This window comes from Schistocerca serialis, chromosome 3, assembly GCF_023864345.2.
Source record: "Schistocerca serialis cubense isolate TAMUIC-IGC-003099 chromosome 3, iqSchSeri2.2, whole genome shotgun sequence".
NCBI lineage: Eukaryota > Metazoa > Arthropoda > Insecta > Orthoptera > Acrididae > Schistocerca > Schistocerca serialis.
The window spans coordinates 241,997,747-242,069,835 of record NC_064640.1 but is presented as its reverse complement, the minus strand read 5'-3'; positions in this window follow the sequence as shown (position 1 = coordinate 242,069,835).

Here is a 72,089-nt window from a genome sequence, read left to right as displayed (position 1 = left end):
TTTCTGGCGATGAGGAATGGCGCCATTCCTTGCTCGCTCTCTTCGTTTCCGGTTGGTGGAAGTGAACCCAGGTTTCGTCCCCAGTAACGATTCTTGCAAGGAAGCCATCACCTTGTCGTTCAAAGCGCCGAAGAAGTTCTTCACAAGAATCAACACGTCGTTCTCTAATTTCAGGAGTCAGCTGCCGTGGCACCCATCTTGCAGACACTTTGTGAAACTGGAGCACATCATCCACAATGTGGTGTGCTGACCCATGACTAATCTGTAAACATGCTGCAATGTGATACTGTGTCACTCGGCGGTTTTCCTTCACTATGGCTTCAACTGCTGCAATGTTCTGTGGAGTCACAACTCGTTGTGCCTTACCTGGACGAGGAGCATCTTCCACTGAAGTAACATCATTTGCGAACTTCCTACTCCATTCGTAGACTTGCTGCTGTGACAAACATGCATCACCGTATTGAACCTTCATTCGTCGACGAATTTCAACAGGTTTCACACTTTCACTACTCAAAAACGGAATAACAGAACGCTGTTCTTCCCCGGTGCAAGTCGCAAGTGGGGCGGCTATCTTTATACTGATACTGCGACGGTATGTGTGCATCTGCACTATGCTGCCACCTACAGGCTGTTTGTAGCACGCTTACCAACTTACAGGATAACGGCGCGAAATTTCGATTTGTTATTACAAATTTAAGTTTTTCATTTGACTCACCCTCGTAACGTAATATATTAAATGGCGGAACTGAATGAAATTGCAGGAGTATGTTGCCGGAGGTTTCCTAGCCGTGCACAGAGAGTTGGATGTAACATGGCCTGAGGTAAGCTTGACTATACCCCAAATGGGGCTGGTCCAGAAACACGAGGCAGTTGAAGCAACGGGAATACTCTCGTGAGGTGAGAGGTGGGAACACGTACTTCACTCAGGAACATTGTCGAACATGTTCGTTTTGATGTTCCATGCGCTATGGTGTGGAGAGGCTTGAGCCTCCAGCAGTCGTCAACCGCGTTGGTGGAGGAATGGAAAGCTATGCCCCAAGAACTCCCTACCAGCATTCTGGCCAGCATCGGAGCACACTGAAGGCCATGCATTGCTTTCCGTGGTGATCACACACTCTGTTAAGAACCATATCCCGCCTGATTTAACGTCCACTGGACCATCAGAAATCGTAACGAAAATAAAATCATAACTGATACTAGTCGCTTCGCAAAGTGATATAGGAAAGTCGATTCACAAGTATATGCGATGGAATATTTTTTTTTTTATCGAGTTGAGCATCTATGGACTGCGTGGTAACAACCAATTTCATTTTAGTGTCTAGGTCTTGTTCTTGTTACAGCATTGACTTCCTGCCAGTATCTTCTGAGCCCACCAAGAAGTGCCTGTTTATGCTCTTCGGGTAATGGTCCTCTCCGTCTTTTGGACGTTGATGCCATTTTAAAACCTTGGTAGTTGTTCACCAATCTTCTAAATTTGTTCCTGTCAGGAATTTCTCTTTCTGACATACCAATCTGCCTAAGATCTTTTTCACATTCTTGGAACCATCTTGGCCTTGTTTTCTTAGATTGGATGAAACTCCATATTCTTTTAGTTAGTCGGTCACCGTCCATCCTCATGAGATTACCGTGAAACAACAATCGTCTCTTCTTAATGGATGCTGTGATAGGTTCTGTCTTGCTGTACAAGTCCTCATTTGCTCTCATTCGCCATTGTCCATCAACCCTTCTATTACCTAGGATTTTCCTTAATATCCTACGCTCTCGCTTTTCCAGTCGCTCAGCTTGACCTAGTCTATTCATGGTCAAAGTTTCGGACCCATATAAGTCCTTAGGTTTTACAACTGTATTATAATGTCGGAACTTAGCCCCTATACTCATAGACTTTTTGCTATAGGTATTCTCTGTCAGTTGGTATGCTTGGTCTTGCTGCCTCATCCTGGCATTAACTGCTTCTTCTACTAATCCATTCTCCTCGATGACTTCACTGATATACCTGAAATTCTTAACTCCTCCGATTTCTCCCAGATTGGTGATCATCCATTCAGATCCATCACAGACGTTCGTCATATATTTTGTCTTTTGAATGGAGATCTGGAGTCGACCTTTCTCAGAAATTTCTGACAGCCTATTGATCGTGTTGACTGCTGACTCTATGTTGTTAGCAAAAATGGCCAAGTCATCCTCAAAGGCCAATCAGTCAATGTACACCCCTTTGTTCTTAGGACCAAGTCTGAACCGCTCTTGATGTGTTTCTTCTTGGGCTAATTATACTGTGGGTTCAGTACGTAGAAATTTACGTTTTGTTAGTAGAATAATGTAAAAGCATAGGTAGTATACAAAAATGTATTAAGTATAAAATACCTGGGCTTCTGTCGAGAAATAATGTGTCAAAAGTGTGTGTGTGTGTGTGTGTGTGTGTGTGTGTGTGTGTGTGTGTGTGTACTACAGTGGGAAAAAGAACCTTTGGCAGTGGATTTCAAACCGGTAGTGAACTCGTAGAGACAGATATTAGAAAAGCTAGAACTGTGGTTATTGATACGTTTAGCCTATGCAGGAATGTGATAAAAACTTATCTGTAGACAGCTGAAATATAGAATCTGCTTTATTGTGAAAATTTTATCATGAATTTTTTGCAGGTTGCTTTAAACGATCACACACATATCGTGAGAGAACACTGTTTCTCAGATGGAGACTTGTAAGGAAATGGTTCCTTAGGAAGCGAAAGGGAAGTTCATAGTTATGGTATAGTAAGAACTGCTCTTTTACGTGGTCCTTGCTGTAATTCTCCAAGGTAAAATGTAAACATATTTATAATACGGAATAGTAAATCCGTTCATAGCCCGTTTAGAGTATTATATTCTTGTTGTAGTGGTATGTGCGTAATACAGTTTATTGTATACAGGGCAACATTCACTTGAAGTGCTAACAAACGTATGCTCACTCTTATATCCATAAAACAGCCTAGCCGCAAAGAGAAAACATGAACAGATCAGACCGTAATCCATGTCCAATTCATTAACAGTTTCGTAGCAATAGTCGTGGTAAAATCGGCTTCCAGGTAGCAGACACGTGAATAAGTCTCGAAGAGGGTCAGAGAGGTAGGATAAACGTCAAATGACATCAAATAATCCGACGTAAGCCCCCCCTCCCCCCCACTATGACTACCCTGTTGCACTTGTTTTCAAACGGTTGTAACACGGAAACGGTACGTTTCCAGCCATGGGTTCCTGTTCAGAATATTATATACTCACTCCCCTCTACAAGTCCTGGAAGCTTGCAATGGGGCTTTTCGAACACCCTGTATAGTAGAAAAGGTAAAGTTTAAAGTCCTCAAGAAATATTTAAGGATAAGGATCTCTGCAGGAGTATTCTGTGGGGTTTATGGTCCAACAACGATATTCTTATGGCGGACAAAGGTACTGCATGTATGGTATAGAAATTTGGTCAAGCTTCATCAAGTGTGATAGGGGTGAAGGAAAGTTTCAGTGAAGAAAAGACATACATTTTTTGTTGGGCGAGAGTGAGCAGAAAAGGAAATTTTTTCGTTGTGAGGGAACGGATGTTGTGGAACAGCATATGGCATTACTTTCATCCTATGTTGAATGTAAGGGTGCGACGTTTAGGGTGGTTACGTACTAGAGTCTATATGCTAGGTAATGAATCTGACTGGAGACGGATCTTCGTTGGTTGAGGGAAAAATGGTTCAAATGGCTCTGAGCACTTTGGGACGCAACTGCTGAGGTCATAAGTCCCCTAGAACTTAGAACCAGTTAAACCTAACTAACCTAAGGACATCACAAACATCCATGCCCGAGGCAGGATTCGAACCTGCGACCGTAGCGGTCTTGCGGTTCCAGACTGTAGCGCCTTTAACCGCACGGCCACTTCGGCCGGCTTGGTTGAGGGAATGGGTGGCTTGAGTGTTGAGATGGAACATGGAATTGCCGTGAAGGGAAATTTGCTGGAAACTGTAGTCCTTGGAATGGGTGTGTATTCTGTAAAACGATAATAACAGGTCTAATAATGTCTCTAGTGGTGAAAGGTTGGTGCTCGGAGATGTTGTGGTGAAGGAGCTTATCAGTTGGTCAAAAGGACACAGTTAGTTCTTGTATAGTTGGTGGGAATTTGGCTTTAGATTTGGCAGAATAGGTGTGACGAGGTTGGTTGCAGCTGTTACAAGTGGAAAGTGAGAGCTTGGGACCATATTTTAGAAGTTTAGGAGCTTTGTAATTGGAGCAGGTGCGAAATTTTTCATAAATTTGGCAGTGAGATGATCATTGTATTCTTTAGGAAGATGGTAGTACAGTTCTGCGTGGACTGTTAGAGATCAGAGTTCCTTCTACGATAAGGTGATTTCACTGAGGCGGATTCTGTAGGTATAAGGATGAGGAAAGTGGAATGGAGCTATTACTGGTCTGGAGAGTTTTACAGGTTTCTATGTTGAGATGGGAATTTGGTTCAGATTCCAATCCCCCTGCTGTAATCTCCAGGTCAGCTCGCTTGATCACTTTAAGTAGTTGAGAGAACTTTGAGAGGAGGAAGCTGTTTGGCTCTGTGTTGGTGGCGAGATGAGCTAAGGATGCATGCGTAGCAAAGGTAATTGAATGGATTTTGTGAAGTAAGTAAGTGTCGAAGTCTGAGAACTTCAGAAGGACAGAATTTTTTGTGTATGATTTGTTTTGTGGAAGGTTTTGTGATGTATTTCCTTATGTCGAGTATGAAGACTTTCGTGTTAAGGAGCATTAGATCTCTGTGGGTTACTAAGAAGGAGTGAGTATTAAGCCAAGGTGATGCAACGAGGGGAGTTGTGTTCGCATATAACGTGCGACCAGGACTGGTTTTGGGTTTTATTAGGAATGGCGCTAGAAGCAGATCCTGTGATAGGGTATTTGTAAGAGCTTTTTCGAGACAGTATCTTGGAATATGGGACGTGGTAGGATATATTTTTCATGCAGTTTGCCTGTAGGTGCATTTCCTTCAAGATTATCAAGTCAGTAGCAGTGTGGTAGTTTGCTGATGGCATACCTGATCAAGGGATGTCTGGTGTTTCTACTACTGCACAGGATATTACCTCTTCTGCTATGGTTGATGAAGTGGGCAGTGAGAGAGAAAAGTTGTGAGGGAAGGTCAGGAGCGTGAAGTGACGTTAGATGGAGAAGAAGTTGTGTAGAGGAGAGGATGGATGTAGGGCGATTGTCGAGAGGAAGTTCCCCATGTTGTTACAGTGGGAGCAGGAGATGTAGTCGTATAAATAAGTGTGGTAGTAGAGAGCTTAGCGTGAAGATGTGGGCATGGTGTTTACTACCTGGTGAAAACAGATGACGGATGAATAGCGAAAAACTACGTCTGATTGGATGAAAGATGACTGAAACTCCCGCCGAAGTGTAGGGAGACGGTGCGGAAAGATGAAACTGAACACTTCTTATAGTGGGCTTCAATTAAACACAACTTTGTACTTAGTGATTTATTATCTTCGTGAATATCAACTGTCGGCAAGTTAATGCTGGAATTTAAAGATGTACAAAGAAATTTACAATTATATAAATGTGTGTTGCTACAGGAATTACGCTGCTGGTGCCATAAGACTGCAGTACCTCAACACTCTTCACGATGTAGCCACATCATCCGAGCCTACAGTATCTATCTCTTGTAACTTAAAACTTTATACACGCTAGAAAAAGGATTTGTTAGGTGCAGAGAAAATTGAAGATCTGTCGATTTCATTCTGAATAAAGTTTATACAAACGCGAAAACGATTGATGAAGTGGGAGTGCGTTTGTTGTGCTCCACATTTCACATTGTTTTGTGGGATATACTGAAGCTGTAGTGTTCATCTTTGGCGCACTAGTGTGAAAGGAGACACAAATTCAGATAAGTTGCAAAATCCAAGCAATTTGCAAGTTTATTTGCCTATATTTAGGAATATAAGCCGACTCTCGATACTACCTTTGTTTTAGAATAAAATCACGTGCATCACATAAAATCATTTAGAAAACTTAAGTAAAAAGCTTGAAATAAAATTTAAACGTGTTTTTCGTGTTGATTTAATAGAAACTCGTGCGAGTGCCGTGATATATGTTGTAGTATTAAATCACCGATTATAAATTTAATCTATGCTGTCGAGAAACTTTGGCCACTGTATCCTCGTTCATAGCCAACATTTCCTAATTTCATTACATATTTATGTGAAAAAAGATGTATTTTTGAGAAGATTCGAACGATAGCAAAGATTCTGGTACATTTCGAGTGTTCTTAATAACGTGTTTCACAATAATTCGGTGTTTGTGCTTTACAACTACCGTAAATAAATAACGTATCTTACACAGTGGTTCACTCTTTTAATAGGAGTTTATATTGCCTGCATTTATCATGATGTAACGCGACTGCCATGTTTTCTTAGTGTCCATAACCTGAAAAACGTTCCAGAGAAACCGTAACACTTGTACCAAGTTTTCTGTTCTCGTAGTAGATATCTCGTTATTGATTGTAAATTGCTACTGGCAATATTTATAGCATACCAGACTCATAAATTGAAAGAGACTCATCAGGCTTAAGGTAAAGTTATTTGTTTACTACTCTATAAAATATTGCACCAGACGTAAGTTATTTGGTAACCGGTTATTGAAATATTGCACCAGGTATAATGCAGCCCCACTGTGTTTGCTATTGCGCGACAGCGGATGAGTTGATTGCTTTCGTAAGCAGCCGGAAATCGCCCTGACTACTGTCAGGTAATCGGAAGCCGCTGCGAATGGGTGTGATGGGAGAGGTGCCGAGAGTTGTGTACCAGAGTTACCAAAGGTACCTCAAGTACCTTGGGGATACCATCTTTCTTGCACGAAATATCGGACCCATCATTACTCGCCCACCTGACAGTGAGTGGCGTGTCAATGATAGATCTAGGCGTCCTGTGCAGGGGAGACAGAGACCAGGGAGAACTCACGATATTACACACATCTACCTTACCAACATGTTCGAGGTTCTACCATCCATTGAAACGGAAAACTGACCCAGTGAGAATCACTTGATGTGTTGTGAAACCTGCTGCGTCCTGTGTCAACGGGAAGCGAACGCAAAGGGCTAGGGTCTATTAATCGTCGGCAGAGCAAACGTACGGCGAATAATACACTCCTGGAAATTGAAATAAGAACACCGTGAATTCATTGTCCCAGGAAGGGGAAACTTTATTGACACATTCCTGGGGTCAGATACATCACATGATCACACTGACAGAACCACAGGCACATAGACACAGGCAACAGAGCATGCACAATCTCGGCACTAGTACAGTGTATATCCACCTTTCGCAGCAATGCAGGCTGCTATACTCCCATGGAGACGATCGTAGAGATGCTGGATGTAGTCCTGTGGAACGGCTTGCCATGCCATTTCCACCTGGCGCCTCAGTTGGACCAGCGTTCGTGCTGGACGTGCAGACCGCGTGAGACGACGCTTCATCCAGTCCCAAACATGCTCAATGGGGGACAGATCCGGAGATCTTGCTGGCCAGGGTAGTTGACTTACACCTTCTAGAGCACGTTGGGTGGCACGGGATACATGCGGACGTGCATTGTCCTGTTGGAACAGCAAGTTCCCTTGCCGGTCTAGGAATGGTAGAACGATGGGTTCGATGACGGTTTGGATGTACCGTGCACTATTCAGTGTCCCCTCGACGATCACCAGTGGTGTACGGCCAGTGTAGGAGATCGCTCCCCACACCATGATGCCGGGTGTTGGCCTTGTGTGCCTCGGTCGTATGCAGTCCTGATTGTGGCGCTCACCTGCACGGCGCCAAACACGCATACGACCATCATTGGCACCAAGGCAGAAGCGACTCTCATCGCTGAAGACGACACGTCTCCATTCGTCCCTCCATTCACGCCTGTCGCGACACCACTGGAGGCGGGCTGCACGATGTTGGGGCGTGAGCGGAAGACGGCCTAACGGTGTGCGGGACCGTAGCCCAGCTTCATGGAGACGGTTGCGAATGGTCCTCGCCGATACCCCAGGAGCAACAGTGTCCCTAATTTGCTGGGAAGTGGCGGTGCGGTCCCCTACGGCACTGCGTAGGATCCTACGGTCTTGGCGTGCATCCGTGCGTCGCTGCGGTCCGGTCCCAGGTCGACGGGCACGTGCACCTTCCGCCGACCACTGGCGACAACATCGATGTACTGTGGAGACCTCACGCCCCACGTGTTGAGCAATTCGGCGGCACGTCCACCCGGCCTCCCGCATGCCCACTATACGCCCTCGCTCAAAGTCCGTCAACTGCACATACGGTTCACGTCCACGCTGTCGCGGCATGCTACCAGTGTTAAAGACTGCGATGGAGCTCCGTATGCCACGGCAAACTGGCTGACACTGACGGCGGCGGTGCACAAATGCTGCGCAGCTAGCGCCATTCGACGGCCAACACCGCGGTTCCTGGTGTGTCCGCTGTGCCGTGCGTGTGATCATTGCTTGTACAGCCCTCTCGCAGTGTCCGGAGCAAGTATGGTGGGTCTGACACACCGGTGTCAATGTGTTCTTTTTTCCATTTCCAGGAGTGTAGTACCCCGTAGAGGAATGGCTGAAAGGGATGGAAAGGAACACCAGTGTCTACAGCCGGTGGTCTTGCGAAGTATGCTGAACAGGCTATTCCGGCCGCCGTTGAGGTAAGAGGTTGCAGTCAATTGCAGATTATTGCGCACGTTGGAGCAAACGATGCCTGTAGTCTCGGCTCCCAGATTATACTTGGCACTTTCCAGCAACTAGCAGAGAAGGTTGAGAACACCAGCCTTTCTCAGGGAGATTCAGCGAAGCTCACTATCCACAGCGTTCTCTCCAGAACAGATTGCTTCTCTCTGCATCGAGTGGAAGGCTTGAATCACAGACTGTGAAAGTTCTGTGACAAGCTAGATTATGACGTCTTACATTTACCCTATGGAATTAAGAATTTTAGGGTCTCCCTAAATGAGTCAGGTATGCACTGCATATTAGAGACAGCTACCCATGTAGCTCACGGTGTATGCAGCGCACACAAGGGAATTCTAGATCAGGAGTCTCTACATGCATTCCAGACAATGATAGCTGTAGGAAAACCTGAAGTATCGGAGTAAGATACGAACAGATGCCCCCCAGAAATGAGAGTATTAACATCTTAATGTTTAACTGCCAAAGCATTAGCAACAGCGAAAGAGTTTGAAGCGCTCCTAGAAAAGACGCCGAAAACTTCATAATATCCTACTAGGTAAAGAAAACGGGTGAAAACCTTGAGTTGATGATAATGGTATCTTTGGAGAAAATATAAGTGTATACCATAAAGATAGAAAAATGGGAAGTGGAGTGATTGTATTTTTCGCAGTAGACAGGAAACGCAAATCCTCCGGGATGGAAGTTGAAGTAGCATGCGACATTGTTTGCGCAAGACTCGGTATAAAGAATTGGCTTAAAATAATAAGTGGACCCTTCTATCGACCACCAGATATACCTCTCGCTGTGACAGAAAATCTCAGTTAGCTTGTACATAAGCACCCAAAGAATACTATAATCATTCGACGAGTGCCGGCCGCGGTGGCCGTGTGGTTCTGGCGCTGCAGTCCGGAACCGCGGGACTGCTACGGTCGCAGGTTCGAATCCTGCCTCGGGCATGGGTGTGTGTGATGTCCTTCGGTTAGTTAGGTTTAAGTAGTTCTAAGTTCTAGGGGACTTATGACCTAAGATGTTGAGTCCCATAGTGCTCAGAGCCATTTGAACCATTCGACGAGTCGTCTAACAAATAATTGGAGTGATTGTAGTTTGTTAGTGGTGGGCCTGAAAAGACGCCCTGTGAAACTTTACTAAATGCCTTCTTTGAAAACCAACGAGGAACAGATAGTTCGGAGCCCCACTCATGATGGAAATGTATCAGATCTGATGGCAACAAATACACCTGACCTCTTTGAGGACGTTCACATCGTAACTAATATGAGTGATGATGAGGCAGCTCTGGTAACAATGAATACCAAAGTACAAAGGGGAATTAAAACATCTAGAAAGATTAATATGTGTAGCAAACTAGACGAGGATGTAGTAGTCTCGTATCTCAATGAAGATCCTGCAACTTTTTGCCCACGACGGAAGCATGTAGAGGCAGTGTGACTCAAGTTTAAATGAATAGTTGCCCATGCACTGAATACTAGATAGCTATCTATGTAGCTATTATAACAATTCGTGATGCGAGAGATCCTCTATGGTATACAGTCATATAAAGAAATTTGTAAAGAAAGAGAGACTACTGCGTAATAGGTATAAAACAAAACATAAGGCTGTAGATAGATGCTGAAATAAATGCGTTTGGCTGTAGAGGCAGCAATGCGCGAAGTCTTAGCAGTACTGTAACAGCATAATGTTGGAAGATCCTTCACAAAACCCAACGAAATTCTGTTCCTGTGTAAAGTATGTTAGTGGCACCAAACGTAGTGTCCAGTGACTCATGGACAAGATAGGAACTGAAATTGACAGCAGCAAAGCAAAACAGACACGCTTAACTCTGTTTTCAGATGTTCCGTTACGAAGGAAAACCCAGGGAAATTACAGTAATATAATCCTCGAACCTCTGAAAATATGAGTGAAATACGACGGCTTGCTGAAAAGTAAAGCCTCAGCAGTTTTTATTCTGTTGTCAATATCTGTTGAGACATTACATGTCATGCATATTGCTCGGCCAACTTTGCAGCTTCGCTGACACGAATTGCAACTCTCTGCCGCCACAGAGTGCCGAATTATAGCGTGTAATATGGAGGGGTGTAACGTAACTATCCAGGTGCGTGAGAAATAGCATGCTGTAATCGAGTTTCGAATTCGAAGCGTTCGTCCACACAGGGAGCACCTTCGGCATCAATACCAGACCACATGCGAGCCCCGCGACATCTATAACTACCCGACGCTTTGAGTTTACTGTAATCGATCATCCTCCATACCGTCGCGGCTTGGTCCCATTTGATTTTCATTTGTTTCCAGAACTTAAAGAACGCCTTCGAGGACTTCACTTTGACAGTGATGAAGCGATCCAAAGTGGTAAAGATGTGGCTCCTTCAACAAAGTCAAATCTTCTACAGTGACATAATCAACAAACTGGTCTCTCTGCGCTATGGGACTTAACATCAGTCCCCTACACCTAGAACTACTTAAACCTAACTAACCTAAGGACATCACACACATCCATGCCAGAGGCAGGATTCGAACCTGCGACCGTAGCGGTCGCTCGGTTCCAGACTGAAGCGCCTAGAACTGCTCGGCCACACCGGTCGGCACTGGTCTCTCGCTGGGAGAAATGTGTTCATCGGAAGAGTGACTATGTTGAGAAATAAACATGTAGACATAAAGAATAATGAAGCAGAAGCTTAATAAAGTTTGTTTTATTTAAAAAGCTTTGAGTTTTCCCTTAAATTATTCTGAGGCATTACACATGAGCACACCCCCGTAGATAAACGTGTCAGTGGCGTTTAGAAACAGCTGAAATCGTTAAAACTGAACAAAACCCCAAGGTTCCATGGAAACGCTGTCAGATTCTATACCCAAATTGAGGATGGCTCTGAGCACTATGGGACTTAACTACTGAGGTCATCAGTCCCCTAGAACTTAGAACTACTTAAACCTAACTAACCTAAGGACATCACACACATCCATACCCGAGGCAGGATTCGAACCTGCGACCGTAGCGGTCACGCGGTGCCAAACTGACGCGCTTAGAACCGCACGGCCACACCGGCCGGCAATTTGAGGATGAGTTAGCCACTCTGTTAACTATAATCTATCGTAGATACCTCGAACAAAATTATTTGACTCAGTTCTAGACACACGCTTTTTGTAAAAAGTGCGATAGTATGGCGTATCAGGTAAAATTTACGACTCAATTGAGGGTATCTCGGTAGAGAGGACGCAGCACGTTATTCTTCGATGGAGTGTCGTCGACATAAGTAGAGGGAACTTCGGGTGTAGCCCAGGGAACTGAGATGGGTCCCTTGCTCATCATGTTGTATATTAATGACCTTGCGGACAATATTAACAGACTTTTCACAGCTGATGCAGTTATCTAAAATGGACTACAGTCTGAACGAAGCTGCACAAAAAATCATGCACTGAGAAGATCTCAAAGTGGTGCAGAGATTTGCAACTTGCTTCAGAAACGAAAAACTATGCACTTCAGAAGACGAGAAAAAAAATAAAACATAGCATCCTAAGAAAATAATATCAGTGAGTCGCAGTTCGAATTGGTAAACTCATACAAATCGTAGGTGTAGCACTTATTAGGGACATCAAATAAATGATCACACAGGCCCACTCGTGGGTAAAGCAGGCGACAGATTTCAGTTTAATGGTAGAATGCTACGGAAATACAATATTTTACAATATCGATATGCAGCAGGATTTTAGAACATATATTGTGTTAGAACATTATGAATTACGTCGAAGAAAACGGTCTTTTGACAGTTCGTTAACACGGATTTATAAAACGTCGTTCTCTTGAGACACGGCTAGCTCTTTACTCGCACGAAGTGTTGAGTGACATCAACAAAGGATTTCAAATTGATTCCGTATTTCTATATTTCTAGATGGATTCTGACACCGTACCTCACAAGCGGCTTGTAATAAAATTGAGTGCTTATGAAATATCATCTCAGTTATACGACTGGATTTGTGATTTCCTGTCAGAGAGGTCACATTTAGTAGTAACTGACGGAAAGTCATTGAATAAAATAAAAGTGGTTTCTGGCGTTCCCTCTCTGTTCCTTATCTGTATAAACAATTTAGGAGCCAATATGAGCAGTCGTCTTAGATTGTTTGCAGATGATGCTGTCGTTTATCGTCTAGTAAAGTCATCAGAAGATCAAAATCAATTGCAAAACGATTTAGATAAGATATCTGTATGGGGTGGAAATTGGCAGTTGACCCTAAATAACAGAAGTTATCCCGAAAAAACATTCTAAAAAGTTTCAAGAACTGACTTTAAATAATGGCTGTAGGAATATACTATATCCATGCACATATCTCTCTCATGACCATCGTGAGGAAATGATTAGGTTAGTTACAGCACGTACAGGAGCGCTTAAATAATCAATCTTTCCACGTTCCATACATGAATAAAGCCCTAATAATTGATACAGTGGGACGTACCCTCTGCCACGAACTTACAGCGGTTCGCGGAGTATAGATGTAGAAGTAGGGGGGTGGTGTTTCGTGGCACAGCAAAAATCAGAAAGACAAATACCGTCAAGTTTTGTTTTGCTTTTGAGAAAATTTATGCGAGATATTCTTGCGGAATGAAAGCCGTTCGATGTGGTAAAGGCCGATTACACAGCTGAGGTCACAAATACACATTACTGCTTTGGCATTGACTAAGAGATGTTGTTATGGTCTTCAGTCCGAAGACTACTAGTAGTGGATGAAATTCGCGTCGCAACGATTTGACCCAAAACGTGAGGATGGATGAAGGTGGATAGTTTCTGATAACCAGAAAGTTTACGAGTTATCAGGGATAAATTCTAAACATTTTCTTTGTGTCTCACTTAGTGACGTTTTGGAATACTGTTAATGGTGATCTGTGAGCCGTTGCGGGCGTTAAGGTGAGCTGCCCCTTTTGTAGAATTTGAGCAGAGTAGGGCACGTGTCAGCATGTGTTTCCACTCTCTCCCTTCAGAACAGAAGGTGTGCACAAAGAATAAAAGTTCGCTGTCGAGTGTTCTTTCGTCTTTCCCACAAAACGTCCAGGTGAGAGTGTTGCACATTGTTATCAGGGTACTGTACTTTTCAGACTTTCGCCTCCAGCCACCCGTGTAACAGAAGTTCAGTATATTTTCATATTCCATTTCTAATCTATGGTATCCACTTTTTAAGAACTACAGATTTTTACAGAAATCACAAAAATTACTTCGGAATATAAAGGTCTTACCAAAAGTGAAAACATTGTTCCAAGGTACAACATCGTCATGTGCCTAGGAACAAGTATTCTACCGAAATTTAAAAGCGTTGCAATAAAGAGACTCTTGTCAGTGCTGTATTTAATCATTTGTTTGCTACAGTATTACTCTACTACGCGCCAATGACCAGCATATGAAATCAAATTAAGCAGAAGTATTATATAAAACGAATTACAAGTTAAATACAGTTTGAAATAGTAGCAATTGGAAAGTTAATTTGCACGTTACATGATACTCTTTCAGTGTACAAGATGGTGCAGACCGAAGAAGTCGTGTTGTTAAGAAGAATGATGCAACGTTCCTTCGGACATGCATGCAAGCACTCCTGCGACTACAGCCATTACGAGATATATGAAAGGTATTCGCAGTTGGAATACAAACAATAATCAACTGTTTAAAGGAATTACGGCAATGAAATATTTTTCAAGATCGGGGCTCGAACCCGGATTTCCTGCTTTACGCGAGCGGTCGCATTAACCGCTTAGATTATCCGTGAGCTATCCACGGCCGGAGCCAAACTTCCATATGTTGTCGCTCCTACGTTACAACCTGTAATCCTGGACATATTATGTAATTAATGTTCAAGAGAGGACATTTTTACTGAAAGTCACTGGGCGGTATCAGAGGATAAATACTGTATTGCAGTGGCTATGTTGTTAAGAAGAACGATGGAATGTTCCTTCCGACGCGCATGCATGGGTCATGCACAGATAGCCAAAGCAGTTAAAGTATCCGCTTGCATAAAGCGGGAGCCCCGGGTTCTAGCCCCGGTCCGGCACAAATATTCATTGTCGAATACATTTCATGTAATGCATAAATAGTTCTAAAAATACAGTAATATCAGAGATTGAGTCCGCATTGATGCAAAACACCTTGTTATTCGTTTATTTCTTTATTATCCCAAACTAGTTTCGGCGACAAATATCAACATCATAAGTGGGGTTTTTTAATCTAAAATATGCAGAAAATAGCATGGTTATACAAACACAGTAAAACATTTTTACATTTTTACTATTCGTCTTTTGAAATATAGTTTTCTATGGATACTTTCATACTACCTTATTTATTGTATGTTACAGCATGTTTTAAGCAATTATTGACGCTGTTTGCGGCATATTATCTGTGCTCTTTTTATCTGTTGCCGTTTTTTACTTAGCGAACATCATGTCATTTGCAACAATGTGAGCGGCTGTTAGTGAACAAAATTAGGTGAACTTCGTATGACAGCAATATATACTTGGGGTTGTGGTAGTGTTGTGGAAACCAGTTATTTGGTGTGTACTGAGCTGTTACTTAGCTATTCGTGTACTCACGTTGGTTGGATGGTATGTTTTTCTGTGTATAAAAGTAGCCACATACCATCCAACGAACGTGAGTACACAAATAACTAAATAACAGCTCAGTACACACTAGATAATTGGTTTCCACAACACTACCACAACCCCAAGTATATATTGCTGACATACGAAATTCACCTTTTATTACTTTGTTTACTAACAGCCGCTGACATTGTTGCAGATGACATGATGTTCGCTAAGTAAAAAACGGCAACTGATAAATGGAGCACAGAAAATATGCCCCAAACAGCGCCAATAATTGATTAAAGCATGCTGTAACGTACAATAAATAAGGTAGTATGAAAGTATCCATAGAAAACTATATTTCAAAAGACGACTAGTAAAAATGTAATAATGTTCTACTGTATTTGTATAACCATGCTATTTTTTGCATATTTTAGATTAAAAAACACCACTGATGATGGTGATATTTGTCGTCGAAACTAGTTTGGGACAATAAAGAAATAAACGAATAACAAGGTGTTTTGCATCAAGGCGGACTCAATCTCTGATATTACTGTTTTTCTATGCAAACACGGACGAAATGGAAGAGTTCCAAGATAAAATCATACAGGGTTTTGCTCAACATAAAATACTATACCTGAAGAAGAACAATAAATTCCTAGCTGCTGTAATATATTATAAAGCACTTAAATGTCTAGAATGCGAAATACGTGCAAATGCTGTACAAAACAACCCCATGTCTAACAACAAGAGAAAACTGTCGAAAATGGCGGGAACTCCTTATTGTAGTCCCTACCGCGCATTCCTTTACGTGATTCGAAAATTAGTCACTGGGCTTAAGTTCTGAAGAAAAAACATCACTTGTGTTCCTAGATACACTACACTTTAGGCACAACATTCTCCTTCTACCACACGTAGTTTTCTTTAATTATGACCAATAAGACAGAGCTAAAGTTAATTAAAGCTGGTCACTGTAGTTTAATTTCGCGGTTACAATGTGGCGCGCTGACTGTGGCCGGGCAGACGAGGGCCGAGGATACGGACTGGAGACTTTTATTTGTTGAGCGGCGCGGCTAGCTGTGACAAAGCGACCACCCAGCGAGCCGCGGCGCGCACCCCCGCAGCTGCATGACTAACTGTCCTAATCCCTGACCCGCTTATCTCGCAGCCCGATACAAAAATCACAGCGCCCTGAAACCACGAGATCCCGCCGGGTGGAAAGCAGCCGTCTTCCCTGCGGCTCCAGTTCGTTTTTCATGCCGACTAAATTAACGTCAATGTTTATTACCAAGTACACAGCTTATACATTAATTAGCTCCGTGTTCCTTTCCTACCGCTTGTGTGGTTAAAAGTTCTCTGCAGGGTACCAAGATTACGAAGGTGTCCATGAAATTTCGTTTTTCTGTCGGTTCATTTTGCACCATAACGTAAGTCAGGGAATGTGGACGCCAAATATAATGGTTCAAATGGCTCTGAACACTATGTGACTTAACTTCTGAGGTCATCAGTCGCCTAGAACTTAGAACTAATGAAACCTAACTAACCTAAGGACATCACACACATCCACGCCCGTGGCAGGATTCGAACCTGCGACCGTAGCGGTCGCTCGGTTCCAAACTGTAGCGCCTAGAACCGCTAGGCCACTCCGGCCGGCCAAATATAATGTATTTGGATGTTTCGCACTACATGATATTATGGCTACCCTCTTGCACGAACCTGTGAAACTCGAATGCCCGTAGCAAACCAGTGTGAAAGAAGTTATCGGAGGCTTCTTCAGACAAATTATCCCTTCATACGTCCACGTCTGACATCTAAATAACACAGCCATGCAACTAAAGAAGTTATCAGTATGTACTTGCTTATACTCTGTATCTGTACTAGTTACATACGTACGTACAAGCTTGATGTGTTTGTTACTCGTAGAAATCGTCACGGTTAAGTTTAGTTTTGCCGGCCGGAATGACCGTGTGGTTCTAGGCGCTACAGTCTGGGACCGAGCGACCGCTCCGGTCGCAGGTTCGAATCCTGCCTCGGGCATGGATGTGTGTGATGTCCTTAGGTTAGTTAGGTTCAATTAGTTCTAAGTTCTAGGCGACTGATGACATCAGAAGTTAAGTCGTATAGTGCTCAGAGCCATTTGAACCACAAGTTTAGTTTTCACATGCGTGGGCTGTGTTTACTTTGCGATATTGTTGGTTTAGAGCATCAATGAGCACCCTAAATTTGACTACAGAGGTCGGTCATTGTTCACGTATGTTGTTTTGACATTTGAGTCATTCTCGAAATCCAATATTACTTCTCAGCCGATGGCTGGGTCATTATATAGTTGGAGTGTGCGTCTTCTCCAGTATCTTATTAGAAATTTCTGGCTAATTTGTACACTGCCACCGGCCGAAGTGACCGAGCGGTTCTAGGCGCTACAGTCTGGAAGCGCGCGACCGCTACGGTCGCAGGTTCGAATCCTGCCTGGGGCATGGATGTGTGTGATGTCCTTAGGTTAGTTAGGTTTAAGTAGTTCTGAGTTCTAGGGGACTGATGACCTTAGAAGTTAAGTCCCATAGTGCTCAGAGTCATTTTTTTGTACACTGCCATGTCTACTCTCTAAGTGGCAAAGACTTTCATAAACAATTAATGGCTGGTAACAAAACGTTCAGAAAGTCTGTACGTAGTTACAGGAAAAAATCTTTATAAATTTTTTAGTTTTTATAGCCAATCCAAGTCTTCTAAATGTAGGCTATAAAATCCTACACCACTGCTCATTTCGTATTTTTTATCACAAAACTCATGATCTAAATGGGTAAAATAAAAATTTTTAACACATTGATTAGTAAGAACAAAATTTTTAACGTCTGTTATCACAGGGTGACAATTAGTGAACTATATGAAAAAATGTAAATTAGTACAAACTACGGCGTGCACACACTTTGTTCAACACGTAAGCGTCACCACAGGTATTCGGATTTAGGTTGTGACACGTTCGATATGCCTGACATCATTGGCGATGACGCGGCGCTGACGAATAGCCCAGAAATGGTCTTGGGGTTATTGCTGTACACCTTGTCTTTAATGTAACCCCACAAAAAGGAGTCGCATTTATTCAGATCCGGAGAATATGGCGGCCAATCGAGGGCCATCCCATTGGCCTCTGGGTACCACAGAGCCAGAACGAGGACCCCAAATTTCTCCTCAAACACTTTCTTGCTTCGATAGGGTCGAGCTCCGGCTTGCCTCAGCGACATCTTGTCGAAATCAGGGTCACTTTGGATAACGGGGATAAAATCGTCTTCCAGAACCTTAATGTATCCTTCGGTAGTCACTGTGATATCAAGGAATATCATACCGATTATTCCGTGACTCGACATCGCACACCGCACAGTCACCTGTTGAGGGTTAAGAGACTTCTCTATCCCCCAAATGCGCCAATTTTGCTTATTGACGAACCCATGCAAATTAAAGTGGGCTTCGTCGCTAAGCCAAACCATACAGCGCATACTAATTCCCATCATGACCCGAGGCCAACTGTGCAGTTAGAACGTCCTAACGCAAACCGTTCAGAACTTATGATGAATTTATTTCATACAGTCCAATAAGTGTCATCATCCTTACGTGCTCACTGATATCCTTAACGAAATTGCTCTGGCCCATTCTTAAGAAATTAGGAAAGTAGTGGTAATCTCATTTAATCGTACCGACAAAATAGCAACGGCTCATTTAGAGGCAATTCATGTAAAACAACTGAAGCTTCGAAAACCGGAATCTGATCGAGTTAAAATAATGGATTCAGGACTAACATCCGAATGCGACAGCGAAACTCGGTTTCCAAAACTCCGTTTTCGTTTCCCGCAAGTTGTATTAAAGCCCCATACGTTGCCTTCTGACCTTATAAACGCTTCTGTTTAATTTCTCAGAAGGTCTTCTTTCACAAAATTTGTCGTTGAGTACTAAACGCATTTACAAGTATTCGCTGGAGATCTGTAGTGAATAAGTAGTCGATCAGCCATATCCTTGACTTTCTTGATGGACAAGTAAGCAGAGGTATCTGTTGTTCTTTGAAGATTTTTTAGTAATTTTCTCCGTAAGTGGACGGGCATAATCCAGTTTGAACCCATAAGATTCTCGTGGACAGATACAGCACGTGGCGTAGTCATTCAGATTGTTCTTTCCAATATGTAGAACTGAAGAGAGAGAGAATGAAATAAAATTAATCCAACAAAATCTGATTAGAGATTCATAATAGTGACGTGATGAATAATTTATTGGTACCGAGCTCGAACCTATTAATTGCATAATTAAAGCTCTCACTAATTAAATTATCCAGTTAGGGTAGCAAAACTAAATTTCTCTGTCCGACAAACACCATCAATGGGGTGTATGCCTCACAGACTATCGGTAGGAGTGGCTTAAACATTTTTCCCTCTTAAATTTGGAGAGGTTATTGTCAAACCTGGTCAGAGGGCACTCCAGTGTGTGTGGAAAGTAGTTGTCCGCAAGTCGTTTCTTTTAATATGTGTAAGGGCAGTCATAACGTCGTCACTGAGCGCCCATAAGCTCCAAACACACACACAAACAAACACTGTGTCTGCAGTTGTGAAGAATATACACCCAAAAGGACACTAGTGGCCGAAATCCTATGCCAATGTAAGACCACAGGAACTGTCAGAGCCTCAGTAGGAGGACAGTGAGAGCTCTAGCCTGAAAATCGCTGACATCAGCGGTGCCAGATTACAGAAGATGTAGTTGGGCTTTTGATATTCGAGGTCCCCTTCCCCCCCCCCCCCCCCCCAGGGTGGGGGAGACTGGATAGGAGGGGAAGAAGAGGAAGGTTGGGGAAAGGAGGGGAGGGCAGAGGAGGGCAACCAAATGGGTTATCATGCTCTTAGCCAGTCACCAGGAAGGCAGCCCCACTGCTCTCGGCCAATATGGATCTTTCAAGGTCTGCACACTGTAGTGAAGTGTTACCAGCAGGGACCAGCCACTGGCTCCAGCCAGATAAAAATCAGAAGAAGCCTCTTAGATTTTAAAGTATTTTTCCATCAATTATTAATAATAAGATTGTTATTAATACATCTGTTTATACAGATGCAATGCAATATATGTACTTACATATATTTTTACTCTTCTTACTGCCTGAGAAACTGGATGGTATACTCATCATTTATTGGTTTAAATGTACCAGTAGGCAGAGCTCATATTAATGTCCAGATGCATCTGATCGTATATACGAGGGTAAGTCAAATGAAAACCTTAAATTTGTAATAACAAATCGAAATTTCGCTCCGTTATCCTGTAAGTTGGTAAGAGTGCTACAAACAGCGTGCAGAATGTCCTGTAGGTGGCAGCATACTGCAGATGCACACATACCGTCACAGTATCAGTATAAAGATGGCCGCCCCAGTTACGACTTGCACCAGGGTAGAACAGCGTTCTGTTACTCCGTTTTTGCGTAGTGAAGGTGTGAAACCTATTGAAATTCGTCGACGAATGAAGGTTCAGTACGGTGATGCATGTTTGTCACAGCAACAAGTCTACGAATGGAGTAGGATGTTCGCAAATGGTGTGACTTCAGTGGAAGATGCTCCTCGTCCAGGTAAGGCACAACGAGTTGTGCTACAGAACGTTGCAGCAGTTGAAGCCATAGTGAAGGAAAACCTCCGAGTGACACTAAATGACATTGCAGCATGTTTACAGATTAGTCATGCACACCACATTGTGCACGATGTGCTCCAGTTTCACAAAGTGTCTGCAAGATGGGTGCTGCGGCAGCTGACTCCTGAAATGAGAAAACGACGTGTTGATGCTTGTGAAGAACTTCTTCGGCGCTTTGAACGAGAAGGTGATGGCTTCCTTGCAAGAATTGTTACTGGGGACGAATCCTGGGTTCACTTCCACCGACCGGAAACGAAGAGAGCAAGCACAGAATGGCGCCAATCCTCATCACCAAAACCAAAGAAGTTTCGAACAGAACCATCAGTAGGGAAAGTTATGCTGACTCTCTTTCGGGACGAAAAAGGCGTCATTTTGGAGCATTACGTGCCTAGAGTGACCACTGTCACCAGTGCATCATACACAGCACCCCTAAAAAAATCATCTGCGGCCTGCAATCAAATCAAAGCGACTTGGATTCCTGTCAGCAGGTGTCCTTTTGCAATATGACAATGCAAGGCCCCACACTGCCCGTACAACAGTTGCAACAAACACAGACCTGCAATTTGAGTGTCTTCCTCATCCACCATATGTTTGGACCTCTCAAAGACGCAATGGGAAGAAAGAAGTTCCGGTCTAATGAAGAGGTACGCCATGTGGTGCATGAGTGGTTGCGCGGACTATCAAAATAATGTTTTTCTAAAGGAATTTATGCACTTTGTAAGCGCTGGAGGAATTGCATTGCATTGAGCGTAGGGGAGATTATGTTGAAAAATGATACAGCTTTGTACCACTTCTGCACAGTAAATAATATTTAAAAAATATTTAAGGTTTTCATTTGACTCACCCTCGTAGTTTACATGGTCTGCATATCGCTAAAATAGTTCGCCAGCTTAGCTGAGTGGTAATGTGCTTGTCCACCATACAACGAGCCCGGGTTCGATTCCCAGCTGGGTGGGAGATGTTCTCTGCCTGTAGACTAGGTGTTGTGCCACTCTCATCATCATCTCATCACCACCGACGCGCAAGTCGCGCAACGTGGCGTCACCTGAAATGACTTGTAGCCAGCGGTTGAACTTCTCGGGACGGCACCTCGCGCGACCAAGAATGCCACACCATCATATCATTTCATCTCTAAATGGGAAGCAGGTTGTTGAATAACTACAGTGCTTCATAGAATACGAAAAGGTCAGCTTAGATTTGCGTAATTTTACTTGGGCATGCAGGCATGCATTTTCTTTGAAACGAGCGGACCTTTGCTGTGGTCACATCCTGCGACATGTGTGAAGTAACCTTATCGCCATTTTTTCAGCAGAATATGTTCTGACATCAATAACTTATATTGTTAAAGTATCTTATATCATAAATTACGGTAATATTTGCAGGTAGGATAACTCTGATGTCGATAGTCTCCTGACTACAGCGTACAGACCTCAAATGGCAAAGCTCGTGTAATTGCAATAATGATACAATGTTATGTAGGGCCTATTATAATGGGCGGCGGAGTGCTTACAGAAAAAATGTCCAATATTTTGCTGCTAATTGTGTTAATTATAATGTGAAACTTGAAAGAGGTCTCATAAATCAGAAAGACCTCCTGTGGACTGCTGTTTCTACGGTGTTGCACTAAACTCCCGCAGTTTTGCTATTACCAGACCAGGGGATCAGGGGTGTTGCACTGCTGGAAAAAACAACAGAACATACATATAAATGAATATTTAAATAAGGATACTGTTATTATTAATTGATGGATAAATACTTATTTTCAATTATAACAGTCTTTTTCTGCCTTTTACTCTGGCTGTAGGCGGTGGGTAACTGATACCTACAGACAACGATTCGTTATTGTCCTCCCACTGCAGGGCATGGCCCATTAATGATCCCTGTCAGCTGAAGTCAGTGGACCCATCTCCTAAACAATCAGACGAAAGAATTTTGACAGCATTGTCTGAACTGTCCTCTCTACACCTCATCTTCCCTTACTGTCATCCCCTCCTCTCCAGTTCTCTCCCTTCCCATTCCCGGGGATGATCCTGAATGTAACAAACTCAGTTGTATCATCTGTAATCTGACACCGTTGATGAAAGTGATTCTCTGGCCAGAAGTATCATTGACCTTCTACTCTCCTCTTCCCCGAGCTATATTGGCACTGGGCACACTACCTCCTGTAGCAGTATACTGTGAGGTGGGGCCCATAGTAACAAAACCATGAGAAACCAGTCTCTGGGTCTCAGTTGTCTTAAATAGATTGAAGATGTAGGACATGTGTCTGCATGAATACCGCAACTTGGATGTTACTAACACAGCTGTCTGATCATCACCTTTCAAGAAGATGCTTGAATGCAACTGATATCACTTGGGTAATGTGATAGGCAGTCGGAAGCTTGAAGCAACTACAGTAGTTGTTATGGTGTAGTTACACCGAATGCAGCTCAGTCCATCAGCCGGCGTTGTAACATTTAACATAAAGCCCCTGTTTCTGCTAATATATCTCGTTTCCCGTGATTTTCAGTTCTCACTTTTGAGGTTCAGATTTCGACATTATTTCTTGCTCTCTGACTAGATGCCATTTTTAGATTTCATTATTTTATTGAAATTTTTGATATTTTTATCAAGTGTAATACCCAGTCCACAGGAAGAAGGCAGCTCGCCAAATCATTGGTGAATGTGAGCAGAGTGTACACTGCCAGAAAAAAAATAGTACACTCTTTTAGAGGATTCCATTTCACTCAAGATTTATTGTTGCAACAGTGCATGTGGAGGAAATAAAATGATGACATTTAAAGATCAATGGTACAGGCGATTCTGGGTTACCAGGTATCGCCCATATTGGTACATAGTATAGCCTCCATGGGTGAAAATGCAGACGCTGACTCTGACATCCAGTCGATCGTACAAATGGCGAATACTATCCTGGGATATGTTGTGCCATGCCTGCTCAACCTGTTCACACAGTTCTGTAACAGTTGTTGGCTGACAAGTCATACAATTCATTTCTCATCCCATCTCATCCCTCACATGCTTGACTGGAAACATGTCTGGAGATTCTTGGCCAAGGAAGTTGCTGCACGTTGGCTGGCACTGAGCACTATGGGACTCAACTTCTGAGGTCATCAGTCCCCCAGAACTTAGAACTACTTAAACCTAACTAACCTAAGGACATCACACACATCCATGCCCGAGGCAGGATTCGAACCTGTGACCGGAGCGGTCGCGCGGTTCCAGACTGTAGCGCCTAGAACCGCACGGCCACTCCGGCTGGCTGCTGCACGTCTTGCAGTGCAGAACAGAGCAGAGGGTTTTACAGGCAGTGTGCGGGTGGTGAGCTTTATCCTCTTGGAAGAACACGTCACCTTCCTGTTGCAGGAACAGCAAAAGAACATGTCTAATAAGATTCTGTACATACCGAGTGCTAGTTAGTGCCCATCCCGAAACTCCATTGGAGAACGGGAGTTGTGGCTTATCGCACGCCAGACCACTAGACCTGGGGACGAGAGCACTCTATGAGACAGCTCTCACCAGGTCTACGTCGTAAGCGCAAACGACCATTACTTGCATGCAGGCAGAATCTGCTTTCATCACTGAATACTTCGTCACGCCATTCTATGTTCCAAGTGATCCTCTGACGGCACCATTCGAGCTGTGCAAAAAAATGGTTCAAGTGGCTCTGAGCACTATGGGACTTAACTGCTGAGGTCATCAGTCCCCTAGCACTTTGAACTACTTAAACCTAACTAACCTAAGGACATCACACACATCCATGCCTGAGGCAGGATTCGAACCTGCAACCGTAACGGTCGTGCGGTTCCAGACTGTAGCGCCTAGAACCGCTCGGCCACTCTGGCCGGCGAGCTGTGCACATCGAGGCTGTGGAGTGAGTAGAAGACAAGCCAGAGGAGTGCGAGCCCATAATCCCACCGCTGATAACCAGTTCACAACAGTCTGTGTTGACACATCTGGGTTCACAAGCCCTCATACCCATACTGTGGTATTTGTACCATCTGTCACTGTTACCCTTACAATACGACGATCCTGGCGGTCGTCTGTGCTGCATGGACGTCCAGAGCTTCATCTAGAGGTGTGAGACTGTTCACTGACACCAGCATTCCTGCACAACTGACGCAGCATGTCCAAATTGTGTGGCTGTTCTTCGAAAGGACCATCCCGCCACTCTGAAGGCAACAATCTGATCCCTTTCAAACTCGCTCAGTTGGCTGTAGAAAGCACGAGTGCGTCATCATGGAGTATTTGCCTGCTTGATTCGCATGCCTGCACCGCACAGAACCTTCTGGCAGTCCCTATTAAAGGGTAGACACAGATGGCACTCTAGTAGCTATGCCACTATTCTATCTGTAAAGTGAAGGGGGATCACTGCTATCAGCTGCAGCGGGACATTAAGTGGAATCACCGGCAAAGAGCGAAAATGTGTACTGGACCGGAACACGAGCACGGGATCTTCTGCTTACTAACCAGATGCAGTAACGACTGTACCATTCGGGACACAGCGTTATCGCAACTGCACGGACATGGCGGATCCAAATTCCCATCGAGCGCCATCTGTCTGCTGTCCGGTCCGGTACACATTTTCGCTCATCGCCGCTGATTCCTCTTAACTTCCCGCTGCAGCTGTTAGCAATGATTCCCCTTCAATTTACATATAATGTTTCACAGTTGGGGGATCTGTGTGGTTTCTGTTTTTTGAAGGAACAGACACTATGCATTCAAATGAAAGAAAAAAAACGTATTCTATCCGTTGGTGTACGATGTTGGAACCATTATCAGTACATCTACACTCCTGGAAATTGAAATAAGAACACCGTGAATTCATTGTCCCAGGAAGGGGAAACTTTATTGACACATTCCTGGGGTCAGATGCATCACATGATCACACTGACGGAACCACAGGCACATAGACACAGGCAACAGAGCATGCACAATGTCGGCACTAGTACAGTGTATATCCACCTTTCGCAGCAATGCAGGCTGCTATTCTCCCATGGAGACGATCGTAGAGATGCTGGATGTAGTCCTGTGGAACGGCTTGCCATGCCATTTCCACCTGGCGCCTCAGTTGGACCAGCGTTCGTGCTGGACGTGCAGACCGCGTGAGACGACGCTTCATCCAGTCCCAAACATGCTCAATGGGGGACAGATCCGGAGATCTTGCTGGCCAGGGTAGTTGACTTACACCTTCTAGAGCACGTTGGGTGGCACGGGATACATGCGGACGTGCATTGTCCTGTTGGAACAGCAAGTTCCCTTGCCGGTCTAGGAACGGTAGAACGATGGGTTCGATGACGGTTTGGATGTACCGTGCACTATTCAGTGTCCCCTCGACGATCACCACTGGTGTACGGCCAGTGTAGGAGATCGCTCCCCACACCATGATGCCGGGTGTTGGCCCTGTGTGCCTCGGTCGTATGCAGTCCTGATTGTGGCGCTCACCTGCACGGCGCCAAACACGCATCCGACCATCATTGGCACCAAGGCAGAAGCGACTCTCATCGCTGAAGACGACACGTCTCCATTCGTCCCTCCATTCACGCCTGTCGCGACACCACTGGAGGCTGGCTGCACGATGTTGAGGCGTGAGCGGAAGACGGCCTAACGGTGTGCGGGACCTTAGCCCAGCTTCATGGAGACGGTTGCGAATGGTTCTCGCCGATACCCCAGGAGCAACAGTGTCCCTAATTTGCTGGGAAGTGGCGGTGCGGTCCCCTACGGCACTGCGTAGGATCCTACGGTCTTGGCGTGCATCCGTGCGTCGCTGCGGTCCGGTCCCAGGTCGACGGGCACGTGCACCTTCCGCCGACCACTGGCGACAACATCGATGTACTGTGGAAACCTCACGCCCCACGTGTTGAGCAATTCGGCGGTACGTCCACCCGGCCTCCCGCATGCCCACTATACGCCCTCGGTCAAAGTCCGTCAACTGCACATACGGTTCACGTCCACGCTGTCGCGGCATGCTACCAGTGTTAAAGACTGCGATGGAGCTCCGTATGCCACGGCAAACTGGCTGACACTGACGGCGGCGGTGCACAAATGCTGCGCAGCTAGCGCCATTCGACGGCCAACACCGCGGTTCCTGGTGTGTCCGCTGTGCCGTGCGTGTGATCATTGCTTGTACAGCCCTCTCGCACTGTCCGGAGCAAGTATGGTGGGTCTGACACACCGGTGTCAATGTGTTCTTTTTTCCATTTCCAGGAGTGTACTATCCCCCAGTGGCAGTGCAGTCCTCCAGTTCTTTTTTAAAATCTGCATCGTCTGTTACTGACTTGCAGATAATGTGACACGCAGTGCTGGCTTTGTTTGGTCAAATATCCAGACACTGCTACAGACAACATTGCATTGTGGGCCTACCAGTCTTAGCAGCATACCGTGTGCAAACTGAAAGGTTGTGGTATGACAAACCCATTACTCAAAGACCAATCAATGTTCTGTACTCGAATTGGGTCTCATGCCAACACACTGCCTAACAAAAAAAAGTGTACCACTCAGAAGACATGATGGGATGTCAAGGTAACTTCATATATGTACACACTGTTGACAGGTATATAAGTAATTGGATTTGGAAACCTCTGTGACAAATAGAATGGCCACCAGTGATCATAAGTGTTGTTCGCGTTTTGTGTCGTTACCAGGCCTGGTAGGAGATATAAGAAGCGTGAACAGCATCAGATGTTCAGTGATTGCCGTGATGGACATGGAGATGATGCGTACTCATTTGAGGCAGCTTTATCAGCAACTGACAGAGTTAAAAGGGCCTTCTTTGTGCGTCTCGATTTGGCCAGCTAGTCGAAAACTGGAAGATTCAGATTTTTGGGGCATTCGGAATGTGAAAATGGCGCGATGCTGGACGTCATGGGCATACTTGTTGCCAACGATCCGGTCGATTACGTGTGACTGCCACAAGGTGTAGATCGCGGTACTGTACACTGAGCACGTCATAAACACTTCACATCTGCGCCTACCATCCGAGAACAATTAATGGACTCCTTGCAACATCGTTTGCCATCCCACATCTCTGGCCAGAGACTAGCAGCACTCAGACTATGGAATTACCGTCCCGTGGTACGCTGCCATTAACACCACAACACAAAAGGCTGCATTTGGGGTGGTGACGTGACCAGGAAACATGGGCTGCTGATGAATGGCGTCGCATTGTTTTCAGCGAAGAATTGCGGATCTGCTGTACCCTGGAAGATCATCGGTGGTGAGAACGATGGCGATTTGGGGAGACGCACAGCAGTGTTGCGCCTTGTGTCAAAGTGTGGGAAACGACAGGTGACGGCTGATAGCGATAGAGTGATCTGTGTCGGATATACTGCGTCCTAGTGTGTCATTGTTAAGCCATCTTCAACAATGCAAAGCAAGTTCACACACGACAATTGTCTCTATGGACTGTCTCTGTGATGCTGAACTACTACCATAGGCAGCACAAATGTAAGAGTAGCTCGAAGGTGAGCTCCATTCCAATGGCAGCATCAGGGTATCAGGAACCAGTTACAACAGTTGTGGGCCGCAGTGCCTCAGGAGGCTATACAACGACTTTGGAACCGAATCAGTGCATATACATCGAGGGCAGATGGGGTGCAAAGTCATGCTCGTAAGTGCTCTTATACTGTGAAGTTCTTTGTAAATTTGACTGAATATTTTAATCACTGAAATAACATCATACTCGCTCTAAGTCTGCAAGTTTTCCTTTAGCTCTTTTCTACCTTTTTGAGTGCTTCACTTTCCTTGTCCGACTGCGTATTACGCTTACTGATGTAGATGATGCTCTCTGGCATTTTTTCAGGTTTACATTTCGCGCAATGGTTCTTCATTTATAGAAAAGAACTTACCGCTTCTTCTGTTATCAAACAAGAGAAACTGCTGCAGGGCTTAAATGTAAGCCATGTCTCAACAGTTTTCTTTCTTTTTTTTTTTACCGGTGCAGTGCTCTATAGGCTCTCGCGTTTGGATTCATTTTCTACATCTACATCTATACTCCGCGAGCCACCTTACGGTGTGTGGCGGAGGGTACTTATTGTACCACTATCTGATCCCCCCTTCCCTGTTCCATTCACGAATTGTGCGTGGAAAGAACGACTGCTTGTAAGTCTCCGTATTTGCTCTAATTTCTCGGATCTTTTCGTTGTGATCATTACGCGAGATATATGTGGGCGGTAGTAATATGTTGCCCATCTCTTCCCGGAATGTGCTCTCTCGTAATTTCGATAATAAACCTCTCCGTATTGCGTAACGCCTTTCTTGAAGTGTCTGCCACTGGAGCTTGTTCAGCATCTCCGTAACGCTCTCGCGCTGACTAAATGTCCCCATGACGAATCGCGCTGCTTTTCGCTGGATCATGTCTATCTCTTCTATTAATCCAACCTGGTAAGGGTCCCATACTGATGAGCAATACTCAAGAATCGGACGAACAAGCGTTTTGTAAGCTACTTCTTTCGTCGATGAGTCACATTTTCTTAGAATTCTTCCTATGAATCTCAACCTGGCGCCTGCTTTTCCCACTATTTGTTTTATGTGATCATTCCACTTCAGATCGCTCCGGATAGTAACTCCTAAGTATTTTACGGTCGTTACCGCTTCCAATGATTTACCACCTATGGCATAATCGTACTGGAATGGATTTCTGCCCCTATGTATGCGCATTATATTACATTTATCTACGTTTAGGGAAAGCTGCCAGCTGTCGCACCATGCATTAATCCTCTGCAGGTCCTCCTGGAGTACGTACGAGTCTTCTGATGTTGCTACTTTCTTGTAGACAACCGTGTCATCTGCAAATAGCCTCACGGAGCTACCGATGTTGTCAACTAAGTCATTTATGTATATTGTAAACAATAAAGGTCCTATCACGCTTCCCTGCGGTACTCCCGAAATTACCTCTACATCTGCAGATTTTGAACCGTTAAGAATGACATGTTGTGTTCTTTCTTCTAGGAAATCCTGAATCCAATCACAAACCTGGTCCGATATTCCGTAAGCTCGTATTTTTTTCACTAAACGTAAGTGCGGAACCGTATCAAATGCCTTCCTGAAGTCCAGGAATACGGCATCAATCTGCTCGCCAGTGTCTACGGCACTGTGAATTTCTTGGGCAAATAGGGCGAGCTGAGTTTCACATGATCTCTGTTTGCGGAATCCATGTTGGTTATGATGAAGGAGATTTGTATTATCTAAGAACGTCATAATACGAGAACACAAAACATGTTCCATTATTCTACAACAGATTGACGTAAGCGAAATAGGCCTATAATTATTCGCATCTGATTTATGACCCTTCTTGAAAATGGGAACGACCTGCGCTTTCTTCCAGTCGCTAGGTACTTTACGTTCTTCCAGCGATCTACGATAAATTGCTGATAGAAAGGGGGCAAGTTCTTTAGCATAATCACTGTAGAATCTTAAGGGTATCTCGTCTGGTCCGGATGCTTTTCCGCTACTAAGTGATAGCAGTTGTTTTTCAATTCCGATATCGTTTATTTCAATATTTTCCATTTTGGCATCCGTGCGACGGCTGAAGTCAGGGACCGTGTTACGATTTTCCGCAGTGAAACAGTTTCGGAACACTGAATTCAGTATTTCTGCCTTTCTTCGGTCGTCCTCTGTTTCGGTGCCATCGTGGTCAACGAGTGACTGAATAGGGGATTTAGATCCGCTTACCGATTTTACATATGACCAAAACTTTTTAGGGTTCTTGTTTAGATTGTTTGCCAATGTTTTATGTTCGAATTCGTTGAATGCTTCTCTCATTGCTCTCTTTACGCTCTTTTTCGCTTCGTTCAGCTTTTCCTTATCAGCTATGATTCGACTACTCTTAAACCTATGATGAAGCTTTCTTTGTTTCCGTAGTACCTTTCGTACATGATTGTTATACCACGGTGGATCTTTCCCCTCGCTTTGGACCTTAGTCGGTACGAACTTATCTAAGGCGTACTGGACGATGTTTCTGAATTTTTTCCATTTTTGTTCCACATCCTCTTCCTCAGAAATGAACGTTTGATGGTGGTCACTCAGATATTCTGCGATTTGTGCCCTATCACTCTTGTTAAGCAAATATATTTTCCTTCCTTTCTTGGCATTTCTTATTACACTTGTAGTCATTGATGCAACCACTGACTTATGATCACTGATACCCTCTTCTACATTCACGGAGTCGAAAAGTTCCGGTCTATTTGTTGCTATGAGGTCTAAAACGTTAGCTTCACGAGTTGGTTCTCTAACTATCTGCTCGAAGTAATTCTCGGACAAGGCAATCAGGATAATGTCACAAGAGTCTCTGTCCCTGGCTCCAGTTCTGATTGTGTGACTATCCCATTCTATACCTGGTAGATTGAAGTCTCCCCCTATTACAATAGTATGATCACGAAACTTCTTCACGACGTTCTGCAGGTTCTCTCTGAGGCGCTCAACTACTACGGTTGCTGATGCAGGTGGTCTATAGAAGCATCCGACTATCATATCTGACCCACCTTTGATACTTAACTTAACCCAGATTATTTCACATTCGCATTCGCTAATAACTTCACTGGATATTATTGAATTCTTTACTGCTATAAATACTCCTCCACCATTGGCGTTTATCCTATCCTTGCGGTATATATTCCATTCTGTGTCTAGGATTTCGTTACTGTTCACTTCCGGTTTTAACCAACTTTCCGTTCCTAATACTATATGCGCACTATTTCCTTCAATAAGAGATACTAATTCAGGAACCTTGCCCTGGATACTCCTGCAGTTTACCAATATTACGTTAACTTTTCCTGTTTTTGGTCTCTGAGGACGGACGTTCTTTATCAACGATGCTAATGTCCTCTCTGGTAAGCCGTCAGGTATTTTATCGTTTCGCCCAAGGGGGGGTCCCTCTAACCTAAAAAACCCCCGTGTGCACGCCACACGTACTCTGCTACCCTAGTAGCTGCTTCCGGTGTGTAGTGCACGCCTGACCTGTCTAGGGGGGCCCTACAGTTCTCCACCCAATAACGGAGGTCGATGAATTTGCAACCATTATAGTCGCAGAGTCGTCTGAGCCTCTGGTTTAGACCCTCCACACGGCTCCAAACCAGAGGACCGCGATCGACTCTGGGCACTATGCTGCAGATATTAAGTTCAGCTTGCACTCCGCGTGCGATGCTGGTTGTCTTCACCAAATCAGCCAGCCGCCGGAAGGAACCAAGGATGGCCTCAGAACCCAAGCGGCAGGCGTCATTCGTTCCGACATGTGCTACTATCTGCAGCCGGTCACACCCAGTGCGTTCAATAGCTGCCGGAAGGGCCTCCTCCACATTACGGACGAGACCCCCCGGCAAGCACACCGAGTGCACACTGGCATTCTTCCCCGACCTACCCGCTATTTTCCTGAGGGGCTCCATAACCCGCCTAACGTTGGAGCTCCCTATAACTAATAGGCCCGCCCTCTGTGACTGTCGGGACCTTGCCGGAGAATCGGCCACTGGCCCAACAGGCGAGGCACCCTGTGGTGGCTCGGAAACGATGTCATCACCACTAGGAAGCACCCCGTACCTGTTGGAAAGGGGTAAGGCAGCTGCCACGCGGCCAGATCCCACCTTCGCCTTTCGGCCAGGCACGCGCGAGCCCACCACTGTCCGCCATTCACCCTGGAGTGATGGCTGACCGGTAAGATGCTCACTGCCGGAAGACGCAGCGACATCAGGGGTTCCATGTGATTCCAAGGCCACCGAAGTAGGCATAGGTCTCACCACAGTTGCCCCAACGCCACTACGAGCCGACGCCTGCGCCTCGAGCTCGATGAGCCTAACAGACAAAGCCTCCACCTGCCCCCGAAGAGTGGCCAATTCTCCTTGCGTCCGCTCACAACAACCACAGCCCCTACACATGACTATGTTTACCCTACTCTATACGGTGACAAATTCCCAAGATAATCTTCTGATGAGCTACTCTGATAATCAAGAAACACTCACTGAAATACGAGACGCGAAAACTACGCTAGGTTTTCCCAGAAAAACTATTTAAAAGCTAAGCGCAGCAAATAAGTACAAAAACGCTTTATACAAACAGTACTCGCTGCTGCTGGTGCTGTCGCTCTGGCTGTCACAAGACAACTGCTGATTCAAGTGACTAGTGGCTAACGGCCGCGAAACAAACAAAAGACGGTTTTAGGGCGCTTTCTGTTCTAAACGATCAAGAAAACACTAAGAAATCTAACACGAAAACTACGTAAAGTTTTATCAAGAACTGTTAGTTACTATGCAGAGCAGATAAACACAAATAGAACCCCTTCCTTAGTGGAAGGTCGTAAACAAAATGCAAAATAAACGCTTTATACAAACAGTACTCGCTGCTGCTGGTGCTGTCGCTCTGGCTGTCACAAGACAATTGCCGATTCAAGTGACTAGTGGCTAACGGCCGCGAAACAAACAAAAGACGGTTTTAGGGCGCTTTCTGTTCTAAACGATCAAGAAAACACTAAGAAATCTAACACGAAAACTACGTAAAGTTTTATCAAGAACTGTTAGTTACTATGCAGAGCAGATAAACACAAATAGAACCCCTTCCTTAGTGGAAGGTCGTAAACAAAATGCAAAATAAACGCTTTATACAAACAGTACTCGCTGCTGCTGGTGCTGTCGCTCTGGCTGTCACAAGACAACTGGTTTTGGTGGTTACGTTCTAGACGTTGCAGTTTCCACAACAAAGACAATGTACTTGAATTATTCCGCTAGTATTCCGAATATGGAACTTCATAAAATCAGGTTTCCTGCACGATTATTCTTTTCACTTGTCTCACTGAATACGATTGTAACGATTTGAAAGTATTTTCAGTCAATTTTTCTCAGCAAGTTCTGCTATAAAAGAGCTACTATTAATTCGTTTCGCTCTGTTAGGAATAAATTCTCCTTTACTGGAGAAGCGGTGAAATGTATGCGATATTGTGAAGTATCCTTCACTTCTAATTACCATACAAGTTATAGACGAGACCGAGCGAAGTGGAGTAGTGGTTAATACACAGGACTCACACTGGGCAGGACGTAGGTTTGATTACCTCTCCACTACCCAGGTCAATGTTACCTATGTTTCTCAGCACGGTTCACTTGAAAGGAGCGCCGTTAGTTTCTTTCGTCATCGTTCTCACTCAGTAACATTGCTCTATCTCTATTAACATCGACGTCGACATCGGTGCCGCGTTCAGCCCAAATCTTCCTTCCTTCTCACAAATACCCCTGTTGAAGTGAGCTGGTTTTAAAGTAGGAGGAGAGCACATGTTGAAGGAACATACCTGAAGCATCTTCGTTTTGCTGCTGATATGGTACTGTTTATCTCTAGTGGAGATAAACTTCGCTGACCATCAGGTATCTTTAAAAGAGCAAGGCCTTTAAATCAGTTACGGTGCCATTCAAGTTATGTATTATCAACACATCTAAAAGAAAATTTTTCATATTGTGAATGAAATCATAGAATCAGTAGATAAGATTTGGTATTTACGACAGTTGAAGTCTACGTTTGGATAGACAGCGAAAGATGTAAACAGAAGAAAGTAAACAGGAATTTCAAAACAAGCTCCCAAGAGAGTAAAGCGCAAAATTTACAATCAATATCTTACCAGCTGTCACCTATGGCAGCGGAACATGCACCGTTTTATGTGAGAATGAATCAAAAACTGTAGGTTACTCGGCGAGCAATTAGGAGCTGCAGAAGATAATAAATAAATGGATTACTAAAAAATTTGGAGTGCGTGACAAAACACAAGTTACAGTTCAAGGAAAATCAAACAGATCCAAGACGTGTAACCAGGCGCATGTACAGTAGATCAGCTATGAAAGTCCTTAACTGGTTTGGAGAAATTTGGAGGAGGCCGTTCTCCAGCAATGAATCTCAAATTATTTATATATATTTACCATACGTTACTGTATGGCCCATTGTGAAAAGTAATTCTTACCAACATTATTTACACACCATCCTATTTCAAACGTGCACCCAGCAACAGCGAAAAAATTACAGTTGGTCTGTTCCCGTACGTGGCCTGATCTGGTATTGTTCAAGGCTCTATCTTCAATATCCGTTTTCTAAAACAAGCGTTCGTGACAACAACATCGCTTCTGTTTCAACGACTGCCACGTAAGTTTATTTAAACTTTATAGTACATTATCTTATCTTCAATACACACTTTCTAATAAAAGTATCCGGACACCACTGTGTAATGCGGCGTTGACTACCAGATGTCACGAGAGGCAGACCAGCTAGTATAAAAGGAAGCGAGAAGAACTATTGTTGTGGGAAAGAAGCAGTAACAGCAGAATAGGTCGTTCATGAGAGCTCAGTGATTTAGATCGTGGACTTTCCACTGTGTGTGACGTGAGAAACAGATCTATCAGGGACATTTCAACCCTCCTAAAGTTCTCAACGTCAACTGTTGCTACTGTGATTATGAAGTGGAAACGCGATAGAACAACCACACCTGAAGCAAGACCAAGCAGACCTCATTCACTGGCCGATAGGGACTGTCGAGCATTGCGAAGGATGCCTGAAAAAAAATCGCGTGAAATCAGAGGAAGGAGTAAGTTGTGAGGTCAAAACGCTCTACCAGCAGTACAGCTAGCACAGTGTCTGTGAGTGGGAAGTTAAAAAGATTGGGGTACAGTGGTCAAGCAGCTACTCGTAAGCCAAACATTTCTGTAGTCAAAACTAAGCGAAGCTTGATGTTGAGTAAAGAGCAACGCGACTGGACAGTGCATTACTGCAGACGAGTGATTTAGATCGACGAGTCACACTGCGTCCTGTGCCAATTCGATAGAAGGGTTTGGGTTTCGTGAGTGCGTGAGGAACGTTACCTACCTTCATATGTAGTGTCTTCATTCAAGTACGGAGGAGGTGGTATTACAGTATTTTTTTTTTTTTTTTTTCCATGGCTAGGGTGTGGTCCTCTTACTGCACTTCAGCAAACGCTAAATGCAGAGGGATGTGAATATATTTTACAGTAGTGTGTACTGCATACGGTAGCGGAACAGTTTGGAGACGATGATAGTTCGTATCGGATTGACAATGTATCCCGTCATTAAGCAGCGTTTGTGAAGCAGTGGTTTGTGGAGAATAATAGTCCTGAAATGAACTGGCCTGCCCCGAGTCTTGACCTGAACTCAGTGGAATACCTTTGGTTTGAGTTAGAACGCCGAATTCACTCCAGACCACAGTGTCCTACACCACTGCCTTACCGGCTTCGGCTCTTGAGGAAGAATGGTCTATCATTCCAACAGAGACGTTGTGATATCTCGCTGAAAGTGTCAAAGCCGGCATAAAGACGAAGGTTGGATTCACCCCAGGTTAATGTCTACTAATACGTGCCCAGATACTGTTATTCGTATAGTGTGTGAACTGAGAGTAAACCAAAGAAAAACAGAAGTTATGAGTAGATGATATGAGATTAGTGATAACTGTAACATAGAAATTTGGGACCACGTATTAAACGAAGTGAAGGGATTTTACTGCTTGGGAAATAACATAACGCATGAGCGTTACGGAAATGCTTATAAAACTTCACTGGCAAGAGTTTGAAGACAGACGGAAACTATCCCGTGAAAACCCACTGAGCCGGCCGCTGTGGCCGAGTGGTTCTAGGCGCTTCAGTCCGGAACCGCGCTGCTGCTACGGTCGCAGGTTCGAATCCTGCTTCGGGCATGGATGTGTGTGATGTCCTTAGGTTAGTTAGGTTTAAGTAATTCTAAGTCTAGGGGACTGATGACCTCAGATGTTAAGTCCCATAGTGCTTAGTGCCATATGAACCATTTTTGAAAACTCACTGAGTAAGTGTCAAGTGCCACCTTTAAGTGACAAATCTAGGAAAATACTAAAATCTCCGAGATATCGGTCTGGTAGGAATCGCAGAGATAATATTAGACTAATTACGGCGCACAATTAGGTGTTTAAAGTGGCATACTTCTGCTCCATGCAACAAATGGTGTCGGAAGAATCCCTAATAAGTGGCACAATTCGATGTACCCTCTGCCATACACTTCACTCTGATTTGCAAAGTATGGTGTGGATGTAGACTGAAATATTAGAACATCGTCAGTTAACAATATACTATTTTTTTAATTTATATTGAAAAAAATAAGCGATTGCTTGTGGCCTTCCTTCCTTTGAGTATTCACTGTCCAGTATGAATAATTAGATTCAGTACAAAATTTGTCTTGCTGCCACATGGCTGAGATTATTCTTCGTATGATTTTGTCTGTAATATAATTGGACAGTGCGATATGTTGTTAGGAACAGTATTAGATCTGAGAAGTTGCCAACGTTATTTTAAGAATATTTGCAATTAGACGAGACGTTGTTCAGTCTTCAGTGACTTCGATATCGACGAAGCGTTAAATACGAAACCACGCAGTCTGGGGAAACCTGATCGCCTCCTAATTGCGTTGATGTTGGGGTAACATGAACCTCCAAGACCGCAAGAGGCCAGCGATATCCTGTCTGCCCACGAGCCACTTTCGGACCGATAGCCACGAAATGAAACAGCTAGTGCGCGAACAATATCAGGCACGCTCATTCTTCGAGGAACACAACTTGCAAATGCAGCCCATTACTGCTTATGGTGAGGAGTATGATGATTTTCTAGAAGCTTCCACAAATGTACAAATAGCACGGTAAGTGTCCGTGTTAGCAGTCACATTTTATTATAATATTTTCATAACCTAATTGATGTCATTATCCATCATTAGATGCATTGAATAATTCAAAGACAGACTACTAAAGTTAATTGTAGAAAAATGCACAGTTAATATAGCTCAGAGACTTAGACATGAGAAAACCAACGGAAATTTATAACATTTACACTGAAGGTGTATTGTTGGGACAATGCGACAACATTTTGCTATTACATCATCTATTAATGCTGTATCCCACGTCAGTCAAAAAAGTTATGACAATGGAGTAATAAAAAAAAGAGAAAAGTTAAGATTGATTTCTAACGCTCCAGGTATTCTACATAGCTCCCCACTTGAATATAACGCACTGGACGTTCGTATAACCATGTAAACTGCCAGAAAATTCGTTCCCTGGAATGTTATTCAACTCAGACGCCACAATGGCTTGAATGTGAGTTATGTCCTCAAAGCGTTGACCCACCATATGTATTTCTGCACTTAGTATTTTTGTGATAGGTTCGTACTGATAACACCACGTCTTGTCAGCCTTGATGATTTTTTTCAGAAAAGACATATCCGCGTTTTGAATTTCAATCAGATCGCATCTGTGCGTCGTTGTTTTTGTTCGGGAGTCAAGTTGTGCGGGACAAATTTTGCACACACTTTTCTCTTCTTCATATAATTTTGGAAAATTTTGTGACTACTTGATTTTTGCATGCTACTCCATTGCGATTTGTGACACAACAACGATTACCTACTACGACCGCACGCCTACTGCTGGCTCACAACTGATTGGTCGAATGCACATGTGTTGTTTAGAGTTGTTAGTTCAAACTGCCACCGTAGTTATTGCGCTGACGTCGCTTACATGCTAGAAAGAAAATCAGCCTCGGAGGTTTTGGAGGGACGATTTGTATGTGTCCTGGTTGAAGATTCCAGCATTTAAACTAAACAATTGAAAAAATGAAAATATTGTCTTTTTGCCTATATCGAGACCTCTATGAAAAGGCTAAGGAAAACAAAGATCCATGACGAGATATGTGGCAATTTATCTGACTTCATTTTAATCTGATCATCTCCCAGAGGCTTCCATATTTGTTCACGTTGGTTACATGACCAAATACTTCAGTTGAAACTTACTGATGCTTCGTTTCTGTGATAATGACTTCCCTTGCCGGCCGAAGTGGCCGTGCGGTTAAAGGCGCTGCAGTCTGGAGCCGCAAGAACGCTACGGTCGCAGGTTCGAATCCTGCCTCGGGCATGGATGTTTGTGATGTCCTTAGGTTAGTTAGGTTTAACTAGTTCTAAGTTCTAGGGGACTAATGACCTCAGCAGTTGAGTCCCATAGTGCTCAGAGCCATTTGAACCATTTGACTTCCCTTTCAAAAAAATGATGTATATTTGTTGTAGAAGCTATAAACAGCAACCCTCATAGAACGTCTTGAGAAATTCTGATGACGATGATAGGTTTAGTACTAACAGTTACGTGATTACTAAAAACAATATGTTGTACAAAAACTGTCAAGAAATTAATAAAATAGCGTTTGATAAAACGAATGTTCGTTCTTCACTACGTAAGGTAAAAAGACATCAATATATTCACATGTGAAACAAAAGGAATGAAAAACAAAACATATTCAGGTAAATGTATGTAGTGTAGATATCGTGTAAAATTAGGTAAATGATTATTTTTAACTTACAAGAGGACGATATATGTTCATCGGACACGTTAGATACTACGACACGTGATTTCTGACCAGGCATGGAGATGTGGGACTTGTTAGAAAGTATGATTAATTTTATCGTATATTGGAATTCACTGGGCAGTGTCTGAAGTGCCGTAAGCTTTATGATTCCAGTGAGTATAGTGAGCGAAGTATCCAAACCAAAATTTGATTGGCAAGCGGACGAGAAGTGCTGGATTGCAGTAGCCAATCACTAGCATTTGCACAGAAGCGATACATAAAATTTAATATTTCTCACTGTCTCTTATGTTCGGAGGCAATGTTAACGATGAGCTGTCCTTTCGGATGGGAACGTAACACTTGTTAACATTAGGCCTTAAAATTAGTACTTTGCCATACAGCGAGACAGTTGATCGTGGAGCGATTGGCTCACTGCTAAGAGTACCACTGCAGACATCTTCTTAAACACTCCTCACAGCGCCTCGCATAGTAAACACCTCTGGCGACAATCGAAGAGCGTAAGGACTTCTCGTCTGATTACGCCCGTTAATCCACTATTTCGGTAGCGGGGAATAATTTACACCTAGAAGAAAGAACGTCAACCAGGAATAGCTGTATAATTACCAGGTTATTAAGAAGAAAAAACTTTAGACTAATGAAACTACATCAAATTTTTTAAGCTTTCACTGTAACCCGAAGGTTAGGCTGACCAAGTGAAGAAATAGGCGCAACAACAGCCAGTGCTGCACTTACCGTCGACTGCAACGCCTGCCTGTACCCTACGACGGTTTTCTGACCTACGATACGGATTTTATTCCTACCTGGACTTCTCTTTATTTGGATTGTTCTAAACTAACACTTGATCTTCCATTATGGGCTTGGAATATCTTGGGACGTTCTTATTGTGAACTGTAATTAATTCTCTGACAACACTGTTGTTCTAGGCTTCGTATTGTATGTGTGTATGAACGGCCATCTCGAGCTACCACCAACGAGTTTAAATAACGTTATAAAGTTCAAACATAAAATTAATCCTTCCCTTCTACCAACTATATTGTAAGCATTACAAGTAACGTAACACTTTCCGAGCTCTCTTGCCAGAAAATGGCGTTTTCTCACGCAGTGATACTGCCTTGCGCCTCCGCAGGTCTCTAAAATCATTGAGCAATCTGGTGACACCGCGAGGAATGATTCATGATCACTCTGAATTCTGTTTTTTTAATTCACATCTGGGACACGACATCAGTGATGTGCATTTCATAAGATTATGCTCTCAAAGAGCAGTCACAGCGACGACGTTCGTTTACCTAATGTTTTCGTTTTTATTTGTAGATCACAGATGTGAAGTTCATATACGAAATGCCTAATATCATGTAGGGCCCCCGCGAGCACGCAGAAGTGCCGCAACATGATACGACATAGAATCAACCTAGCTCTGAAGTAGTAGTGTTGGAGGGAACTGACACCATGAATCCTACAGGGTTGTCCATAAATCTGTAAGAGTACGAGGGGATGGAGATCTCTTCAGAATAGCACTTTGCATTTTATTCCGGATATGCTCAATACTGTTCATGTCTGGGGAATTGGGCGGCCAGCAGACGTGTTTAAACTCTGAATAGTGTTCCTGGAGCCACGCTGTAGCAATTCTGGACGTGTGGGGTGTCCCATTCTGCTGTTGCAATTGCCCAAGTCCGTCAGAATGCACATTGCATATGAATGGATGCAGGTGATCTGACAGGATGCTTACGCAAGTGTCAGGGGTCCCATATCACCCCAACTGCACACGCCCTACACCATTGCAGAGCGTCCACCAGCTTGAATAGTCCCCTGCTGGCATGCAAGGTCCATGGATTCATGAGGTTGTCTCCATATCCTTACACGTCCAGCCGCACGATACAATTTGAAACGAGACTCGTACGATCAGGCAGCATGTTGCCAGTCAATGACAGTCCAATGTCGGTGTTGAGGGGCCCGGGCTTTGTGTCGTGCAGTCATCAAGGGTATATGAGTGGGCCTTCGGCTCCGAAAGCCCATATCGATGATGTTTCGTTGAACGGTTCGCAAGCTGATACTTGTTGATGGCCCAGCATTTAAATCAGCAGCGATTTGTGGAAGGGTTGCACTTCTGCTAAGTTGAACGATTCACTTCAGTCCTCAGTTCTTGCAGGATATTTTTCCGGCCACAGTGATGTCGGAGATTTGATGTTTTACCGGATTCCTGATATTCTCGTTACACTCGTGAAATGGTCGTACCGGTAAATCCCAACTTCATTGCTACCTCGGAGATGCCGTTTTCCATTGATCGTGCGCCGACTAAAACACCACGTTCAAACTCACTTAAATCTTGATAATTTGCCAGTGTAACAGCGGTAACCGATCTAACAGCTGCGCCAGACACTTGTTGTCTTATATAGACGTTGCTGACAGCAGCTCCGTATCCTGCCTGTTTACATATCTCTGTATTTGAATATGAATGCTTATACCAGTTTCTTTGGCGCTTCTGTACAGTTACTGAGCAATTCGTTATTTATTGCGACCCTGTTTTTCTCTGATCACACGAATCTGTAACTATACAGGGAAATAGCAGTTTTTCTCATTCCTAAATCATGTTGTCCTGTGACGTGAGTTATAGTCTGGAATCGCCTGGAAATGAAGTCTTGAATCACTTGACAAATTTATATTTGCAGATATGTTTAAATATTATGCTCATTGTGGTGTCACCGCCAGACACCACACTTGCTAGGTGGTAGCTTAAATCGGCCGCGGTCCATTTAGTACATGTCGGACCCGCGTGTCGCCACTGTGTGATCGCAGACCGAGCGCCACCACAAGGCAGGTCTCGAGATACGGACGAGCACTCGCCCCAGTTGTACGACGACTTTGCTAGCGACTACACTGACGAAGCCTTTCTCTCATTTGCCGAGAGACAGTTAGAATAGCCTTCAGCTAAGTCCATGGCTACGACCTAGCAAGGCGCCATTAGCCTTACATAGTTGATAGTTATCGTATGAAATGTCTCATCAAGAACGTTGTAAATCAACAAGGATAGATAAAAGTTAAGTATTCGAGGAGCTGCATACTTTTCTTATTAGAATTCACTACTTATCCTGTTCCAGAATTCACGCTCGTCTGCGTTAGATAGCGTGCATTTCGGCCTCCTCTATCTACAAGGTGTTGGCACATTTGCCAACACATCACTCATCGAAATATTTATGCTCGTGGTACAGCCTGGGGAACATGAGCATCCGCCCTGTGATCTTCTGTCACGGATCTTGTCTTGTGGACCGGTGAATGCTGTGCCCCAGTTTGGCGATACAGTCCCAATGCATAGAAAATAACCATCCAACTGAATAACACCATGAGAATGACTGCTGGCGTTTATGTTAGTTCAAAGGTTATGCTGGAACAAAGGGCCCATCATTCGCCTTATCCAAACAACATCACTTGGCCTTGGCCCCTAATGTGAGCAAGTACATGAGTGTTATGTTTGTGAAAGTCAAATGTAAAGAAACTGCTCAGATGACTGAGATAATTATGTAAACAAAATGCCTGCCAGATGCTTTGACCCTTATGTAAGCAAACTGCTCATTTGGCTGTAGCCCTTATGTAAACAAAATTTCCTCTGAAAGATTTATCCTTGCTTTAACAACCATTCACACATGCTCTTATGTTAGGTTTAAGAAGTCTAATTTATGACTCAAAAACTGGAATCATAGCTGCCTAGGCACTTTGGCATTACCATGATGAATGAAATTCAAAGGAGCATCATCCTACTGAATGAAGCAGATAATTTTAAAACTAGGGCAGCCAAGCTTAAAACAGTTATAGACAATCGATTGATCAACTCATACATCAAAAATTAAATGATCGTAGAGCACTGTTGGCCGGGAGGTCCCATCGGGTTCGGCCCTCAAGGTTAAGTCTTATTTCAGTCGGCCCCACATTGGGCGCCTTGCAACCGATGATGAGGACAATACAACACCCAGTTCACGAGCAGAGAAAATCTCCAACCCGTCCGGCATCGAACCCGGGCACAGTGCATGGGAAACAACCACGTTACCACCCAGACAAGCAGGCGGACAAATTCATACAGTATATCAAGTGTATATAAGCAGGTTTTAAAACTACTGAAATATAAAACTGAATGAAAAGGCCAATAGTCGATTAGAGACTCACACAACCGGTTTCGCAACTTTTAAGTTGCATGTTCTGGGGTATATAGTGCTATGTCAAATGGTGTAGGGAGCCACTACAGAGACGAAGTTCTCAGCCGTCAACTGGTAAAGCCATCATCATTGATGAATGTCCATCTGTGTTAAAATCACGAACTGTCATCGCTTTATCGATTACAACATGCTCCCGTGGCCTCATGAAGGTTATACAGGGAAACATGGGTCCGGAAGCCGAGACGCTTCTGTGTGTTTGTCACTAACATTATAGTAATTGTAGCGTCTGATAACACAAACTACGAGGTGTCCACAATGTGTTGCCGGAGCGTGTGAAGTGGGTCAGAGGCTGACTTCTCAGTACCCAGACGGCAGTCACCGCACACACCCCGTCAACACACTGTGGGCACCTCTTAGTTTGTGTTGTCAGCCGCTACGATTACTTTTATATTGGTGACAAACACACATAAGCGTGTCGGCTTCTGGACTCATACTTTCTAGTATAACGTTTACGAGGGACATTGTTCGTTGCTGGCCTACAGTAGAAATTTTTAATCGGTGAAGTAACGACAGTTCGCGGTTCTAACACAGACTGGATGTTCATAGTTGATGATAGTTTAACCAATTAACGGCTGAGGACTTTGCCTAGCCACGCCACCTATTACTCTACTGCATTCAGTACTATCTCCCTATAACATATGACATAGCACTATATACACAAGAACATGAAACTTAAAGAGTTTTGAAATCGGTTGTGTAAGCCTCCAATCGACTTCAATAAAAACAGCTGCTGCAGACTATTTGACCTTTCATTGAATTTCATATTTTAATAGTTTTAAAATCATTTTATGTTCACCTGATACACTGTATGAGTTGGTAAATCAATTATATAAAACTATTAGCTACATAACCATATTTTACACACCATGGCTGCGCAGGAATTTTGCCATTGGTATCACAACGTATGACCACTTCCGTTGCTGTTTACAGTTATGGAGCAATTCGTTACAATTTTGGGCTATTTGTTACGATATTTTCCCAGAGTTCAAAATTCTCACTGTCAACTACTTTTCAGGTTATTCATCGCAAGACACACATAAATGATCATAAATACAAGACTTTTAATATTGAACAATTACCACTATGCATTATTTAAACAAATACACTATTACTACATACAAACTCTATTTATGCAGGAACATTTCACTGTAAAGAACTAGCCCCAGCATTATTAGTATGTTAAAAACAATGGCCTACCATATTATTTCATCACTATCGGACTACATTAGAGGGGTCTGACACTATAAGACTATGATAAACTCGTAACCCACGGTGATAAATAAAAAAATCCAAATAGGAACGTCTATAGAGATAAGTATGTAAGTTAATAAACACACTCAAGACATTGCTAAAATATCCTAATATCCTTCGCCTAAACCATTTTGCACACCTGTACGGCTAATACCACCACTGGCTTAAGATGGGAATATTAGAGTTATGCATTTAAACATATCTTCTCTGATCCGCTTTATAGGTGCACACAGCCTACGCACTATCCATCCACACCAAATGGTACCACATTGTACTAAAACGCCAGTACCGCTGCTGCCCCCACAATTATGTGGACTAGATGGCTACTCTTTCTCCTCTGATGGGCACAGGCGAGATGCAGCTTTAGCCAATGGTCACTTGCATGAGTCTCTAGCAGTTGCAACTAGCCGACAGCACGATGGTGGCTGGCTGTGTAGACAATTAACTCTCATCTCACCTACGTGGAACAATGGATCTCCGTTTATGCATCACGCACTCCTCAAAGGTGACAGCACACTCAGCGAGCAGCTGCCATAGGCACCATATGTAGGCAATCTTAAAACACGTACTCTAATAATTCTGCATCTCATCTGTTAATCACTAGGGATACTTCTAGAAATGAGACATTATTAAAATTCCGTCACGCCAACATGGTTTTCCGTTGCAAGACCTGTAAAGTACCCATCTTTACATTGGCTATACTAAATATTAAAACTCGTCATTCTCTGACAGCTGACCAACCATGGGCAGTCACGTGCCATGCTGTGTATGCCGTCACCTTCACTTATCACACACATGCAGAATATCTGAAATGTCTACTTACCTTCTATGTGTCTATCTACAAAGTATGATGCAAACTAAAGAGTATTGCCATACATCACAGACACACCACGTTTTACTGCTGGAACACTGCTGGAACACTCTGCAGCGGAGTGAAAATCTCATTCTGGAAACATCCCCCAGGCTGTGGCTAAGCCATGTCTCCGCAATATCCTTTCTATCAGGAGTGCTAGTTCTGCAAGGTTCGCAGGAGAGCTTCTGTAAAGTTTGGAAGGTAGGAGAAGAGGTACTGGCGGAAGTAAAGCTGTGAGGAGGGGTCGTGAGTCGTGCTTGGATAGCTCAGTCGGCAGTCTGCCGCCGGCAGTGCTGCAAGGCGGTCACGCGCCAGAGCTCTGCGGACTAGGCGCGCACGGTGTGTTTGTGTTTACTTCGGCCGCTGTAAGTGCCGTTTTTCCCTTCTAGACCACCATGGCGCACAACTATCGGAAGAAGACATCACGTTTCTACTTTTGTTCCGACTTCGCCCGACCCAAGGCCCTGGAGGTAGAACGATTTATTCGCGATGAAGTTAAAATACCACCAACGGATCTAATTGGTTTCCACTTGTCCATAGTTAGCAGTACCGTCTACGTCAAAATGATCAACGACGTGGCGTGCGACAAGGTGCTTCAAGAGGCAAAACGTGGACTGCGCTTCTGTCATTCCGACGGCAACGTCGGACCCGTTACCGTCGATCACGCAGGTCTCGGCACACGGACGGTAAGGATCTTCGAACTGCCGTTCGAACTACCTGCAGACGTCGTCATCGAGGCGCACCGTCCCTATGGCAAAGTTCTGGAACATGTTGCCGAACGATGGGTACAATTTCAAACCTATCCCGTTTTAAACGGTGTTAGACAGGTCGGCATCGAGTTGCAGAAACACGTGCCTTCCTATCTACGTATCGGAGGCTGCCGTGCCATTATAATGTACGACGGCCAACCTCGGACCTGTTCCGGTTGCGGGAAAGAAGGTCACCTCCGGTCTGAATGCATTCAACGACGTGTCGCGCAGTTCCCGTTGTCAAAAGCGTCCGTCACACCCACGATGACCGCCCTATCGATCACTTACGCTGCGGCTCTTGCCACGTCTACAGTTTCGTCCAGTCCGTCGCCCGGTCCTTCCGATCGGCACGTCCCACCGTCCCAGTCACCTACGGACGGTGCGGACGTCCCACCTGACAACCTTGCCGCCGAACAGGCTCCCGCACCGGACGCTGAGGAGAACAGTACTTCTTCACAACACCTGTTTGATGGCTGGCTCTGAGCACTATGGGACTTAAACATCTGTGGTCATCAGTCCCCTAGAACTTAGAACTACTTAAACCTAACTAACCTAAGGACATCACACACATCCATGCCCGAGGCAGGATTCGAACCTGCGACCGCAGCAGTCGCGCGGTTCCGGACTGAGCGCCTAGAACCACCTGTTTGACAATTTGATTGTACCCACCAACGCCTTCGAAGAAGGTCGACGCTCCACCTTGCCGTCGTCCGACACTGAGGAACACGTGCGCAAACAACGCTCGCCACGTAGGCGCAAACGCCGTCGCCGTTCACCCACGGGCTCTCAAAGTGTCGCCACCCGCGACGACGAAGACGACACCCAACCAGCCGACATTTCCACGCAAAGGTCGGCGGACAACTTTCGCGATGAACAAGGCTTTTCGCAGGACGGGACCACCATGGAGGTCGCCACGCACAATGTAACGATCGGTGCGCAGGTTGAGACGCCTGTCTCCCCGCCGACAACTCCAGATCTCTCTCACCACGACGCCATTCTCATGGACATTGGACAGACCCACGGCACAGGAGCATCGGCCGACGACATTGAGGAAGATACGCCCCCTCCTCCGGATGAATTGCCTCCGTCGGACAAGGCTGCCTGTTAACATCAAAAGCGAGGCACTGCAGCTGATGGGACGGAACGTCCTGTCGGTGCCCTCCTCATACTTCCCTTGGTGATGGTAGATGCGCGTCCACCACCACTGACACAAACGTACCGGTTCGCCACACTGAACATCAACATGATCGGCACTGCACCCGAGCTGCAACTCCTATGTGACATGCTTCGGGCCTCTGACGTCGACGTCGCCCTTCTTCAGGAAGTACGCGTTGCCACACTACCACCAGTCTACGGCTACGACTCATACACGTCTACATGTGATCAATCAGGACGTGGTGTGGCTTTCTACATAAGCGAAGGAATCCCACTCAAGGACACGACAATCCTTCCCTGTGGAAGGGGCATGGCTGTTACCATCTTCGACACGCGCGTCATCAATATCTACGTCTAGTCTGGCTCCGCGAACCGTCAGCAGTGGTCCACTTTCTTCGGACATGACGTGGCGCCCCTGTTTCCTGGACGCTATGATCGCCTTATTATGGGAGGCGATTTCAACTGCGTCCTCCATCCGCAGGACCAAATGCCTGGTTATTCGCCATGCCCGGCGCTGCTCACCTTAATCGAGGATTTTCATCTAGTGGACGTTTGGGAGAAAATTCATGGCAATACCCCCGGTTTTACTCATTATACAGCACATTCTGCGAGCCGACTGGCCCGGTTTTATGTCTCTCCCCACCTTGGCAATGAAGTCACCCAAGCTGAACGATCGCCCCTTGCATTTTCGGACCACTGCGCCGTCATTTGCTCCCTGGCTCTGCCACCTCAGTCAATGTGGCGCAGCAGAGGTTACTGGATGCTTAATACCTCCCTCCTCAATGATCCACACTGCCGACAATGTATTACCACTACATGAGAGTCTTGCGAAAGACGCCTCCCGCAGTACACATACACGTTCCATTGGTGGCTTAAATGTGCCAAACCTACGATCAGAAAGGTCTTGATGCAATGTGGCAAGGAAGCAGCAGCATGGCATCGAGACACCACAAATTTTCACTACGCCGTCTCCGTGAGCTCGATGCGCTCCCTCCATCACCTGACACCCATACGGAACGACGGCGTTCTAAAGCTCGTCTCCTCTCTCTCCAACGTGCACGACTGCATGGTGTCGTGTTGCGTTCCCGACGACAAGACCTCATCCACGACGAAACCCCATCCACAATCCACGCCGCATCCGACCATAGTCGTCGACATCGACTTTTCGTCCCCAACATCACGACCTCCAATGGTGTTCACCACACAACACAGGCGGCAGTGGTGTCTGCCTTTGCTGAACATTATCGCCAATTTTATGATGATGAACCGATGGCGACGCCCATTCCTGATGATCTCCGTCCATCCCCTGATCGGACCTTCACCGTAGCGGAGTCAACGTCCATGATGTCTGCAATCACCGCAGAAGAGGTGGTAGATGCGATCAACAGAGGGGACAAGAACAAACCACCAGGACCAGATGGTCTCCCAGTGGAGTTTTACCGGGCGTTCACCACGTTAATGCTTCCTCGCTGGAAGGAAATGATTCAGGAACTCTTTACTCCGTCCTTCCCAATTCCACCTGAATTCGTCACTGGCATTCTTCTACCTGTGCCTAAGCCGAAGGGAGGGTCTCATGTCTCTGCATATCGCCCCCTTGCACTACTGACTGCAGACTATAAAATCTATGCACGCCTCTTAGCAGCGCGCATACGCACCGACTTACCTACGGTCCTTTAACCGGAGCAGACTGCACGTGGTTGTGGGGCCACCTTACAAACAGCCCTAGGAGAATGCCGTGACCTCATCGCACTGGCGTCAGTTTGTCGCCTTCGTGCAGCACTGGTATCCGTCGATTTCACGAGTGCCTTTGATCGCGTTCGACACCCATTCCTCCTCATGGTGGCGACACGTATGGGGTTCCCATTACCTTTTGTCGATGCCATTCGCCGGTTACTACTTCCCGCGGTCTCGATGGTACAAGTCAATGGGAGGCTTGTAAGACCGATTCCTATACGCCGCTCTGTGCGTCAAGGATGCCCTATGTCTACTTTACTATATGCCATTGCACTTGAGCCCCTCATCACTGGTCTTACCTCTAGACTGCAGGGTCTCACTTTGCGTGACTACACCTTTCACTGCAGGGCTTCTGCGGACGACCTCCTCTTTCTCACCTGCTCCTCCACGGAACTCAGTGACGCCATCCAATGGATCCACCAGTATGGACGTCTTTCTGGTAGCATTCTTAATGTCCGTAAATCGACTATGAGGCACATTGGGCGCGGCCTCCCGGCTATGGTGCCGACCCCACTCCCAGTTAGTACCACCCTTCGTTACTTGGGTATCGAATTTACGAGCTCCACACACCGCACAGTGACCCTCGCTTACCGGCGGCTTTTGTAGTCGATCCGGCACCATGTCCGCTGTCAAGTGCACCGTAACTTAAACCAACTCCAACGTGTGTCCTATGTCAACATGTATGTCGCCCCTAAACTGGTACACGTCGCCCAGATCCTCCCAGTGCCGTTACTCCTTGGCCGCCGCATCCAATCAGCCTTTGGATATTTCGTGTCAGCAGGGGCACTTTTCAAAGTCCGCTACAACACTCTAACACTGCCTCCTGCAAAAGGTGGCCTCGGCCTCGTCAACGTGCGGGCACGATCTTCTGCACTCTTTGTCCACACTCTGTTGCGGCACTGACAGGGGCCGGTCCCGTCCTTAACACGCAGTCTCTTAGATATCGTCTGACCAGCTTCTCTCGATCCACCGATCAATGTGGCACCTATTTCTCCATCATTGTACCACGCCGCCAATTGTTTCATAGAACTCAGCTACGTTCGGGCCGATCTTCCAGTCACCCGCCCTCCCCGTACAAAAGATTATTATCGTTTGTTTATGCTGTCCAACCCTTGCGACCCCATGGTGCTACAACGTCCTGACATTAACTGGCGAACGGTTTGGGGGTGTGTGCATGCACCCTTTTTACCGTCGTCTGTGTCTGCACTCTGGTATGTTTTAGTCTATGGAAAATTCCCGACTAATAGTAGACTTTATCGCATAGGACTGGCCACCTCCCCACTCTGCCCTGACTGTCAGCTCGAAGACACCGACGAGCACCGTCTTACGTGCCCCTGAAACAAAACGTATGGCTCCTCATCCAACGAATCGTGGGCTTTTACCTCCGTGCCCCGCCAACGACGGTAACCCCGGATTTCCTGTTGTTGCCCCAGACATTTCACTACCCTCTTGCTAAGCACCATACCCTAATCTGGTTTCGAGGACAGGCTTTAGAATACGTGTTTCAGAGTGGTCCGCATACAGTCCTTGACTTCTGGTACAAAGTTGTGACCGCGCATAGCACCCTCACCCGAAAACCATCTTACCGACAAGCTTTTGCCGGTTATCTCCGCAGCGTCTTCCTTGACCCCCTTCAAAGTTGGGGTGTGCCATGCCTACCTGTCACATGATGCAACACCCTTATCCACGTTCTCATGCATCGACCAAACAAAAACAAATAATAAAAAGAACAAAAAAAAGGAAGAAGACAGAATATGTTATATTTTGTTGTATTTAATTTTTATTTTAAATATTTTTTTGTTTAACAAAAAATAAAGATTATTAAAAAAAAAAGTCGGTAGAGCACTTGCCCGCGAAAGGTAAGGGTCACGAGTTCGAGTCTCGGTCCGGCATACAGTTTTGATCTGCCAGGAAGTTTCTGTCTTATCGTTGTTCACAAAAAATTAGTTTCCTTACACAGAGACGCTTTAATTAGTTACACATCTCAGTTTTGTTAAAAACCCTACCAAAATCTTGTGTCCTATCCCCATCTACAAGGTAATAGTAGTCTACATAAAGTTGTTGTAACGGTCTAGGTAGTTGGTCCATTAGAAGATCCATGTTAACGCCAGCCAATGCCACTTTATACGGCAAAGTCACATGGTTTCTCTATATTTTCTCGAAATGGTATCCAGTACTTCCTTGCCAACTTCTTCCAATATCCCTCTTGCTTCCACGGTATTGCTCTTATGTAGGAGAAATGGTAGTTTTATTTACATCACGTCTCTATAATGTATCATCTTCATCTATTAAAGCACAGATACGATATCTCATCCGCCTCTTGTATGTAGCGCTCGCAACTTATATCAAATTTCTGATTACTTTCATTGTATAACGATGTTTTGTATGTGTGTCTGTAAACCTGGTATAATATTTCTAAAGTAATATGACATACAGGTGTGGGTAACGAGCTATAACTGGTATGTTATAGATGGTTTGTGTGTTAAAGGAATTTGATATTTTTCCAGTAGACCTCAATGCGTCAAGTCGCTTATAGCTTTGCGGAGTGTACAAGCTATATTTAGAGCACAGTTCCCACATCAAAAAGCACCCGGTGACAGATGATACTGAATTGTGAAGTACAAACCCGATGCATGGGGGTAGGCAACATTATAATTGTTATGTAATGGAACAGGATATATCCCACGATACAGTTTTCTCTGCAGCGTCAAGTTATTACTAGGCTAGAGGTGTGTAACAGCTGCCTGCGACATACTACTCTTACATCGTAAAGCGCTTGTTATTGGATGATACCGAACTGTATTGTACAGGTCTTAACAACAGCACTCTGCGAGGAATAAAATGGTGTTCTTCTTAATATTATGGACGATCGACTACGTTGACAAAGGGTGGTTCTGCGTATCAATTCTACGTTTTGACGCTAAAAATCATGATTCTTTAATGGTGGAGCAGATGGTGGAAGATACTTTTTGGTTGATTTAATTAAAATGCGTAACTTTACCATTCCTGTCCTATGCCAATGGTGGTAGTAAATTATTTACACATGGGACATTATTTTAAATTAGCAATATCTTGCGTGTGTTTTAGAATGTACACGATTACCTGTAGAAACAACTCCTACTTGGATTTTTTATATCCGACCCATATTTACATGCCTACTGTAATGTTATAGTGTTAACTTGCTAGTGATGTTACAGTGTGTAAACCATTGTGTTTAAGACACTAATAAGGTGGCGACAAGTTCCTTACAGTGAAAAATTCCTACATAAATAGACTTGGTACATAGCAAAAGTGTATTTGTTTAAATATTGCACTGTTCTAATTGTTAAACATGAAACTGTGTGATATAAGGGTATTTTGTCTATAGCAAGAGTGTACTTTATTAAATAATGCACAGTGGTAACGGTTAAACATTAAAAGTCGTGTATTTACGATAATCTGTTTATGTCTTCAGATAACGATCTTGAAAAGTAATTGAAAGTCGGTATTTTGAATACTGGGAGAAAATCGTAACAAATTGCCCCAAAATTATACGAAATTACCCCAAAACTCTCCATAAGAATAGAAGGTCGTCGTACGTAGGAGTGATAATGTCAACGCACCGTGGCAGACATGACATCATGAATTATAGTAATTAAGACATAAGATAAATTCTTTTGAATTTCATGCATCCACTGTAATGTCAAATAGTCAGGGCAGGCATGAATTTTTTTTTGGGGGGGGGGGGGGGGTAAGGTGTCAAAAATTAGTTACATAAACATGGCTTATGAGCACAAGTGAGCGGTTTGTTTACGTAAGTATCAAAGCATCCTGTGCCCTTTTGATTTAAAAGAAGGCTACAGCAAAGTGAACCGTTGCTTACACTAGACTCACATAAACAAAATAGTGACGCTATTCTTTCCATAAGGGGGCAAGGTCAAGTGACGTCATTGTTTACATAAGGTAAACTATGGACCTTTGGTTCCATTACCACCTTTGGTCCCGTACTAGTGTTGTATATTCAGACTCTGATAATGGCTGCTAGCACTAACATCCAACACTGCCGAGATGCACATATTTTACGCAAATGGAGTGAGAAACGATCCCCATTCAGTGACTGAGGAGAACCGGAGGCCATCAGTCAAAACACGTAACACTGTTCCTCAATATAATCTGATGGTAGAGCTGAAGACTTGCTGCTGGCGACCTCAAAGTTGATAGAGCGCAAGAATGCCCTAGATATTCGTTTGTAAAATTTCGTGTTACTTGTATTACACTATTCTTTCTGATATTGCATCTACATACGTCATTTTTTGATGTGTCAAAAATCATATAATAAATACATACTTACGCTTTATAGGTGGGCAATCATCGAAATATGTGAATTTGATTAGATTGACAATATTTCTGCCGTGATATATCAATTGTGTTCTAGTAACGACGTGTTTGTATGAATTAAAGCAACGTAAAAAGTAGGGAGTTAGAGATGTCCGACACAAACCATAAATAGCAGGTAATTTATGCCCACCAAGGAAGACACAGGTACAGTGAAGTTAAGACACTCAAAGGATAAGTACGTGAAATACACTGATGAGGCAAAATATTATAAAAACTGCTCACTGTAAGATCAAATGCTGCGTGGTGTCGTTCTGGGCATGTGACGTGGCATAGAAGTAGAGCAGAGACAAAGAGAGAATCTCTATTCTTATGGCACAGCGTCTGGGAACAAGGATCTCTGAAACGACCAAACTGATTGGCTGTTCACGCTCTTCTGTCTGACATGTATGGAAATTGGTTGAAGGACTGTGAAAACTCAAGTAGATTACAAACTGATATACACGCCTCATCGGGACGTGAAGCAGGATAAACAGCGATCTGTGACAGATGTGGCGACAGAGTACACTGATGTTACAGGTACATTTGTTTCGGAGCACACCTATCAACACACATTGTTGAACATGGGCCTTCTGCAGCAATTGTCTGTAAAGTTGACAATTTTGACTCAGCGACAACGACAGTTACGTTTCCAGTGGGCACGGGACCCTTGAGATTGGACAGTGGATCAATGGAAACGTGTCCCTGGTCGGCTGAATCACGTTTGTTGTGACACCAGGTCAGCGGTCGTGTTCAGATACCCCGTCAAAAGCACGAACGACTACTGGAAAAATGCACCGCGCCACGGACGCAGGCCAATGGGAGTATATTGTTCTATGGAGACATTCACTTTGGCTTCCATGGGACCTATGGTAGTAATCAAAGGCAACATGGCAACTGTAGACTACGTGAACCTGCATCTGCCGGCCATGGTGGCCGAGCGGTTCTAGGCGCTCCAGTCCGGAACCGCGCTGCTGCTACGGTCGCAGGTTCGAATCCTGCCTCGGGCATGGTTGTTTGTGATGTCCTTAGGTTTAAGTAGTTCTAAGTCTAGGGGACTGATGACCTGAGAAGTTGAGTCCCATAGTGCTCAGAGCCATCTGAAACACTTTTTTTTGAACCTGCATCTCTTCATAACTGATGTCTTTCCCGGCGGCAATGACATCTCCAGGCGGGGTAATTGTACCTGTCAGAATGAGGTAATCGTACTTTAATAGTTTGAGGATGATGATAGTGAACCATCTTTGAAGTCTTTCCCATCAAATCCGTTCGATCTTAACCCAATGGAACACACTTTGGACACTAAAGGGCCACAGCTCCGTGATAAAAATGATCGGCCCGTAACTTGAGGGAATTGTGTGACCCGTGCGTAAACACCTGGTGGCACATTCCCTGGAAATCTGCAAAGAACTTGTATCCATGGCGTACAGAATTGCTGCTGTATTGCCTGTTGCGTATTGCATACCAAAGGTGAACCAACATGTTATTAAGTAGATGGGCATAATGTTTTGCCTCATCAGTGTACATCTCATTGGTGCATCACAGAACACGTGTATATAATTTAGTTAAATCAAACGATGTGTATCATTTTGTAATCTTCATCACGTTCTTTCGCAAACTAGAGAGGTGTCCTCTTAAAAGCGGCTCAGGGAGTGACGATTATGTCAGTTTGTCTTTGAGTTAGAAAGAGTTATTATCAGATATGCTGTGGCCAACATTACTGTTGAAACTCTGTTATCTAGAACATAAGTATTTCAGTGATATGCCGATTCAGCCACAATGGTCAGAGCTACGCTGTCAAGTAAGTTTAATTTAAATATCGTTTCATAGATACGCTTTGAAGATATCCTAAAGTTTGAGACTTTGTTTACTGTTAATGTAACACTTTGTCAGTTGCAAAAATATGTTTTACTTACGCTTTTTATTAATATAGAGTGCGTTTCGTTATTTAAATATAACCTGAAAGCAGCTTGCATTACGGTCAAACACATTTTTGACCATTTTTTAGTCTTTGACATGGGGTACAGATTTTCCTATAGCTACGAGGGTTGTCCAGAAAGTAAGTTCCGATCGGTCGCGAAATGGAAATCACTGGGAAAATCCGGTAAAGCTTTGCACAGACGTGTTGGGCAGTGTCTCTAGTATGCCCGTCGATCGTGTCGCATTGCTCTTTTCAGTTTTGAGTGAACAGTGAGCACGTAATGATGCGTAGGGAATAGCGTCTCCCGCCAAGTATGAGGGCCTGGTTAGAGATTTTGCCTGTGTCATGCACAGCTGTCGAGCACTTCCTTCTTCATGGCAATTCTCGACCGCTCACTGCTGGGGCAATGAAGACGCTCCTGCAGCGTTTCCGATGAGAAGTGTTTTATCACCCACAATAAAGTCCGTAATTGGCTCCCCCCGAGTCTCATCTCTGCTCACAAGAATCGATGGCTATGAAGACAAAATTTTTCCACGGACAGTGAGTTGCAAATCAGTGCATATAACTGACCGAAAGCACAGCGGCTGCTTTCTATGACGAGGATATTGGAAAGTTGATACAACACTTTGACAAAACTCGAAATGGAGCGGCGACTATGTACAGAAGTAGGTGGAAGGTGTACCTAACTGTTGGAAATAAAACGTTTCTCGTTTTCTCTGTGGTTTCCATTTCGCGACCGATCGGAACTTACTTTCTGGACAACCCTCGTATAGTTACAGATGATGCAGGGCCGCATTATAAATTTTTTTCATATTGGTTTCAGGTGTTCCAGTTTTGATCTTCAGAGATGTATTGAGATATTAAGGCCACTGAAAAGGTTGAATAAAGCAAGAAGCAGCGACCACATTAATAAATAACGTATCCGGATTAGAGCAGTTGTAGAAACGTATTAGGGCCCTACTGCATGTAAGCGTCGTACTCGACATTATGTTTCGACAAGACTTTCATTAAAGATCATCATTGCTGATTATCAAATCATGTTAATCACATAGAGGACAAACAACACATTTTGCACGCTGATTGTACACCAAATCAAATCTGTGATGTCACTATCGGGTTATGGTTTTCTCTCTCATAAGACCAGATGACTGTCTCGTGTCCAGAAACCAGTGAAATATGCTATCAGGACATTGCAATCACTAATACGTCAAGGAATACAGGAAAATGCTGTCATATGGAGAATTTCATAGGCTGAACTGGTACGCCGGTTCACTAAATCTGAGATTTATAGTACATGATGAAGAATTTTGTTCATGTCCAGGATATTTCCTTACAAAACCAAGAAATTATTGACACCTATTAAAACAGAATCACTTACATTATCCGGAAGTCTTCCGAATGCTTCCGTCCAAGACATCTAGATGTGCCATTCCGAATGAGATACCCTGAAGGTTGCACATTTCTAAGGGATGCAATCCTATCCCTACGTGACCATTCGAGTTTATGTTGGGGAGATGATTCCACTGGCAAAGATATGGTCAATTCCCTTTCCTATGCGTGTTCAGTCTTAGCTAGTGTTCCTTCTCCGATTAATTAGATATAAACTCAACTTTCTCTCTCAAGTCTTTGTAATTTGGTAGGCTGAGAGGAATGTTACTTGACTATCTTTACCTAAATTGAGGCAACAAAAGTCATTGGATAGCGATATGCAAATAAACAGATGACAGCAGTATCGCGTACTCAAGGTATAGGACAGTGCGTTGACAGAACTGCCATTTGTAATCAGGTGATGCATGTGAAAAGGTTTCCTACTTCATTATGGCCACACGACGGGATTTAACAGATTTTTAATACGGAATGGTAGTTGTACATAGACTCTTGGAACATTCAGTTTCTGAAATCGTTAGAGAATTCAACATTCCAGGGTCCACAGTGTCAAGAGTGTGTCGAGAATACCAGATTTCAGGAATTACCTCCCACCAAGGACAACGCAGTGGCCGACGGCCTTCACTCAAAGACCGAGAGCAGTGGTGTTTGGGTAGAGTTACCAGTGTTAACGTACAAGCCACACTGTGTGAAATAACCGCAGGAATCAGTGTGAGACGTACGACGAACGTATCCGTTTGCATATTGCGGCGAAATTTGGCGTTAATCGACTACTGCAGCAGACGACCGACGCTAGTGCCCTTGCTAAGAGCACAACGCTTGCAGCGCCTCTTGTGGGCTCCTGACCATATCGGTTGGTCCCTAAACGACTTGCAAACCGTGGCCTAGTTAGATGAGTCCCGACTTCAGTTGGTAAGAGCTGCTGGTATGGTTCGAATGTGGCGCAGACCCGACGAAGCCATGGACCCATGTTGTCAACAGGTCACTGTGCAAGTTGGTGGTGGTTCCCTGGAGACTATTTGCAGCCATTCATGGTCGTCATGTTCTGAAACAACGATGGAATTTTTGTGGATGATAATGCGCCGTGTCACCGGGGCACAATTATTCGTTACTGGATTGAAGAACATTTTGGTCAAATAAAGCGAATGATTTGGCAACCCAGATCGCCCGACATGAATTCCATGGAACATTTGTGGGACATAGTTGAGAGGTCAGTTTGTACACAAGATCCTGCACCGGCAACACTTTGCCAATTATGAACAGCTGTAGCGGCAGAATTGCTCAATATTTTTACAGGGGACTTCCAACGATTTGTTTAGTCCATTCTACGTCGAGCCGCTATGCTACACCGGCCAAAGGAGGTGCGACACGATATTAGAAGGTATCCCATGCCTATGACTTTTGTTACCTCAGTGTATATCTTAACGGAGAGCTTACCAGTTATTCAATCCACAACCAGCGCTTCCAGAATGAGATTTTCTCTCTGCAGCGGAGTGTGCGCTGATATGAAACTTCCTGGCAGATTAAAACTGTGTGCCGGACCGAGACTCGAACTCGGGACCTTTTCCTTTCGCAGTCAAGTGCTCTACCAACTGACCTACCCAAGCACGACTCACAGCTTTATTTCTGCCAGTACCTCGTCTCCTACCTTCCAAACTTTACAGAAGCTCTCCTGCGAACCTTGTAGAACTAACACTCATGAAAGAAAGGGTACTGCGGAGATGTGGCTTAGCCACAGCCTAGAGAATGTTTCCAGAATGAGATTTTCACTCTGCAGCGGAGTGTGGGCTGATATGAAACTTCTTGGCAGATTAAAACTGTGTGCCAGACTGAGACTCGAACTTGGGACCTTTGCCTTTCGCGGGCAAGTGCTCTACCACACAGTTTTAATCTGCCAGGAAGTTTCATATCAGCGCACAATTGCAGAATGAGATTTTCACTGTGCAGCGGAGTGTGCGCTGATATGAAACTTCCTGGCAGATTAAAACTGTGTGCCAGACCGAGACTCAAACTCGGGACATTTGCCTTTCGCGGGCAGGTGCTCTGCCACGCAATTTTAATCTGCCAGGAAGTTTCATATCAGCGCACACTCCGCTGCAGAGTGAAAAGCTCATTCTGGAAACATTCCCTAGGCTGTGTCTAAGCCATGTCTCCGCAATACCCTTTCTTTCAGGAGTGCTAGTTCTGCAAGGTGCGCAGGACAGCTTCTTTAAAGTCTGGAAGGTAGGAAACGAGATACTGGCAGAAATAAAGCTGTGAGGACGGGGCGTGAGTCGTGCTTGGGTAGGTCAGTTGATAGAGCACTTGCCTGCGAAAAGCAAAGGTCCCGAATTCGAGTTTCGGTCCGGCACACAGTTTTAATCTTCCGGGAAGTTTCAAAACCAGCGCGTTTGCCTTCGTTAGTTACTACGGTGTGCACACCTTGTTAGGACACATCATTTTGTTAGCTGTAAAAATTTAAAGGTTCGCTGTTATTTATTGACTCCATAGCTTACTGAGAATTTTTGTCTGCTATACGGGTTTGACACGTTTAGCAGCTCCTGAGTACTACTGTTTCACTTCTTTCGTTTGATGTCTGTTTTGTCTACGGACTTTACTGTTTGGACAACACGACCTAGAAATTCCCTTGGTATACATTGTCAGTGGCATGTAATCGGCAGAGGCTGCTATCACATTTACAACCAGAACTTTTCATTTTCGTTGTACGTTATTTTTTCCGGATTACTATACGAATGCTAGAGTGGATGCTAGGAGAATGCACAAGTAAAAATGTGAGAACGTCCTCCAAATGTTTGCGAATCGTGTAACTGAAGACGTGAGTACCAGGTCGGTATTCACCTAGCACGACATCGGTAACTGTATAAAAACCACATCCAGGATGTCCAGCATACCGGCCCTTGTTGTTAATCCGAGGGCAGTTTCGATCCGGGGCCTGTGAGTCTTTCCGGATACCGGAAGAGAGTTGTCGATGCAAGCTACTGCCCACGTAGGTACCCTTATAAATTTAGTATAGGGGAAAATACACTTACCTCATTGACTCTACTTTCGGTGAAATTATCCCATTGTCGAATAATTTGTGCAGTCCACATTCATTGCCCTCAGACAGTACGGATTCAGTTCGATACATTTATTAATCTGTGTCACCTGTTAGCCTTCATTGTGAATGGCTGCTGCTGATTCTCCTAATCTGCGAGGTATTCGATATTTTGTCAGCGCTCTGCGAACATTAAATCTATCTTCATTGCGTTCTCTTCGCAAATTTCTAATGTACTACTTAGTTTTGCTTCTTCCCATGCAGTAGGTTAGTCCAATAGCAAATAATAACCATCTTCAGATATATTTTATAAAAACGTGTCCTAATGTACTAGGGCCATAGTGGCATCGTCAAATGTTAAACACAAAATCAGCACCAGGATCGTCAAATATATAAAAATAATAGTATATGCAAGAGTCATCTTGTCAGCAGCACATGTTTTTATAAATCAGATCTGAAGTTGGTCATCATAGACCGAAACCGGTAGTCTGATGTCAAAAATTGGTGACCATAGACGTGAGGTAAAGGAATGTATAATCGCTCACTAACGATCAACAAATGTGATGCTACAACTTTGTTGGCATATGTTTGATTAAACACAAACATAAGTTGTATATGTATATGTATATGTATGAGCACGAGGACAGAGCTTTATCTTGAAGGAATCCAGTTACCGTTGGTTTCGCAGTGGTATTGGGATTGTATATACACTCCTGGAAATTGAAATAAGAACACCGTGAATTCATTGTCCCAGGAAGGGGAAACTTTATTGACACATTCCTGGGGTCAGATACATCACATGATCACACTGACACAACCACAGGCACATAGACACAGGCAACAGAGCATGCACAATGTCGGCACTAGTACAGTGTATATCCACCTTTCGCAGCAATGCAGGCTGCTATTCTCCCATGGAGACGATCGTAGAGATGCTGGATGTAGTCCTGTGGAACGGCTTGCCATGCCATTTCCACCTGGCGCCTCAGTTGGACCAGCGTTCGTGCTGGACGTGCAGACCGCGTGAGACGACGCTTCATCCAGTCCCAAACATGCTCAATGGGGGACAGATCCGGAGATCTTGCTGGCCAAGGTAGTTGACTTACACCTTCTAGAGCACGTTGGGTGGCACTGGATACATGCGGACGTGCATTGTCCTGTTGGAACAGCAAGTTCCCTTGCCGGTCTAGGAATGGTAGAACGATGGGTTCGATGACGGTTTGGATGTACCGTGCACTATTCAGTGTCCCCTCGACGATCACCAGTGGTGTACAGCCAGTGTAGGAGATCGCTCCCCACACCATGATGCCGGGTGTTGGCCCTGTGTGCCTCGGTCGTATGCAGTCCTGATTGTGGCGCTCACCTGCACGGCGCCAAACACGCATACGACCATCATTGGCACCAAGGCAGAAGCGACTCTCATCGCTGAAGACGACACGTCTCCATTCGTCCCTCCATTCACTCCTGTCGCGACACCACTGGAGGCGGGCTGCATGATGTTGGGGCGTGAGCGGAAGACGGCCTAACGGTGTGCGGGACCGTAGCCCAGCTTCATGGAGACGGTTGCGAATGGTCCTCGCCGATACCCCAGGAGCAACAGTGTCCCTAATTTGCTGGGAAGTGGCAGTGCGGTCCCCTACGGCACTGCGTAGGATCCTACGGTCTTGGCGTGCATCCGTGCGTCGCTGCGGTCCGGTCCCAGGTCGACGGGCACGTGCACCTTCCGCCGACCACTGGCGACAACATCGATGTACTGTGGAGACCTCACGCCTCACGTGTTGAGCAACTCGGCGGTACGTCCACCCGGCCTTCCGCATGCCCACTATACGCCCTCGCTCAAAGTCCGTCAACTGCACATACGGTTCACGTCCACGCTGTCGCGGCATGCTACCAGTGTTAAAGACTGCGATGGAGCTCCGTATGCCATGGCAAACTGGCTGACACTGACGGCGGCGGTGCACAAATGCTGCGCAGCTAGCGCCATTCGACGGCCAACACCGCGGTTCCTGGTGTGTCCGCTGTGCCGTGCGTGTGATCATTGCTTGTACAGCCCTCTCGCAGTGTCCGGAGCAAGTATGGTGGGTCTGACACACCGGTGTCAATGTGTTCTTTTTTCCATTTCCAGGAGTGTATATAAGCGAATTACAGAAAACTTACATGGCGAAATATATGTGAATTATGTGCGAAAAAAATGTTTTGCAACATCAGTAAATGTCCTCACTGGAGGACAGCTTGAAAACTAAAACAAATGTATTGGTACAGCGAAGTTTCTTCGGTCTCCAGCACTGTTAATGCGTTAGCAAACGTCATAGACACGTCAGAACAGCGGTGAAGGGTACAATTAGTGCAGTTAACTGAAATTAGCGATGTATTATAGTGAGTCTACATGACACTGAATTGCATTTCTGAAGAAACGCTAAATAATTTCCATGTGGAACTGTCATCTGTGTTTCCAAGTTGGGACTGAAGAACCAAGGGAATTCCATCTGGTAGTTTTTTTGGTTCCAGGCAGCAGCGACTTACTGATTCTCGACTGGGCCGTCAAGGAGCTACTGCTGACCGCACGGCTCCCACGGTACAAATTCAAATGATTTTGGCACTCAGTGTCCCCTAAGATATTCAGAAATATTTCTCTGGAAACTTGGTTCATTAGCTCAGTGCTGAGACCTGCCAAATCTGGAGTATGACACTTGTTTACTGGAAGATAATTATTGCAGAAAATGGTGCAGTATGCGGGAAATACAATGTTGTGCTTAGTGAATTAAACTTTTCTGGGGGATACATATTGGATCGTATCACGAACTGCGTGTGTGGTCGAACACTTGAAACGACTCGGATATACGTTTCTCGTCTCCCATTGCTTGCCCAGAACATGCCCTTATGATGGAAGCGTTGCTCTCCCTGGCATATGATTCGAGACAAAGACTCAGGCTCGACCTGAAGGGAAAGGTTGCTACTGTTAATAACTAAGAGTCCTATTAATCATTTGGAGCGATCCTCGTTGAAATCAACGTGAGTGCTTTCAACAGACCTTTGACCGCGCGATGGTTTTGAGTAAGTGACAGATCTAAGAAGGCGCGAGGTGAGTTCAACGTACATTGGCGACGCACGTCTGAAGTGTGTATATTCACGTGAAACACCGGTATAATACGTCTGGCTGTTACAACCAGCCCGCGTCATCGTATTATCGGTATTAGTATAGAATCGAGATGTTGCAGGCTGGACAGTAAGAAACGTTTTCGCATTATACTTGGGCCCAGTTAATTGCCGGAATGGTTAAGGCTATGGGCTCGCATTTGGTAGGTTTGAGGCTACTCATACAGATTTACATTTTTTGTGAATTCCCTAAAACACTTAAGAAGAATCTCAGGTTGCTTCCTGTGAAAAGGAAGAAGTGATTTCCTGCGAGCTCATCCTGTGCTTATGTTCAGTTTCAAATGACTATTTTGTCGACAGGTCGTTAAACCTCTTTAGCTTCCATCATTCCTTATTTCTATAGACTTCTCCTAACACATCATGACTGTGCAGCCTGCCTGTCATGGTGTACCCAAAATCGAGACTAGAGAGAAGAAAATCATGTTTCGTTAAGTTATGTTAGCAGATCTGCCTTGGTGGCGGTGGTGGTCGTTCGCGATTGTATCGTCGAACAGGGCAGTGTCAGATACTGTAATGCGTCAGGCAACGACTTAAAAGACCAGCAACACGTATAATATAATGGGGAGCTATAGTATATAACGACAATAACAAGGGCACACTAAAAAATGTAGAATATATCGACATTATCATACGGACCATTCTGTTGGCGTTCATACAACAGCGAGGAAATATGCTGTTCCAGCAAGACGATACCCATACATAGAATTCCCACATCGTCCAACAAGTTCTTAAAGATGTTCAACAACTCTGGTCACCATGATCATCAGATCTGTTCCTCGTGGAGCATTTGTGAGACAAGATCAAAAGGCGTGTGGCCTGCATTGAGTATAGGCATCATGCCTTGACAAATTTCTGACGCAAGGGGAAGTTGCATTCAATATGATGTTGCAAGATGGCTAGCATTTCAATTATCGTATGTATGCAAGACTGCAAAACAGCCTGGTAGCTAGAGTAGGTTGTAAAAGGTTACGAAACAGTTGTACCAGTCGGGCTGCCCATATGTGTATGACATTCTAATTCTGTTCATATAACTTACAGTATACAATCAGTACGATATGTATATAAAGCATTCATGTGCAACAGTCACCTCTGTCCCATTTTAAATATCTGCCACAGTAAAGTATTTATAGATGCATTGCTGACAGTTCACAAACAATTATAAGATAGTAGCAAATTATTGTACTCATTTTGGTCACGCTGCCCTTGCATCTGATTTAACCACACATTTCAACATCATATTTCACTTAAAACGGAAGTCTGTACTGTGCCATTTATATTATTTTATCGAGGAACGTATTCTTCATGCAGAATCTATTGGTATATAAATGTATAAGATAAATTCTAATATAAGATTATTTATGTAAACATAACGAAAAAATGTTTTCCAACTGCGTGCGGCTGTTCGTATTATTTCTGTTTGTGACAGTTCCCTTAATGGTGTTGTTAATCAATATTTTATTTGACAACAACGAGTTTCGTAATGTTTGAAGAACATTGTATATTATACATTTATTTTCTGCTTGGTATATATAGCGTCAGGAAGTTTACGACTCTACGTTTGGATGGACGCATGGAGAGAATCAGTAAAAGGGGCAACTTCTGGTATAGGAACGTTTCATTAATTTTCTCATTAATGAAGCTTATTAGATAAACCAATAAAAATTCGATTGACGATGGCCGTAGTTATATAAGATGTGCAATAAATTAGGTTCAAATTGAAATACGACACGTCAGTCTTAATTGATATTGCCATCAGGTCTCCTTTGCCAGTTTCAGATTATAATTATTCAAGACGATTCTTCAGCAAGAAAGGTAAGGCAAATTCTGAGAAAAGGAAGCCGTTGCCTGTTCTGTAGTGCGTTGTGACTGTGGTGAAATTAGGGGTAAGGCATATTTGCTAAGCGATTAGGAATAAGGGGTTCATTGCATATGCTGAGGTAAGAGTGGAATTTTGATTCAGGCATCACTTGGCTATGATAATCGCTATCTGTGCGACTGACCTGAAGCTAGTGTCCCAACTACTACTCATTATCAATGAATGGGTCGCAGTCAGTTCAGAAATACACATAGTTCTGTTCATGGAGGTCGAAATAGTGTGACAGAATCATCACGATAGTGTTAAATGGAGGTCAAAATGGCTGTAAACAGTTTCCCTCCAGGATAAATACACTGTCAACGGAAGGCAGTATTTCGGAGGTAACACAAGTTACGATAAAAAGTATTAATCTTAATTTCAACATCTAATATTTGCGTTGAGTATTGTACGAGGAGAAACGTGACCAGTAAGACAAGAAGAGAATACAAGCTTTTGAAATGTGGTACTACAAAAGAATGTGAAGATTAGATGGATAGACAGACTAACTAATTAGGAAGTACCTCAATGAGCGAGAAATAAAAAGAGTTTAATAGCACAGCTTAAGTAAAAGAAGGGTGAACTTGACAGGACACATCCTGAGGCATCAAGGAATAATAATTTGGTGACTGAGGGAAGTTTGGGGCTAAAATTGTAGACAGAGATCAAAGCTTGCGTACAGTAATCGGGTTCAAGTGGATGTAGCCTGCTGCAGTCATGCGGATAAAGAGATAAACGGGAAGAATTGGCATGGAGAGATGCATCAAAAGAGTCTTCAGACGGGCGGCCACAAAAAAAACTTCACAGCATCGAAGTGAGGCACCATAAGTTGCTTTATGAGGTGTAATTATTTATCAGAACGTGAAAGAAATTGTGTATTGTTGACGTTAAAGAAGTGTTAAAAAACTTGAACGGGAATTGTGTTAACAGAATATGCCAAAAGGAGAGCGTGTGCCTGTTCGCAGAAACAAGCCTGATATTCACTTACCTGTTGAGCCAAGATTACCGATATCAGACAGTTCTGCTTTTACGTTCATTAGTATGATCCTACAACACGGGAAGCACTGACGCTAATGCATACAACTACAAACCTAACTAGGTAATTTGTTTTAGAATTTTATAGGAGACGTAATGAAGTATCAATGATTCAGGGCGAATTAAATTCTTTTCAAAAGGAACAATTATACAATTTCTGCAAGGAGTCTTATAAATAAATACAAATAATTGTTACTTATCGTTAAGTTCGTGTCTGACAATATTTTACCTGAATGGCGCGAAATTTTGTCACAGGGACGTCCAACCTCCAACCAATGCCTATAACAGTTCTGTGACCTTGAAACCAAACTGTGGATTGATGAATCAGCATATTTCACGGCTACTGATGAATTTCTGAGTTTAATCTATTGTCTATATGCAAAAAATCAGTCTAACATTTCAAACATAATAACTACAGAAGCTGTTGTAATAAATATTCTGTTACAGACAAAAATGGCTCACAGGACAAAAAGTTGGGTACCCCTCTAAAGAGGACACTGATTGCGTTGGAGCGCTGTACACGGTGTGGAACTGTCAACCACCGGCAATCAAGTTGTGCCTGTGTGTCAGTCGGTTGTGTGTAATCATCGGGACCACACCGAGAGGTGACAGAATGCCAGAAAGGAGCTATCAAGTTTGGACGTGGACATGATGACACCGTGAATGAAGTTTCCAGCTTTGTTCGTGTGTCAACGCTGGGCTGGTCCCGGCAGAGGTTCGAGTCCTCCCTCGGGCATGGGTGTGTGTGTTTGTCCTTAGGATAATTTAGGTTAAGTAGTGTGTAAACTTAGGGAACTTAGGGACTGATGACCTTAGCAGTTAAGTCCCATAAGATTTCACACACTTTTTTTTTTGGTCAACGCTGACTGCCCAGTTTGTCTGTAAGCAATGGTGTACCATTCGCATCCCTGCAACGCGACTTAAGAACAATAGTTGTAAAATGTTTCTAGGCGACAGGGTTCAAAATGGTTCAAATGGCTCTGAGCGCTATGGGACTTAACTTCTAAGGTCATCAGTCCCCTAGAACTTAGAACTACTTAAACCTAACTAACCTAAGGACATCACACACATCCATGCCCGAGGCAGGATTCGAACCTGCGACCGTAGGCGACAGGGACCTCTCAATAAGGTTCAAACCAGGCTGGGGTTGACCACCCAATGAGCTGTTTGACCCGCAGTGTGCGGAATATATAAATCAGGCTAGAGTTGTTTCTATGGTGTTTTCAAAGTATTTCATGTATGGAGGTCCATCTCAACTACTTTTTGAGGGACCATTGCATAGGGAACTGCATGCAGTTGACGATTTGACATGGGTACCTGGCAAAAGCCTTACAGTGTAATATAAAGCTGCATACCTTCTATGGGCAAAACGACACAGAAACTGGGAATTAGCTAATTGAAGGCGTGGTTCGCCGAGCTTCGATTTCGCCTGTTTTCGAATGGTATAAGGTTTCGAGTGCTCTGACGACTAGTATGACTTGGGCGCATTCCTTCAGGTAAGCGTGAAAGTGAGCCGAGACGTTTAGTTCATCATTCGCGGTGATCAGGAGTTCCAATTTGCTCTGAATCAACATAATGAGTACGTACGATGTTACTAACCGTGACTACAGGGCTGCACGTACGTATGCGTTCCTGGTTCGACCGATACTCAGACATGGTATCACACTCGACTGGCTTGCTATATCATCCAACCTCAGTCACATAGAGAATGTCTGGGGCTACTTGGCACAGAGGGTGAAACGTAGCAATCAGTATCCCTGCGACTTGGTTGCTCTGTGTGATCTAATAATCAGTGACTGACTTCAGCTGGATATGAAATACAAGAAGAAATTTCCAGACTGTTTTTCTCGCCAACTGAGGTCATAATCAAGGCCACAAGAGATATTACACTGTATTAGTGTGGTGTATTATGGGATAACTAATTTTTGGTCTGGCGTGATTAATTTCGATCAGTCGATCATCTTGAAGTCACGGATTAACACCACGTTAACTTTAAGGACAGTTTCTTGTCGCCAATCAAGTAACTGTTTTTCATTTGAAACAGTTTTATATTGCGTACGTAGGCCTTACGTCCAGGTAGATGCACAGTTTGTTAAACATGGTGGTCTCTTTGCATTTAATTAGCTCTCATTTACTCCGTGTTTGGATTGCAGTTTTAGGCTCATATACCAGTTTCCAAATCCGCTTCCGTAGCTGATTAGGCAGGGTAGACGTCTGCCTTCAGGGCGAGGGGGAGGGCGTGCTGACCACATGCCCCTCCATGCCGCATATGCATGACGTTGCAAGAAGAGGACGACACGGCGGCCGGTCGACATACCTTAGGTCTTCAAGGGCTGAACGATGAGGAGCAGTTTCCAAAACTTTTCTCTAGACATTGCTTCAGAGGTCTATTGTATTTAAAGAACGACTTCGCGCAACCATCAAAGACTGTTGGAATGGATATTTATTTTCCAGACTGCCAGTTTCCCAGATCCGGCAAACTGACCGTCATTAGGTCACGGATTAGGATTTCATCAAATTTAAGGAAAGTTTCTTGACGTCAAATACATAATTGTGTTTTAATTATGACAAGTGCCTCATATATATGCGCCTACTTTCTCACACATTTTCGAAGAGTCACCATGTATTTCAGTATTATGCATAATGTCTTGCAAAAGTTGTACCATAAAGAAACCTTCTTTAAACATGATGTAGCCCATATCTGTCACTGTGAAATGGGGCCTTCACCAAATATATTTACCTGTAAATAAATTTCCCTTACAAAAGCTTAAGATGGTCTCACGATGTCGTTCTTTAAATATGCTGATACTTTGGTATTATATATAGCGCTGCACATAGGAAATATTTCAGTCTAATATCACGGCCGATGCAATCAGAAGACTTACCATACGAACATTCATCTCAAGAATTATGGTTGTCCCTCTCTGCTCTAATTTACTGTTAGCGTATATCATACACATTTACGTCGATAACATGTAGTGGGTCTTCTCAGACAGTTAACAAATTGCCGTGACCAGAACCCCTCTGTTCACTTGCCACAACATCCGGCCAGAAATTATTGCGCAGAATATCGTCTCTGTAGATTCATTGGTGTGCACGTTCCCCATTATTTTTCATTTTACGTAATCATTCCTGTTCGGAAGATTACTTCTTGTACTTTCACAAACTGGACTATAGATAGATACCTTGCGGTTCGCGCTAATATTGTCAGTTACACTATTATTAGGCCGTTTCTTTTATATCTCCTGTATGGTTTTCCTGAGACTATTTTTAACAACACTGTTCTATTAGCAGCATTCCATAATTACCTACTTGCCTCAATATCCTTTCTAAAAGTAATTTCAATACTTTTCTTCTTTCAGACACCGAAAATCGTCCAGAGTTCATAACACTAGGTATAGCTATTTTAATAGAAGCTAGTTAGATAACTTTATATAGTCTTGTTTCGCCCCTTTCTCCCCCTCGTTCTATCTCTCACATACTCACACAACCACCTCTCAGTCTGTAGCTAGTATATCTTTTTATTTCATTCCCTTATGCGCAGCTAGCAATTCCCCAGTCTCAGATATCCTGCTATAATCATTTTCGTTATCATCGGTAACTTCACGGCCTCTAAGAAATTCGGAGTCAGAGTAACAGCACCAGAACAACAATGGACAACCCACAATTACTTCAACAACCACAGTAACTTTAATTATGAAATTCTTCGCCAACGGCATTGCCGCAGCGGTAACACCGGTTCTCGTCGTATCACAGAAGTTAAGCACTGTGGTCCTTGGACAGTACTTGGATGGGTGGCGCTAGGCCTGCCGAGCGCAGTCGGCAGGCGGGAAGCAATGAGCCCTTCTGAGACTATTTGAGGAGATACTTGACTGAGCATTAATTATTCCAATCACGAAACCTGACAAGTGTCGGGAGACCGGAATGCTGACCACGCATCTCTCCATAATCGCATCCATTGACGCCTGTGGTCTGAGGACGAAACGGCGATCGGCCGCTACCGTCGCGCCTTCGAAGCCTGCTCGGACGGAGTCTGTATCAAATTCTTCACATCACCATTGTCATACAAGGGTCGTTCAATAAATAATATCCCAAATTATTTTTATAGTGGTTAATTTGTATAGGAAAGATTTCTTTAGTGCTTCAAATCTGATGATTGTTCTTAACGTATACTAAGTTTCCAACAGTTCCGACAGATGACAGAGCAGTATTGAACCATCGAATTGGCGTCTGCGCAAGACACTCGTTACAAGCAATGTACAGTAATTAAATTCTTGGTTGAAGAAAAAGCAACCGTGGTGAATATCCATAAACGTTTGTGCGCATTTTATGTTAATGATGAAGTTCATAGGAGTACTATTGAGCTGTGGGTAAAGAGAATTAAACAATAAACCAATGCAGAAACTGATCTTCATGATCAGCCACGTTCGGGACGTCGTCTCAGCAACTGCTCCCAACATGGTAAATAGCACTAATGCCATAATTCGTGCAGATCGGACCATCATATCTCGACAACTGGCTCTACAGAATTCGGTGAGAATTGGAAGTGCGTGAGCAGTGATTGAGACCGTTGGAGATGCAAAAGTGTGTTAATGATGGGTTCCACGATGCTCGCAACAGGCTAGAAGATTTAACGAAAAGCTACTTTGTCGGGTCGTTCCGTTGGTGGATGCCAGGGAGTTGTTGGATTCTAAGTCAGAGAGCATAGTTTTTAATTTTATTATTATTTATTTTATGGCCTTCATTGGACCACTCTAGTCAAAAATACAAAGTTGTAAACAAGTTGTTACACAGGGTCACAATTTGGCTCAACAATAACTTAATATGATATTTAGGTAATATAATTATTAGAGTCTATTCTTATATGAAAGGTGTTTTGCTCTTCTGTCTGCCCAATATTTATTAATTCCTTCAGATATTTTCTTTCTTTCTTCATCTGAGACCACTCTCCCTGTACTCCTTTTATTGATTTTCATTTGTAGTCTGGTTTGCGGGTCTTGCGGTATTCTGGTTTTCTCTGTCTTGTTTTCTAGGTCATCTACTGTAATTTGGAGTTCTTTTATATCTTCCTTAATTTTTGTGATTCATTTAATGTCGCTCTTGCTATTCCACAATTTTTGTATTATTTTTTTACTAATTATGTTTCTGGAGTTCTCATCAGATATCCAAAGAATGAGATGCGTTTCTTCCTGATCGTGCTCATGACTGGTTCTATTTTCTTATATACTGTTTCATTTGATGCTATTCTCCAATGTCCATTTATTTTATACTGTTTATTTATACATGTCCTAATTATTCTTCTTTCTATTTTTAGTATTCTGTCAATTTCTGCTGCATTAGTTGTTTTGAAGATAGTTTCAGCTGCATACGTTATTTCTGGTTGTGTGACTGTTTTATAGTGTTTTAATTTTGCATCTATAGATACCGGTAGGCTTTTTTTGTTGTATTTAGCTTTGGTAATGTAATTTGCGTAGTTCAGTTTTTTTATTCTATTCTGCCATGATGGCTTCTCATTTAGATTGTATGTTATTATTTCGCCTAAATATTTAAATTTATCAACGATTTTGATTTCCTGTTTTCCTATTGTAATTATGTTTGCAAGTGGTGGATCAGTTAGCATAATCTCCGTTTTTTCAAATGATATTCTAAGGCCTACTTTCTCTGCTATTTCTTGTAGTGATTTCACTTGTTGCCTGGCTTCTTGAACGGTGTTGGCTAGGAGAGAAAGATCATCAGCGAATCCCAAGCAGTTTAAGCTAATATCATCTTTTGCACTTCAAATTCTTATCATCTTTGGATTGTCCTTGTACCATTCTCTCATTATGTATTCCAGTGCACAGTTGAACAGTAATGGTGATAGGCAGTCACCTTGTCTTAAGCCTGTTTTTATGAGGAATGGTTACGAAATTTCTCCTCTAAACTTCACTTTTGATTTGGTGTTGGTTAGAGTGAGTTGTATTATTTTAATTAGTTTTGGATGGAGTCCTAGATTTCTTAAAATTTTTAATACTGAAGGTCTGTGGAGACAGTCATATGCCTTCTTAAAATCTACAAATGTTATTGCCAGAGGTTTGTTCCGTTTCTTGTAGTATGCCATAAACAATTCTAAACTAATTATCTGCTCTGCACAGCTTGTCCATCGTCTGAAACCTCCCTGATATTTCCCTAACTCCTGTTCTAACTG